Source organism: Colias croceus, chromosome 6 (assembly GCF_905220415.1).
Source record: "Colias croceus chromosome 6, ilColCroc2.1".
Lineage (NCBI taxonomy): Eukaryota > Metazoa > Arthropoda > Insecta > Lepidoptera > Pieridae > Colias > Colias croceus.
This window is the reverse complement of record NC_059542.1, coordinates 10183137-10255225: the sequence shown is the minus strand read 5'-3', so window position 1 is coordinate 10255225 and position 72089 is coordinate 10183137. Positions and strand designations below refer to the sequence as shown.

General features: G+C 32.9%; 2 protein-coding genes across 2 annotated transcripts; both read left to right on the top strand.

Annotated features, from left to right (window-relative positions):
* Nucleotides 1-7630: 7630 nt before the first annotated feature.
* LOC123692703 lies at nt 7631-8734 on the top strand. The gene has a single exon (XM_045637476.1). The coding sequence runs from the start codon at nt 7631-7633 to the stop codon at nt 8732-8734; it is 1104 nt and encodes a 367-aa protein (XP_045493432.1).
* Nucleotides 8735-16023: 7289 nt separating this feature from the next.
* On the top strand, nt 16024-65497 carry LOC123692779 (cardioacceleratory peptide receptor-like). The gene is made up of 12 exons (XM_045637570.1): nt 16024-16135; nt 32605-32740; nt 38664-38799; nt 41559-41662; nt 44609-44702; nt 45010-45105; nt 47926-48108; nt 51160-51255; nt 55816-55996; nt 58445-58571; nt 64805-64994; nt 65392-65497. Exons 2-11 carry the CDS (start codon nt 32633-32635, stop codon nt 64943-64945), a joined length of 1266 nt encoding a protein of 421 aa, XP_045493526.1. The 5' UTR covers nt 16024-16135; nt 32605-32632; the 3' UTR covers nt 64946-64994; nt 65392-65497.
* The last annotated feature ends 6592 nt before the right edge of the window (nt 65498-72089 follow it).

Here is a 72089-nt window from a genome sequence, read left to right as displayed (position 1 = left end):
CAAAGGAAAATCATCAACAGAAATAAATTATTTAAATAAATACCATTTCATAGTCTGTTTAATTTAAGATATTTAAATACATATATTTGACATATTAAAATGTAGAACAACTAGGAATATTTCGTGCTGATTATTTAATCAGAGCAAATTAAGTTACGCGAGAAGCTGTACACTTTGATTAAATTTTACACGAAATGAAATATAGCTGCCAAATATGCCTTCCTTTTTTTAGCCCTTTAAATAATGTTTGTGGTAAATATAAAGTAAAACAAAAATATAATTAAAATATAGGTACTAATATTATTTATTTATTTATTATTTATTTATTTATTTATTTATTACAAAGAACATGTTACATGCGTTTCAGTAAGATATATAGGTACATAACAATTATTACACATAAACATAAGGCATATAGGTACATAACAATTATTAGGTACAAACAAACATACTTCCCTCCGTGCTAGTCGCTGACGCCACTGTGTTACAGCAGGGAAGTTTATTATTATTTTATTTTAATTTATTTATTTACTTATTTTTTGCAAAATGTACACTACGGTTTATATAATATTATAAATGTTCTCGTTATAAAAGTTCTGATGCACATATAAAACTTGAGTATAAATATGTGCATCAGAACTTGTATACATATACATACGCATAATTGAAACAAACCTCAGAAATAATTCGAAATATCGATTATTAAAAAAAGAGCTTGTCTGCCGACCACACGTATCATAAAACTTCTTTGGCAAGATTCAAAGATACCAAAATCGTCGCCTTACTTCATGACGTGACGGTATAATTGCCATTATGCGACCTTGAAATTTTACTCTCAACGCGCCTAAAGAAATTACACCTCAAAAATTACTCTTTATAATTAGAGATACTAGATGTAGGTTTGTTTGGATGTCTCATTAGGTTAGAGATGTAGGTTTCTTGGTGTGTTTATTAGATTAACTTCGTAGGTACATGCGTTATTCTTAGTCCAACTTACTTTTATAATAATATGTCACTAGGGATCCAACTTAGAACTTACTTAGAACAAATTAGAACTTGGAACTATGTTTATAGAATAATACCTAGAAGGACGTTGACACATACAAATCTTATTTTATTAAAAGTTATGAATTTTTGTTCGCATGTTCTTTTATCATTAACAGCTAGACTGCTATTGATGAGATTTGCTTAGAGATAAATTAGACCTCGACGACAGACAAAGATTACTTCTGGACAAAGAAATATAAATTATTATTATACCCGGCGCGGCCTAAGATGATCCCTATGACAGTTCGTCTTAGTGATTGCTCGTATGATGGATCGTGTCGATACTTTACTATTTTATAGGCAAAGGCGTGGTTTGCATTCAGCCACGTCGGTAAACATGTTTTTACAAATATTATAAAATGAATTTTTAACGTCTATTATGTAAACGAAACGGTAAGTAAAACGAAAGTTTTCCAAAACATAAAAATGCATCTCATCATTTTCTCGTAATTTTTAACCCGTTTTACACAGTGTATATTATTTTATCATGAAAATGGAATCCCCCATTTAATTTTTCTAAAAAACTTATATTATCATAGGTAAGTAAATTAACGCGAACGGTAATTAATTAATTATGCTGCGATCTTCTGTTCCATTCAATAGTGAATCAACTATAGCTTAAGCATGGAAAAAATGTGAACTCGTTTCCATTATCGAAATTTGTTTATCGATACTTCCGCACTAGTCGATAAATGCCAACGATGTAAGTTTTGAAGGACGTAAACGTAAATTCAGATTGATATAATTTCTCGTAAATGTTAAGAATTGTTATAATTCCAACGGAATATCATTGTAATGGCATAAAGCTACGTAAAAATTAATAAATGCCATTTTTAGACGCCTCCAATATGTTTCTAATTTAATGCTGACGCCATTACAAGTTTGTCTCTTGAGAATAACTGTCAGTGTCATAGGGATCATCTTAGGCCGCGCCGGGTATACATTTTTTTCCTAAATTGCCAAACGAGCCATTCCTTCTGAACAACAATATCTATTATCATTAGAAACGATAACTTGGTAAAATTTTATTCAAATTTCTTAATAAAACACAGCATCTATTACAATAACTTTGAATATTCAGCAATTCAAATTTCAAATACAATTATTACAATAGATTTTAGAAATCTAACCTCTAGAAACTTCCAGAATCATCCTATCCTACTTAATATTATTAATGCGAAAGTTTGTAAGGATGTATGTGTATGTGCATGTGTATGTATGTTTGTTACTCTTTCACGCAAATACTACTAAACCGATTACAATAAAATTTAGCTTACAAATAGATGATAACTTGAATTAACACATAGGATAGGTTTAATCCCGGAAAACCCATGGGAACGGGAACTATGCGGGTTTTTCCTTGAAAACACGGGAGAAGCCGCGGGCGGAAAGCCAGTCCATTTTATAAACATTTGGATTATGAGAAGCGCGTAATAGCGTTGCGGTTTTAAAAGCTCTTGAAAATTGATATCACCAGCAAACTCAAACCCAAACATTTATTTATTCAATTAGACTTTTTCTAGAAACACTTTTAAATCGTCATAACATAATATTTTTAACAATTACCACCGATTTTGAAAGCAGTAACTATGGAGAAGAACCGGCAAGAAACTCCATAGTCAACTCCATCAAATTTAGAAGACTCAATTTAAGGCAATTCATTTATTTTGCGAAGTCTTATAGCAGTCCCTCTGGGAAGGTCTCGTATTAGGCTTCTATTCTCATATTCTCGTAATGTTTCATTATCTATTTGACCCCATGATGAAATAACCTTATTTTCTTCATCTTTGTGAGAAGGTAGGTATAAGGAAAGGCGATTATTAAAGTATGTACATTGTACAGCGTGAAAGTACATGGTGAAAAGTGGCAACCTTTACAGATACTATGTCTTTTTATCTGTGCGAAAATGTCTGTTTCAAATAGTAATATTGGTATGTATACCAAATGTTGTTAATTTTTGAGGAAAAACGTAGGCTATGTCGCATCGTGGGCTATCAACTATATGGATTAATTTTAATTGCCGTAATTTAACCCCAATTGCAACTGATAGACAGACTTTTTTCTAAAAGTATAAATAAATAATTATAGACTTCTTACAGAACCCTTAAAGTGTTGTGACCTCTTAGTTTCGACTCACACTTGACCGGCTTTTAACGCAACACATCTGTAATATTTTTGTAGCCTAAACACCGGTGCCCATAAAATACAAATAAAAATTTAACGGCTTACAACTTCTTTCTTGGTGTTATTTTGTTTTGTTCATAGTCCTTTCAAGTATTATAAATACGAAAATAAACTGTCTGTCTGTCTTTCCTTCATGTCTAAACCACTGAACGGATTTCGATAAAATTTTGTACAGGTACCGGCTAACGGACCCTGAGAAAGGATATTAGGTGGATTTTATTCCGGAGATTCTATGAAAATGTGAGCGAAGCCGCGGGTGTAACGCTAGTCTGTAATTAGATAGTAAGAATATGATAGTACAAACATAAGAAACAACGAAACAGTCTGCGAATGCAAATGCGTCGTAAACCGAAACACGTCCATTCTTCATCTCAAGAGCTAAAGGTAAGGTGTTAAAGGTATCACTGATGTGCTAAAATAGCACTTAACAGTAGGACATAGATTACAGTTTCCTAAGACTTAGTTTCAAATTTCAGTGTTGATTTCTATTATGGAGTGCTTAACTTACTGTTTGTGGTCAATCGTCTTTATTGTGATCAATCTATGATATATAACTTTTAAACAAATTGCTGTTAATATAAATATATTCTGTAACTCTTTTTTATAAAATATATTAATCTTAGCTTAATAAATAGCTTGTTTTGATACATAAAATAAATAGGCAGACGTGACACTGATTTTAGGAGAAATATCCCGATTAACTATATGCTGTTGGGACTGCCTCGCTACTGCAGTGCGTCTGGAATGTTCGCTAATGCGCATACTGACGATTTCCGGGCGATAATACGCAAAAAAACAGCGTCTACATTCGATAGAGTGCGGCGCAGTCGCAACAGTCTCTTGACGGTAATCTCGGAGAGATATATGTCATCTTTCATGGGACACTTTGTGCGTAGACTTGTCCATTCTAAGCGACAGGTTTACGCATAGGGTGCCCCGTGAACTGATGATAGTACTTTAATATTTACCTACTAACATTAGCTTTTTAAGTCACGTACTAACATTAATGGATCCCTGTAATCTAATTGTTTAAATAAATAAATAAATAAATAAGCTGTTATAAGCCTACGCAACTTTATTGGTATTCAAATAATTTCAATTTCAAGTTTGGATACCATAGATACAAAGGTCAAGGCCAAAATCTGTACTTAATATTATAAAGCTGAAGAGTTTATTTGTTTGTTTGAACTTTGAACGCGCTAATCTCAGGAACTACTGGTCCGATTAGAAAAATTCTTTAAAAAGTCCGGTGCATATCTATCTATGCATCTTCAGATGCATAGAGAGTAGAGATTTGCTGCTCAAATATCATAATTGGGTCTCCAATCAATACACACACAATAAGGTCTACATTTTCTATTTTACTTTTTTTATTCAAACAAATAAATTATGTTGGTGGCATAGGTACTGCAAAAAATGGAACTTTAAAAACAGGCACAAAGCTAGAAAAATACAATAGCTGAGGTTGATTGTCGTAGCGTTCTTAGACATGGAGACAGCAAAGAGAATGTTTTTGAAATACCTGTTCAATTTTATTATCAGAACTATGCAAAATAATAGTAGTAATATAGATAGGGAGGCGAAGAGGGGAATTTTCTGCAATACTCGAGCGTGGCAGTTTAAGATATGAGAGATACCTTAGACCTAATAGAACAACCTTGTTAACTATTTAGCTCTCTAAGTAGTGACGCGCGCCCAGGATAGACGATCAGATTAGTAAAAAAAAATCGATAGTCTGAAATACTCGAGCGCGTCAGATTAAGATATTGGGGGTTGATTTTAATGTTTTAAGACTAAATTTAACTAATCTGACGATAAGTCCTTGACGCCGCCAAGTTATAGGGTCGCGAACTTGTAAAAAAAAAACGTTAATCCGGCATTCTCGAGCGCGATTGTTTTTATTTTTATTTTGAAGAATATAATCTAAAACTTACTAAAAATACAAAATCTGCCGGTTTCCGCGTGACCGGAAGTCTGGAGGAGCCATTTCATCTTCCGAAAAACGCGTTGCAGTATATAAGTTGCGAACGATACATTTTACAAAAAAAAAAGTTTGAATAAACAAAAAAGGTAATTTTATTTTACACAAAAAAGGTCTCTTTACATTTTTGTCCAAAGTTAAAACTTTTTGACTTGAAGCATCATAAAAACTCAAACTCCCGGTTTTTTGAGTATATCTCGAAAACTGAGGGTGTTAAGAAAAATTGATATGAAATAACGATGATAAAAAAAAGAAACTCTCAAACCTTTTTCGGTCAGATTAAGAGAACCCACCAACATTTTTGTCAGATTAAGAAAATATGCTTTCAGGAGTTAACTCGGTCTCCTGAAAGCATATTTTCTTAATCTGACAAAAATGTTGGTGGGTTCTCTTAATCTGACCGAGATAAACCTCCCCTATGAAAATCTGACGCGCTCGAGAATTTCAAAAGGACTTTTTTTTTCTGCATTTTCAAAAATTCATCGTAACTTATCGTCACGCCGAAATCGTCAGTTTTTTTAAGGGGAGCTTCCTTGGGGCCTACTTAACACCCCTTCCGAAAATCTGACGCGCTCGAGTAATTTTTTTTTTGTGCATTTTTGACGAATTAATATGCCTAGCCCCACCACGCAAACCGGCAGATTAGTATACCGTTGTTATCAGAGGCACTTGGGGCATACGTAGTATGAATATCTGACGCGCTCGAGAATGCCCAAGTAACTATTTTTTTTTCATTTTTGAAAATCCGTACACGCCAAACCCACCGCTAAAATGGTTTTTACCATAGAAGCTTTTCTTTTCGAAATTATTTTATCTATCGATTTTGATAAGTCTCGACGGCGCCGTTTAATTACGCCATTTAGCTACCTCGCCTCCCTATCTAATAACAATATTATTCTATTTAAATAAAATTATTATACACTAGCTGTGCCGCGCGGTTTCACCCGCGTGGCTCCGCTCCTGTTGGTCTTAGCGTGATAATATATAGCCTATATTACTCGTGGATAATGTAGCTTTCGAATGGTGAAAGAATTTTTAAAATCAGTCCGGTAGTTTATGAGCCTATTCATTACAAACAAACAAACAAAGTTTTCCTGTTTATAATATTAGTGTAGATTTAATAGTTGGTACCATCATTTTAGCACAATACGTTCGCAGATACATATTTTATACCTATACTTCGCATATTCAAAGCAAGCATTTCCCGGAATAGAAGAACAAAATCTGAAACAATAGTCTCGTTTCAGTTTGTATTTCAAAGACATTAATTGAACTTTGTTCAGCGAAGCGTTGATTTTATTGTATCGTAAAATTTGAACTGCAATCGGCTAAAGCAATTAAAAATCTAGGAGTAAACTTTGAATAAACTTTGGTAAATGTTTATTGGTCAAGTTATAGTAATATCTATAACTATACTATTTATTTGAAATGGTACAATTTATCTTTTCTTAAAAGACTACGTTGTAAATATTATACAATGTTCGTTACTGTGACCTTCCTATGAATAACATGTTAATTTTTATCGTAGGAACATAGTATTAGACAAGGAGCTTTAAATAAAGATTCAGCTTATAGGGTAATTGCGCCTGTTCGCGTCCACTTAGTGCAGTTGGAAAGTTTGAAGGAGAAAATAAAAATGTTCCAGAACAAATTTCAAAGCAAAATTTATATAACGTGTTCATTACATAGTCTATTTTAAGATTTACTTTCAATTGTGTTGGAAATATCATGTGGTTTTTATTTATCTAGACAAATAGCAGAATTACTATTCCTACGATACTTTGACAGTTGACACTTCTACAATTAGTCTCCGTATTTTTTTAATTTAAAAATAGAATATCTAAGTTTTGTTAAAGTATAAGTGCTAAATATAGTAAAATAGTCAGCGATTAATAAGTGCAAACGTTATCTTAACACTACGTACAATCTATCGATCATAAAAAGTGATTTGAAATAATCGTCTTTAGTGCCGAACATATGTTCCGTAAACAAGTAACTTATAGAAGATTGAAGTGATTGTAAAGTGTTATAAGTGAATTTGGAATCCATTGTCATAATTAGGAACCTGTATTAACAATTCTAAATGTGATGAAATAGTGTTTTGTGAATAAACTTTTGAGATCGTAGAGAAAAAAATTATCACGAGGGTGATTCAAAAACTTTGTTTCGTTACTTCTATCGATCGTCGAATAAGTCTAATAATTTCGCATAGTCGTGTAACCGTGCTCGTAGCTCTTCAGGGAACTGTGCAGTATAAAACTAGTAACTGTCCAATTGATGCTGGTTCAAACCCTAATCGTACATGAAATTATTATATTTTTTCTTTTTTTTTTCTAATTAATCTATAAACTAATTAATTAATTATCCATACGCAATTAATTTTATACAAGAAATTAAAGTTTTTTTTTTTTTGGAACAATGTCTAACGTTTGTGCTGGATGTCATAATTCTGTTAAGGGTATACACTCTCTGAGATGTTCTCTATGTTCCTCGGTCTACGACTTACATTGTGCAGGAACCAGTGATAAAAGGTTTAATGCTATGCTACCAGAAAAAAAGTCCTCGTGGAAATGTCCTGCGTGTCTTAATCTACGACCCAAGCTTGACAATACTAATACGCCTATCCGAAACATACAAAAAGAGCCAGTCTGCGACGATTTGAGCTCTCACGTAGCTGATAGCAATATAACGCTTAGAAATAAAATGGGGGGCTCAAGCCGGTCGCGACCTAACGCTAGTGATAATTCCAACCCTGTGACTGAAGCGAGCTTGCAAAAAATACTAGATTCATTTAAAAGTGACATGACCGAAGTGATACAAAATGCTGTCACCAAAGCAGTGTGTGACAAGTTTAGTACGTTAACAAAACAAATTTCAGACTTTCATGAATCACTTACGTTTTTAAGCGACCAGTACGAAGCTCTTAAACTGCGCGTACAGGAAAATGATAACATAATGACTAATCTAACGAAAGAAAATGCTACCTTGGTGATTACTGTTAAAGATCTCACAAGTCGTCTAGCCTACACTGAGCAACATCTACGTGAAAGTAATTTAGAAATTAATGGCATTCCTGAAAACCGTAGTGAAAATCTTTTGAATTGCTTGAACCAATTGGCTAAAGTAGTGAATGCCGATATTAAGGACGATGACATAATGCATGTAACTCGCATAGCCAAAATAAATAAAGATGATGGTCGGCCGCGCGCTGTTATTGCCAAATTAAGAAGCCCCCACCATCGCGACATCCTACTTGCTGCGGTGCAAAAATATAATAAATATAATAGTGATGATAAATTATGTACAAATCATCTGGGGATCGGTGGTACTAAAAAGCCAGTTTATGTTGCTGAGCATTTAACTCCTGCTAACAAAATTCTTCATGCTAATGCAAGATTAAGGGCAAAAGAATTGAACTATAAATTTGTTTGGGCCCGAAATGGCAAAATATTTGTGCGCAAAAATGAAACCAGTCAGGCATTGCAAATCCGTTGCTTAGATAGTCTAAAGAAAATGGTTTAATTATTGTATTAATATTTAATATTATTGTTTAATGTATGAATGTAACGGTTTTTATTATCTTCATAATGGTTAACATATACTATCAAAATGTTAGAGGACTTAGGACAAAAACTAACGAAGTATTTAAGAATATATTATTAAACTCATATGATATTATTGTTTTTTGTGAAACGTGGCTCAAATGTAATATTTCTAGCAGTGAGATATTTGATTCTCGGTATACTGTATATCGTAGAGATCGCAATTGTAATAGGAATGCTAAGTTGGATGGAGGTGGAGTTCTAATCGCAGTTTCCCGAAAATTTCAGTCTTCTAGACTATTAAAATACGAAACCGAATACGAGGATCTTTGGGTAAATGTTATAATCGAAATTGACGGTGTTGTAAAAAATGTTCCTATCTGTACTATTTACCTCCCACCTCCAACCAATCACAAAGCTCTACAGAGATTTATTTTAAATGCAAATAATGTCGTAGAGGAAATGGGAAATGTTATAATTCTTGGAGATTTTAATTTGGGTAATATAAAATGGGTCAATAGCTGTACGAATCGTGAAGTAATGGTTCCAATTGAGTATCATGGTAATGTGGAATGTGCTCTTGTTGATTTTATAAACATTAATAATCTTGATCAAATTAATAATGTTCTTAATCACAATGATAAAATGTTAGACTTAGCCCTGACAAATATCTCTTGTTGTAATGTTTCCTCGGCGATTGATATATTGACTAAGCCAGATCCTCATCATCCTAGTATTTTGTTGTGTGTCGAATCTAACGTACCCTCTACTTTGCGATGTAATGACTTTGTTAGCTATAACTTTTTTAAGGCTAATTATGATGATATTGTGCGAGAGCTGGAAAATATTGATTGGGACTCTAAATTTCTACTTGTTAATGATATCAATAAGAAGTTGGAGCTGTTTTACGATGTTTTGCGAGGCGTAATTGAGCACCATGTACCGAAAAGTTACATTAAAAAAAGCAAATATCCTCCCTGGTTTTCTCCCGCTTTAGTTCGTATCATTAAAGAGAAGGATAAAATTAGGCGTAAGTATAAACAGTTCAAAAACCCCCGCGATCTGTTTGAGTTTAATGTTTTGCGAGAAAGATGCAAAAAAATAATTTCACGTTGTCATCAAAACTACAAACAAAAAATTGAAGAAGCCATCAAAAGAGATAGTAAAGCATTTTGGAAATATGTTAATAGTAAGCGAAATAATTGTCTATCATCGATACCGTCTGTTATGTGCCTCGACAATCTTACCGCAGTAAACGGTCCTGACATTGCGAACCTCTTTGCCTCTCATTTTTCATCCGTTTATTCTGATTCAATAATAAAAGCGCTTCCAATTTGTTCAAGTAAAATGACTTGCTATAATGATTCTTGTTCCAAAATCAATGTTACTAAAAAAGAGGTTCTTGTCAAGTTAAAACAACTTGATGTTAACAAAGGTGCTGGTCCGGATCTTATCCCACCCATTTTTCTTAAACGTGCGGCCGTCTCGTTAGCTTCTCCTCTAGCTAATATTTTCAATGAGTCTCTCCAGCAAGGTATATTCCCCGAGCGTTGGAAGTTTTCCAGGATTGTGCCAGTATATAAAAAGGGTGACCAAACCATTGTTAGTAATTATAGACCTATCGCTATTTTATCAACCTTATCAAAGGTTTTTGAATCTCTTGTTTGTCCTGTTGTTACTCGTTACTTGGATAAATTTATATCACCACATCAACATGGTTTTCGTAAAGGTCATTCTATCCAAACAAATCTTGTGAAATTCTTGTCTGACGTAGCGAGTGAACTAGATAGCGGAGGCCAAGTAGACGCGATCTATACGGACTTCAGTAGCGCTTTTGATAAGGTTGATCATGAGACGCTGCTCATAAAATTAAAGAATTATGGTGTATCAGGCTCCATTTTGAAATGGTTCGCATCTTACCTTTACAATAGATCACAGGAAGTGGTTGTGAAGGGTTTTAGGTCGTCTATGTTTACTGCAACATCTGGAGTCCCACAGGGGTCCCACTTGGGTCCACTGCTATTTCTTACTTATATAAATGATATTTCTGACTGTATCAAACATTGCAACTATGCTCTTTTTGCTGACGACTTAAAAATCTATAAATCAATAAAAAATTTATCGGACGTAAATGCTATTCAGGATGATTTGGACAACATAGCAATCTGGTGTAAAGCTAACTATATGGTCATCAACTCTAAAAAATGTTCTTACATAAGATTTACGCGAAAAAAATCACTACTGCATTCTAAATATAATATCGAAAATGTTGCACTCAGTGAAAATTCTCAAATTGTAGATCTTGGCGTCACTTTAGACAGCGGACTTAGGTTAACATCCCACTTAGACAATATTATCAAAAATGCAGCACGGATGTTGGGCTTTATTAAAAGACATGACTCACATTTTAAGACATCAACTAAAATAGTTCTTTATAATTCTCTGGTTCGCAGTCACCTCGAGTTTGCTTGTGTGGTATGGAATCCCTACTATGCCGTACATTCGCAGCGTATTGAATCTATTCAGCGTTCCTTCACGAGACACTTGGCTTTTACCTCTCGAGGTATATCACATCGCTGCCCATATAGTGAACGCTTAGATTTTTTTAAAATGATTTCGTTACGCGACCGCCGCAAATTACACGATTTACTATTTCTCCATAAATGTGTAAACGGTGCTGTTGTCTGTGAGGACATCATTTCTAACATCGCTTTTCAGATACCGTATGGCTTTCCCAGAAAACCGGTAAAAAACCTTTTTTGTGTTCCAGCTTGTAAAACTAACCTAGGCAAACATGCTCCATTATCGAGAATGTGTGCTACTTATAACCAACAAATAATGCTCTTACCAGATCTTGACATATTTTTTGGATCTCTCGCACAGTATAAGCATAAAATTATTCACAGTTTTTCCAGTAGCGTATAAAATAATGTAGTATATTGATTATGTTTTTCTTTCATTTATGTTTAATTGTATAAGTGTTATTAATGCGAATGTTGTGTACACCTATAATTGATAAATACATCAGATACAATTAATTAGATAATGTCTTCTTATATATAATGTAATGTGTATTTATTGTTGTGTGTTCCATAAATTAAATAAATAAATAAATAAATTAGGCGTTTTACCCAGTTCGCGTCCAAAAATTCCAGTTTGCGTCCACCCGTGGACCAGTTCGCGTCCACCAGCTTAGAAAAGGAATTAAGAGTGTATTGGGTGATATTTTATCAGATAAATGCAAATTAGATTTTAATAAATTATTTATTTACGAATATAGTTATTTAATAAAAACCGGCCAAATGCGTGTGTTCCGTATTAACTCGCATACCGAGGGTTCCGTATTAACCTGTCCTTTTTCATATGTTTTAACTGTAAATGATTATTTTTTCAATGTTTCCCTTATTTGTGCTATAAGACGTTGCTTCGTACCAAACTTCAAGTGTCTGTGTTCACGTAAAGTGCCCTGTAGGTTTTGATTCCCTTGCGAATGTCGAAATTTGCGAAAATTTGCAGCATAAACGGCTGTATCTTTTGATTGCTTTGGCTTATAAGTTTGATTTTTTCACTGCTTCAAGGGACCGTAGACTTGAGTATTCAATATAAATTTCAGCTTTATACCTCTACGCGTTACTGAGAAAAAGGGTCTTGACAGAAAGACAGACCGGCAGACGGACATACAGACGGACGGATATCAAAGTGATCCTACAAGGATTCCGGTTTTTCCTTTTGAGGTTCGGAACCCTAAAATCAACATTATTATTAATATAATTCACTGTGTAAGGAAACTGGAAAACTTATTTATATTTATCTTCTCATCATTATTAGAACCAAAAATTAACAAAAAACAAAGTTACGTTATGTAAATAAATAATAATCAGTTCTATTAAGATTACCTACCTACCCTACTTTTTAGTTTCTAATGAATTAAATTTCTTTTTTGTTTATATAACAGACTTATTGACTCTCATTCTCAAAAATACTAGTCTCATTCTTAGAATACCCATTTTAAAATGAAAAAATAGCATAAATATTTGCTAATTTGAATGAAAATTTAAATTATCAACTTGTGGTCTTAGTCAAAAATTTACAATCTATTTTAAATTAAATATTTTAACAAACAATTCATTGCTACGTAATGAAAAACAATGTGGACGCAATATGTTCTATTGTTATGCACTATAGGTATAGTTTGCGCCCACCGTGGACGCAAAATGGAAGTTGGACAAATTCGGTGTAGTAATTCGCGACCACCTTATTTTAGCTATTAATTGTAAAAGAAATAAGCTGATTTATAATCCATACTATTCTATGTTTTGTTAGCAAAGCAAAGAAACAGTTACATATTCAAAAATTCACATTTAACAATAAGATACTTACCGTCAAACGCGATGCTGCGCACTATTTTTTTCTCAAAATCCCACGCGTTTTAGCTCTCTCGTTTAATAGCCAAAATTAAATATTTTTTTTAAATAGGATAGACGGTGTGCAGGCATATTTTGAATATGTGTGCATGTCTCTTATACATTGAGGTATTATCGGAAATTTTTCTTTTTACAATTTTACATAAAGTATACTTATTTTCGTGAATTTTCTAAAAGATATCCGCAAAATGGACGCGAATAGGCAGGTGGACGCGAACAGGCGCAATGACCCTACTTTTGTATTTATTAATACAACAAATATAGGATATTAATCGAAAAACCTCCCTAGTAGCCGCTGTCACAAGCTCACAAGGATTTTCCCTCAAAAACCCTCATGCACGAATTTATTAGGATAAAAATACTGGTAAAAATCGGAGACGCGCTGATGTGACAAATACATTATGTTACATTTGCTATTACCTATATAAGCTTTTATCAACTGACATATTCGTGTAACACCATTAGAAGGTAGGATTTCACGGATACATACAGGTAGGGTTGGACCGTTATAATATGTAAGGAAAACCTCGGATAAATGTATGTATTTTACGGAATTTCGAATCTATGAATGAAATGTTAAGATGAATAAAAATTGGCATGTAGGTACAATAATATGTTTTTAATGACGATTTATAATGTACCTAAGCAGGAATAATATAAAATCACTTATTAAAGTTACGAATTACATGATTCAAGAAATCAATCAAATAAAAAAGAGCGTGTGTGCCGAGCACAGGTGTCAGAAGTGAAACTTCTTTAGCAAGATTTAAATATATCTACCAAATTAATCGCCTTACTCCATGACGTGACGTTGAAATTTTACTCTCAATGTGCCTAAAGAGGTGTCTCTTAAAAATAATTTCTAAGTTACTAAAACGTAATTGAATTCAGTTAAAAATATTATGTAATACTTTATATTTTTATATATTTTTAAAATAAAAAAGTTGGCTCTCATTGGGCTCTACATTTAATCATTCGTTGTCGTAAATCTTTAAAGCCGCCAAGACAAAGAAGTCCAAAATATAAAATACGTGTAACCTGAATCTACCTTACAGAACTTTACCGACAGGATGTCTTTTTTATATATTTCAAGTGTGTAAAGAGTCATGAAACACGTTTTTAAACAATATGACTCAATAAAACCACTGTTAACCACTTTCCATAAAGCTTAGTTCATTTTGTCAGATTGTAATGGAGTACGATCATGTATTTTAAATTTGACATTTCTTTAAAGAAAGGAAAGAGTTATATCGGTTTGTTTTCGTTAATTACTCGAGACCTATAATTAATATATTTACATAATTAGTCAGCAAAATGTCGATAATTTGATCTGAATTATATGTTGAAGCTGTAATCTATAGCGATTAAGATAAATTTAATTAAAATGTCTTCTTAAATAATCTTAAATTACTAGAAAAGTACCCCTGAAACCCCTGTAGCAATAAATATAATACTGATAATGATCGTGACATTATCTCAACAACCTATAGAAAAAAGTTTTGCACATATCAAGTGCAATGCCCTCCACCTAATAGGTGATTCAAACCCAACTTTTATACGCGACAGAACATTTAATTTTTATTACAAGAATTCCGGGAAATATATTGAGTTTTAAACTTCTGAATGTTGGAAGTCGGTAAATTTTTCCAAAGTTGCGCCATGAAATTCGTGTGTTAGTGACATGACATAAAGTACGCTAGTTTGTACCTCCGAACACGGCTGGGAAATACTTCCTGGTTTTTATTACGGAAATGTATGAAACATTTAACCCAATTGTAGATTGAAACCTTTTTAGGCCAAATCTTTTCGAAACCTTAAATTTGTAGCAAAAGAGGATAGGTAAGAAAGTAAAATTTAATACTTCACAATAAAATTTGGCAATGATCACATATTATATACGTATATAATATGTATTCAGTACATTTTTCTTAACCATCATAAAAAAAATTGTGAGATTTACGATCACTCTTTTATGTGTTAAAAGGTTTATTTTAAGTTACTACAAGATTGAGTGAAATAAATCTTCTCAAAACATTTAAGAAAACATAAAAATATTTGCATGTTCCCTTCGTAAGAATGCGTAAGCCGTAAACACTAAAAATACTCTATGTAAATAACGAACACACGGATGTACATAAATATATAAATAGAATGATAACTAACATTTTTTAGATGAGTAAAAATATCTGTTTAGTTAAACTGATGATGCGCGGTAAATTTACGTCTATGCATCATAAAATAACGAAAATTGACTATAAAATTATGGAACAGTAAAACATGATTGTGTGAAGACTTTTAAAAATAGATATTACAAGGGTAATAGGTTCAAGAGCGGCGTTTAAATTTTCATAGATTGTACGAGAAATTCTTGATGTATTTGAATGGATTAAATAAGTAAAATATTTTTAAACTATAATTAAAATTAGAAAACAAAACAAAACTCATTAAAATTCACTAGTTCTAAAGAGGTATTTTTTACTGTAGAGTATCATTTGCACCAAATAATACGCACAAAAAAATCAATGGTTTTAAAATATCTATTTAAGAACTCTGAAAAATAAATAATTACAAATCATCGACAAATCAATTGTTCTTTTGTTAATTTTTGGGGCTAACATATTTTTTCGACTCCAGTTAACCGGAATCATCGAACCCCGAACCAAACAGCTAAGTCCAAAAGCTCTACAATGTTACAACATTGCCTCTTATATCTTAATTGACTACATATTAATAGGTATCATACAGTTAACACATATATAATATACAATTATAGAAGCAATATAATTATACAATAAATAATCGAAGTTATCGGAGGGTTTTGGCGCGTATTCTCGTAGTAGCTCGCCTGGACGACGCACGCCTGTGCTTTCGTAAGCTCCAACTTTGACGAGTGTTGTGAAGTGTGTATAACAGTTAACTGTTCAGTGATTAAGTATTGAGAGGACTTTATTTTGAGGGTGAATATTAGTTTTAATTCAAAATTATTTATTAGGGTTTTTATTATTAATTTTTATTACAATCTGTGTGTCGATTTTTGGTTAATTTTAAGTGATTTTTTAAATTGGTTTAGTGCATGCTACCTATTTAAAAAAAAGTTAATTAATATTTATGGATAACATGGATTACTTTGAGTAATGAGTACTTACTTCATATTAAAATAGTGGAGCAGTAAGGAATTAATACTGTAGTTCAAAGCTGAGTGTCATCGAATTAACTTCAAGTAAACATTATTTTATTTATTTATTGTGCCTTAACTACTATGTAACTAAAAATTTACATCGTTCAACATACCTGTTTTCATCCCGCCAATTAGTGTTTTTTTTGCTTTTTTACCTTTTACCGTAGTTGCCTGGAAGAGATCACTATTAAGTGATAAGGCCGCCAAAATAGTTGTACTCTGTTCTATGTGTAAGTAGTTATAAGGTTTCTTAACTGTACAACTATTAAAGGGTTAAATAAATAAATAAATACCTTTTGAACCTTTATAAAATACTAAACTGAATACCATAGTAATCGAATAAATTAAAAAATATCCAACTACAAATAAAATGTTTAACATATAATATGAATTATACCTTCTTTTAATAATAATCACATCTAATTATTTTTTAATTCTCAGTTTTAATTGTAAATTTAGTTTAACAAAAACTTAAAAGTATTTTAAAAGAGACTTCGGGCTTAACCTGGTAGCTAATTTTATGAACAATACTTAACAATAATTAATGTTCTACTATGTATTTATATCTAATAAAACTTAAACGTTATTTTTTTTTGTAATAATATCAAATTGCAATAAAAAAAAAACTTCTGTAAAACCAAACTAATTAACTTTTCAACTGTTAGCTAGAGAAACAATTATTTACATTTAACATTACTTATACAGGTGGACAAATAATTGAAATATATTATTCATCGCGCAATCGAAAAAAGCCACTCCGAATAATTACATTCTTATTGGATTTAGTTGAAAATTAGATAGTATTTATGTCTGGTTCCTTGTAACAATTACTAGAATAATTGTATGAAAATTATCTGTGCTGAGAAATTTTATACAGACCAGAAATATTTGATATCGAGTTGGGATACGAACCCACGTCTTGCGTCTTGACGGGGTTCATTTATAAAACACTAGATTTCCACCCGCGACTTCATCCGCGTTTTCAAAGAAAACCTACATAAGAAAAAATAGAAAAATATATAGAATATACATAGAAAGTAGCTTATGTCTTATTCTGGATCTTCAGCTACCTACATACCAAATTTCATTGTAATTGGTTCAGTAATATTTGCATGAAAGAGTAACAAACATCCATCCATCCTCACAAACTTTCGAATTTATAATATAAGTAAGTAGGATAGTAGGATTTGAATTCTATATAACTAAAAATTAATTATCTGTTCTTTTACTGATCTGTATTTTTGTAAGTAAAGGAAATTTTCCTCTAGGAAGTTTCTGAAATTACCGAGTATAAACTGAAGTTTATGTGTTCTTGGATTTATTCAATACCCTATCGATTGATTGATGGAATAACATTTGGAGCGTTTGTTATTATAAACCAGTTTTATAATAAGTATATCTAGCTAGCTATTTAAAATACTAAGTTGATTTGTTAACGTTTTAAGAACTAAAATTTCTGTTTCGATTAAGCTTTCATATTAATACGATAACAATACGATTTAAACATAAAAAATGTGTGCGTGTACTAGTGTATACACGAAAGAAGTGAAACTTCTTTATGACCTTATTTTTCAAAAAAAAATATTTACTATATGCAACTTTACAGATATACGTCGAATCAAGCGTGGTAGGGATAAGAAAAAGATGGAACCTGTGTTAAATCTGTTCATCTATTATTTTTTTTAATAAAATTGGATGTCTACGAAAGCCTATGAGAGATACACAAATACTTTCACATTTATAATATTAAATTGAATTTGATTCAGAGGGGTTGAGAAAAGTTTATTTTCATAAATGAAAACTGTAAATAAATTCTATAAATTTTATCTGATTCAAAAAAGTAATTACAAAGTTTCTTGCTGCCTTTTTCTATAGAATTTGTTTGCGGAATAAATGGTACATAATTTTCGTAATGACGTCTTTGGGTATTTAAAAACTTTTTTTTTTAGTTGTCATTCCATGAAATATGAAATCCAGATGATGAAATTTTCATCTTTATCAAATTCCATTTATCTGCTGAACCACGTTTTCCTTCATGATGGCTCTATGTACCTATTCTTCCCTATGTATTCTTAAATCTTCAAAACTACGTAACGGACTTTGACGCTGTTTTATAATAGATAGAAGAAAGTTTATATGTATAATTTGCATGGCTAAAACCACTGGCGGTAGTTCTATTATTAAGAAAACTCTCGGATTAGTAAGATTAATTTATTTATTTATTTGTGTTTTACTTTATTTTTCTATCTAAACTACAGTATGTGTTTATGTATGTATTTATATTATATTATTTGAATGTGTATTATATTGTATTATATTATATGTAATATATATAATATTTTATATGTATGTATTTATTATAGATCATATATAGCTATGTATGTATATTTATATATATTTTGTACTTCCTACCTACCTCCTCTTTCATAATATTACTCCACACAGTAGGTTGCCTGGAAGAGATCACTCTTAAGTGATAAGGCCGCCTTCTGTGCTGGACTAGTTATAAGTTTTAATTTTAAGGATTTATTTGTATGCCAGCACAATAAAGTGTAAATAAATAAATAAAATAAATAAAACATTTAGATTTTCATAAAAATTTGTATATAAACCTTAAAAACGGATAAATTCTACGGTCAGTTAACTTAATATAAGTATTATGTAACTTATAGTTTGATAGTTCAATTTAAACTTTGAATCACATGCTTTGAATATAATCAAGAAGAAGTGAACATAGGTATCTACTTAACACAAAGTTTCATAATTTAAAATTAAATTCTGAAAAGACGAAAGAATATTTTTATAGAACCAATTTCTTTCATCTGTAATATAGCTTCAATCATCGAAAAAGAAAACAAAGTATAAAATGAAATATGACTTCGTTAAGTCCCTGTATCAACAGCATATCCGACGGAAATATAAATAAATTATAGACGGAAAAGGTCACGGAATCGGTTTGATATGTAGTCTAGGAGATTATGGTAAAAATGTGTAGGATGTGTAGGATTTATGATGGCGATGGGGTTCTTTGCAGTTTATTTGTAGGGTAATATACACCCTCTAGCTGGTTTGAACGTGCATAGTTTGCAGAATTTTAAATAGGGGTTTTGTTTTTTTTTTTCTTATTTAACACAGAAAAAAGACAATTCTTTTGCTGCTTTGATTTTTTGCCTTTAAATATTTTGAGCATTTCCAATATCTAGTTCTTCTTAATTCAAGTTTTAATCGAAGGCAATTTTAAAATTATTAAGAAATGATAAAAAATATCAAGTACCTCATGAAATTTTTATAATACCTACGTAAATACGCATTTCGGCGAAACGCTTTCTCAATAAGGCGAAAAATATTACATTTTTCAATTCCAAAACATTTCAATAACATTATTAATACTAGATTTTATATTCGACGAAAATCACAAATTATAAAACTATTCCACGCTCTCAGACTAGGTATCTGGCTTGATTCGATATATTCCGATGTGAAGTAAGTCGGAAAATTACATATATTATTAATGTTTTTTCATGGCCATTTATATATCCGGGACTGCCCTTGACAGTGCGCCCTTGTGCCATCCTTGGCTTTAATGAGTTAAATGAGGTAGAAAGTTCTGAAAAAGTTTGTTAATGGAAACGATAATAATGCTCTATTTATTCGCTTTTTTATTTTATGATTGTTGAAATGAGTTCAACTACGCGAGAGATCGTAAAGAATAGATTTTAGGTTCATAGAGCAAAATTTTAACAAAAAGTAGCTACATTATATTACTACATTATATACATATATTATGTATATTAGCTCTTAAACAAAAATGCTTTAACAATCGAACTAAAACATGTGATTTGGGAAATTATATACCTATTAATCATACGATAAAGATCAGTTATTTCCGCTTACCGACATAAAGCATTATTTGACTAATAATGCCTGTGTCTAATGCACAAAGCTATTAGGAAACGATCCAGCCAATGGAATAGGTTGAAAATATGATATAGCCATTTTAAACTTCATTTTTTACTCCAGAGGTTAACCCTAAACGATACTTACGCCGGCTTTCACTGAAAATCGGATCATTGAGTCGACGTAATGGGACAAATTGAAACCATTCTGTTTCTGACAGGAATCGATGACTCAAACTGCTGTAATTTTGTTTATCATTCAGTTAATAAGGCTTTTAAGCCAAGAATGCTGAGATTAAGAGCCTTGATGTTTTTGTTGATGAATGAATATTAATTAAACAAGGAACCTCAAACAAAGATCTGTGTAAGGTTGCCCTTTTGCAGACGATTTCATAATTGATAAAATATAAGGGTACAGTTTTTGCCTTAAAAGGGATTAAATTATAATTTGGTTTTATTTCAAAGTCTATTAACGCTTCTTTAACTTGTTTTGTTTTAGCCTTTGAATTTACAATTTTGGATCCATATTTAATTGACTGGCATGTGACATTAACATCACAGAATATTCTGAACCACTTTTTCAGAAGGAAAAGGCTGTCAAAATTCTGACGACTACCTACATATTTAACACAAATTTCCTAAATTATTAAAATTATAAGGTAATTATTGAAATGAAACTCGTAGAACAAACAAACAAAAGAACTATAACTACAATCGAAAAGGTTTCTTTAGTCAAATATTTTTCGCTGAAAACAGTCTATTTGTCCCGATTCTGTCGCTCATATAATACTGAGTCTATCTTATCTAAACATAAAGAAAACAAAAGTTCTATAACACTTTTGTCAAGGAAAATAAAACTCTTATTTCCCATTCCTAGATATAATCGTATGCAAAGTTTTTCTAGACCAAAAACAGTTGGTGTATTTTGTAATCTAATATATAGTATCTAATGTATGGATGTATGGATGTATGGATGTTTGTAACTCTTTCACGTAAAAACTACTGAACCGATTACAATGAAATTTAGCACACATATAGAGGGTAACTTGGATTAACACATAGGATAGTTTTTATCCCGGAAATCCCACGGGAACGGGAACTATGCGGGTTTTCCTTTGCAAACGCGGGCGAAGCCGCGGGCGGAAATCTACTACATAATATGTTTGTTATTTTATACCTAGATTAAATTGAAACTAAAGGATGAAGAAATAATACGTTTTTAGATAATGGTTGAACTAAAAACTGCTATTTTGTTACAGACAATTTCAGTAAACTTAGTTCAGTAAGCTTTGCAATAGTGATAATAAAGAATGGAATCCAAATTAAGATACATAACACCTACCTACACATATATTATATACTAGCTTCCGCCCGCGACTCCGTCCGCGCGGATGTCGGTCTTTGCGTGGATGGTTTATTTCTCCATTTTGAGTAACTCGGACAATGACATCTTATAAATATCTATTAGACCCAAATACGGCTAGGTCTATAATAATACGCAACGCAACGTGTGTTCGCGGTACCTACTACAGAACAACGTCTATGGATAACTGAAAAATTGAGATTAATTTTTTTTCTACGTATTTTTCCAGGATAAAAAGTATCCTATTTTACGCCCAGGATAATAAGGTATAATTATACCAAGTTTCATCGAAATCGAACCGGTAGTTTTCACGTGATGTCTTCACATACAGACAGACAGACAGACAGACAGACAGACAGACAAAAATTTTTTTAATCACATATTTGGGTTTGGTATCGATCCAGTAACACCCCCTGCTAGTTATTTTTTCAATATTTTCAATGTACAGAATTGACCCTTCTACAGATTTATTATATGATGTATAGAATAGATGTTTATTTTACACCAAAAATGTTAGTATTTTTTTCATCGGGACGTAGGTATATAATCACAAAAGACGCAATTATGCTTCTAAAAATAATTCATTCAAAAATAAGTTTTTATATCGGTCACGACGACGACCCATGAACTTGAAACCATTTAATTTTAGCAAAATACTAGCGCAATTTGGTAATTTCTATAAATTAACTATAATTTTTACACGGATACTTACAAATACATTATTTTTTTAAAATACCTTAATACTAAGGTTCCTACTCAATATTATTCAAATACACAGCTTTATAATGTGAGTACCTAGAAATCTATCGCATAATATAATTTACTAGCTTTCCGCCCGCGGTTTCGCCCGCGTTTTCAATGATAAACCCGCATAGTTCCCGTTCCCGTGGGATTTCCGGGATAAAAATGTGTTAATCCAAGTTACCCTCTACATGTGTGCTAAATTTCATTGTAATCGGTTCAGTAGTATTTGCGTGAAAAAGTAACAAACATACATTCACATACACATACATCCTCACAAACTTTCGCATTTATAGAGGTAATATTAGTAGGTTAAGATAATATTATAGAATCTGTATTTTTGCCTTTAAAACTTTCCACTATAAAGTTGACAATAAGAGAATGTTAAATCTCATACAATTACTTACTTTGATTGGACATAAAAGAAGGCAAGCGTAATTACACACAGTTAGCAGTGGTTTATATACTATCGGCTAATTAACTTGTGAATTACGGTAATACATAGTGGAGTAATTTTCATTAGATTTGACCTTGAACTTACTTTATGTATATTGTCTTTGAATATATTTTTTACTATAAATAAAAATGTGAATTTGTTTACGCGCATAACTTCGATATCATAGCTTTATTTTCTGTTATTTGCTTCGTCCAGAATAAATAAAAATAAAAAATAATTCAACCGGATTTTCTTGTCAATATCCACCAATGTTAACTATGTTAACATCGAACCTATGAAATTTCCACTTCTTGTTCATCGGTTAACCACTGCACTTGGAAACCGATCCTTAAATTCGATACTAAATAATACAATTAAAAGAAATGTATAAGAAAATATGTAACATGTGAAATGTTAACATTTTATGAAGTCAGTAAGAGCTGGATGTAATTAATTTGCCTAAATTAATTGGACTAACTTTACATGCTTTTATACGGTTTTCGTACAAGCAAAATTGAATCATACCTACCTAATGGATAAGTTGTTCATTAAATTAAAGTAAATTTGGTACTACAAGTAGATACTTCTAACAAGAATAACCTTATTTTCTTACTAATTTTACAAAAGTGGAAGTTTGTGAGGATGGTTGGCTAATAATAAATGTATGCATGTTTGTCCCTCTTTCACGGGAAAACAACTATCCGATTTTGATAAAACTTGACAATGATGTAGCTTATGTAACTGAGTAACACATCTAGATACTTACAGCTAAAATGTTATAAAGCTCAAGAGTTTGTTTGTTTGTTTAAACGCGCTAATCTCGAAACTACTACTCCGATTTGAAAAATTGTTTCAGTGTTAGATAGCCCATTTATTGAGAAAAGCTTATAGGCTATATAATATCATTACGCTAAGACCAACAGGAGTGGAGCACTGCGGATAAAACCGTGGAGCACAGCTAGTATATATAGAAGTCCTAGCTTTTGCACGCGGGTTTGTCCCAGCATGCCTCATCTCACGAAATAGATAAATAATATTTATCTAATATTCGCAGGGCCATTTATCAATGAAACGCACGGATGGAGTGCAATACAATTATTTATAGATAACTGTTATCGAGGAATTCTACTGAATCTATTTATAGTTCATGTCAGCAAAAGTGCAATTTTAAATGAGGAAACAATAATATGAACAATTGTAGGTAACACAAGTAGATGGTGAAAATCAATCTTGAATGGAAATATATTATAAAAATAGGTATATAAAAATGAAACCCTATATATCCCTTTGTCACGGCATCACGCGTGAACGACTGAACCGATTTCGATAATTATTATGTGCTGATGTATTCGTTTTTGTCAGGAGAAGGATCTCATAAAAGAAAATCTCAAGAAATTTGCGTGTGAAATTAAATAAATGCGAAAACTTAACGGCTACTTAAACTTCACAGGTATGACACTTCGCGCGAAGACAGGACAATTTTTGTCGGATTAGCTAGTTTTAATATTTATAACGTTATCACGATCTAATTATTTTCTGGAGTAAAATTGGTATGAGAAATATAATTTTACTCAAAATATATATCATATACATGCCTAATTCAACATACTACACATTCATTTCAACCGCAAAGAATTTAAAAGGGCAACTATGGTTCATGTGGTATGATTTTAAAAGCCGGTTCTTCTCCATAGATTCTGCTTTCCAAATCGGTGGTAAATGTTAAAAATATGTAATGACGATTCAAAAGTGCTTCTAGAAGATGTCTAATTGAATAAATAAATATTTTGAGTTTGGGTTTTATTTTCAAACAAATGTAATCACTATCTACCAACAATTACTGATACCAAACTATAAATCAAGCAATATTTCTGCTACATCAAACTGTTTGTTCCATCAAGCTCTGTCACAACAAACATTGCTATTATGTGAATATATTTGCCCTCAGCCAACGCAGCACTATGTGACTTCAGATCAGATTGCTACTGTTTATCTGTTCAATATTTATACTTGGTCTGTATCTTTTAATTCATTAGTCATCATACAAATTGCACTTTTCTTAATCTGATATTAGCATAATCCGGGGAATTCATATTATGTGAATCTTAATCCAGTAAAAACGATCAACTCGAGCTAAAAGGTTTATTCTTTCCTCCTTGTTTGAAATGTTAAGGAAGAATTAACAATGAGGAGGTAACATCTGTTTGGAATGCAGAAAATGGTCAAGAATGATACTTGCTCTTTTCAAGGCACCAATACTATAAAATGTATTATATTTTATGTAATGAATTAATTATGTTAGGTATAAGGTAACACTACTATAGAATTTACCTTAGAAAATAGATTTTAAAAAGTTGTATAGACTATCGCTTAAACTAAATTTTACCTTTGATATTTTTACAAAGCTTAAATTTAAAATATTTCGTGAAAACTATGCACAAGAATGTCAGAAATCTTTTTAATAAAACACCAACGGCGAAAACTTCCATAATGTGGTCGGCATTAGCAGCCAACGTCTAAGTTATGAAGGCGACAAATTGAATTTTTTTGTTCACCATAAAGTCCCTTTTGTTGATTATTTTAACAAATACGTGGTTACTGAGTTAGTGCCCAGATTTTTTATGCATTTGAACAAATATTTTATTTTTATGTAACTCTATGACCACCTTCATGTTCATGTTAATATCCTATCTGCTACTTGACCTGCCCAATCTGTCTGTAAGCGTCACAGACAGATACCTATGCATAATGCATCTGCCCCTTACCCCACCTCCTGGCTTTATGAATATTCATTGCACATCGCACATGATAAATTAAAAAAACAACTAGTGACTAAACAATTACAAATTAACAACCTGCTCGACCCATTACGTACCTTTTTGGAAACTTAGTAATATTTTAGAACTCAAGCATCTAGGCAGTTAATTATGCTGGTGGAGAAATCGGTGCTTGAGAAATAACACCTTCCATCATCATAATATATTTAAAACTATTTATTGCCTTTGACAATAACACACGATGACAAGATAGTACAAAATTAACTAAATAACAGTATCTCAAACGTGAAATTAATTGCGTCGAGACAATTATTATTCTATTCGTGTTCAAGATCTCGCATTTCGTACGTTATGTATTGGTAATTTGAAACAAGGAAGTGTTAATTATTATGAAATATACGTTCACTGAGTTGTGGCTTTTGTTTCGTCTCTTGTGAATATGGTTTTGATAAATGTATGAAATAGTTATAAATAGATTGAGAACTATTTACTTATGGAAAAAAATGTCAGTGTGTAGGTATTCCAATCTATTATTAGATTGTCTTTTACGTACACTAAAACGTACTACTTATAATTAACTAGCTGTGTCGCGCGGTTTCACCTGCATTGCTCCGCTCCCGTTGGTCTTAGCGTGATGATATTATATAGCCTATAGCCTTCCTCAAATCGGACCAGTAGTTCCTGAGATTAGCACGTTCAAACAAACACACAAACTCTTGAGCTTTATACCTAGTATTAGTATAGATTTTGCTGTAATAAATATAGTCTATTAGAAAGATTTATTAATTTAAAATTCCCAAATTACAAGAAAAGAAGCAAAATTAATCATATCAATTAAACACTCTCAGCATTACAAGTTATTTGAACACCCCAAAATAAATACGAAAAGTAGCGAAATTCTATTTCAAATAACATTTAAAAGTGAATTTATTTCGTAATTGACCTTGAAGCTCCCGTAAATTGCCCCAAGCTGTTTATCTCCGAGGAAATTTCGAGTTAATGTTTAACTTAATTCCTTAAGGTGAGAAAAAGTTACTGCCTCAAAACAAATTACGTTTAGTTAACAATTTTCCAAGCTTTTAAATTACTTTTCTAGTATAAATGTTGTTAATGATTTATTGATATTAAAAGTAATGCCAGCGATTTTTAAGTGTTTGAGTCAGAAACTCAAATAAAAATCTGCATATTCAATAATTTTTATTAAAAGAACTAGTACCTATATTTTAACCAATGAAATGATTTATTTTTTGTTTGACATCATTTCAATGAGACGCCACTATATTATTTTATCCGCAACTAAACCTCACAAATCTACGATACATATGGTGAGGTTTTTTATTTAGCAAGCCTTATTACAGAACCCTTTATTTATTTATGTATTTAGCAGAGTGGGCAAACGAGTTTGTAAGTCCCTGAAGGCAAGAGAATATTGCCGCGCAATACAAAGATAAGGATCTACTAAAGCTGTAGAATTGTTGCCAAAATTATGACTGAAACTGTAAGCATCCATGAACAAAATGTTAAATGGTCATCACTTTATACCTCACTGAATTGCAACAAAACCTTTCTAAACTATAAAATTCAGACAACAAACTTTAGAAGCACTATTTTCCAGTTTAGCAAATCAAATTATGAGAACGATAGAACCGGTACAAACCAGATCCCGCCTACGGAAAGCAGTAATTCCTTGCTATAATAATCCCGTTGGGATGAGATGCTTCCAAGTCCTTCCTTAACGCTCAGCCACAGTGGCTTACACAAATTTGCACTCTAGATTATAACTTTAAACTTGCCTCATTATCATGCGATAATGTTCCTGTTAGTGGATTCAGTTTATGATCCAAACTTTTGGATACCTTTAGTTTGCTTTGTGATTTTATGCTAATTTCCAGATAAGGTTTAGGCTGATTTATTATTCGAAAATGTTTTTATTGGGAAAGTCAAAAAGGTTAACTGAAAACTATATTCCAACCTAATTAATTCTGATTTTCCTATGAAGAATCGGCAACAAGCTACTATTTCATTGTAAACGAATGATTTTCGATTTTTTTCTTGACATTTAAAAGCTTTAATAATAAGTTGTATGTTAATATTTTCACACCGAATTGAGATGATGATGGTTAGATGAAAAGAAATGAAAAGCGTTCATAGATGTTCTGTTAAACATTGTTTTGGGAACCCATGAAATAAAAGAAATAAACACCCACACTGGAATCGAATATTTGGTATGTTTTAATAAGCAACATCTACCTTTTCAGAGTACAGTTCAACCATAATGCAAAAAGAAGACTGCTAATTATATTTCAAGCGAAAAGTTTATATTTCCATTTTCTTGATTGCGTAATTTGAAAAGAAGCGTTTATTTGCCATTTTTGGACCCTTCTTAAGGGACATGGTGTTTGTCACTGATTAATTACATGAGTCAATCTGATTTTATTGTAAAAGCTTAAGAATTTTAGACTGGGATGTGGGTCAAGCTAAATTCTCGTGTCATGGTATTGGCCCGGAAATGTGTCGGATTTTAACTAATGAGAAATTAGAAATTGTATGTAAGGAGAAAATCAGGAGATAATAATATAGCTATTGCAGAAGTATTTTTGAAGTGAGTTCTTTAGGCGCGTTGAGAGTAAAATTTCAAGGTTCAGCCATAGCAATACCGTCACGTCATGGAGGATTTTGGTATTTTTGAATCTCGCCAGAGAAGTTTCACTTCTGACACATGTTCTCGGCACACGCGCTCTTTTTTTGTTTTGTACCTACCTATTCCTTTATCTATGTGTATGCCTTTTTACAGAGTAGAGATAACACTTAATATTTCGCACGAATTTCCCAAATTGGATTACAGTTAGTCCTCCGAATCACTTTACCACATTAAGAATACCGAGGCACAAGGAACTTAATTCCTTGAAATGAGATTTTGTTTCCCTTGACCTTGTAGACACTGGGTTTACGATAAATTTAATTTGTTATATTACGCACTAGGTACTTCTTCAGACATTGCCTGAAAACGTTGACTTATTGTGATCCTTTGAAGTCCTTGCCTTTGAAGTTATTAATAAAAGTTTATTAAGTAAACTATTGAGAAGAGGACAAGAATGGATTAGAATGCCATCTATTTATATCTTAAGATTCATAATTAAAATTATAAATAACATAAATACCTTCTGTTCATCGTTTCGTCGAGAATTTATTTTTAGAAAATCGAAACCCTGAAAATCCAATTACACTTTCATCCTAAATAATTATCCAAAATAATAAAAATAATTTTGTTGTAGTTTTTTTAAATATTTTATAAGAGTTATTTTACAAGTTGTTAATTTTTTGTTAAAAAAATACTGACATTTATTAAAAAAGTAGGAGCCAAAAGAAAAGCAATTGTAACCCACCTGTTAACACAGGGTCTCGCAAATTTGATCGACTGAATTAAGTACCTTGTATATCGGCTCCCGAATCGCTGTCAGATTGATTGATTATCCATTTTAATTTCAGCGAAATTGAACCTTAAATCCAATGTGGAAAGGATGCAAATGATAAAACAACAGATACCATCTGCTCATGGCTATTGACGAATTTGAATATTTTATACAGCGGCATATTGATGAGGACATCTGAAAGAGGGATTTTTTTTTGTTACATTAGATTGTTTTGTTTTGACAGTCCTAAAAATAATGGTGGCTATATTTTACAGAATATCTTTAGACACAAAATTAAAAAATAAAAAGGTTAAAACTAGTCTAAGGTTGTACCTAATTCTTAAATTGCTTAATTTCATCTACCATAAAACAATTCCTATAAAGTGAAATCAAATTAATAAATCTTTAATTTGCACCACTGAGACAAGTACAAAAACTCCATTGCAAAACGAACGAAAGTATTGTCTTAATAAATTTTTACGGCGCCAAATGTCATTCCTTCGGGTTAGTTGCCTGTGTAAATTGTACGAACAAAATAATAAACTCACCTAAGAAAAATATTATCGAGCAAAACCATTCCATTATGAGCGTTCGTATCCACATTCAGTTTTATGTTGGTTTTATGTCAGAATCCATCCTTTGCGAAGTGAAGAATTTTCTCATGTTAACTATTTAGCATAAATATTTACGGGCATAGTTTTGGGAATCTTTTCTCTCTGCCCTTGTTATTACTATTTATAGGCAATATTCTTGGGTACAATGTGGCAAATATTATTATTCCTGCAATTCAGTTGCTGAAGGAGAATTGAAATATGCCTTTAAATCAATACTATTCGACTTATCCTTATCAAATATGGTTATCTGTAAAGTAAATATTTAACTGGCCTGTTCGCTTCGGAGTCTCGAATGTATTTGGTCGATTCTGGAGCCCTATAAGATAAATTTTCTAAGATTTTTACTTCGAAGTCAGAAGTTCTGAGTCCCTTTTTCCGAGTACCATATCCATGACTACAGAAATATGAAATTGCTAGAATTTTCTATCTAGGAACACATTTGAGAGAACAGTGGTCTTAAGACGTAATATTTTGTATAATGTATTTCGTATTATGATAAGACGGTTGTAGAAGATAGTATTAGATAATACAGAGTATGTAAATGCCCTAGACGTAAACAGGGCGATGACATAGCTTTATGTGTTATGTGGAGAGGAAAAAACTTGATCATAAGTTAAGAGTTGTTTTTATTAAGAACTTGAGCTGAATATTTTTGTTTCCTTACTCGTTATGATACCAGGAATTAATAAACTGGTACGAAATTTATCGTGGTGAATCATCAGTTTGGAAGTTTCATTATATTTTTTATGATATGTTAGAAATAATAAAGTCGATAGTAGATGAGTTATTAAGAAGCTTAAAGTATTGTTCCCGAGCATTGTTTTAAAATGGGATTTTATTCAGTCTTTCTATATTGATTGAATGATGAGAATTCTTTCTACACAAAACACAACGAAATCCTATCGAAGCTTACTCCTAAAAGCAATTCGTCACAAGTGTGGAATCTTATAGATATCCAATGCTATTGTAGATTACCACTATACTTCTCACGATACAGACGCTTGACGAAAACCCTTTTTATATCGACTTCAAAAAAGGAGGAGGTTCTCAATTCGACTGTTTCGTTTGTTTCTTATAGAACTTTTACCTGGTTGAAGCGATTCTGAAGAGTATTTTTGAAGTAAAACTTCTTTAGGTGAATTGAGGGTAAAATTTCAAGGTCGCGTCATGGCAATACCGTACCGTTATGGAGTAAGGTGACGTTTTTGGTATCTTTGAATCTTGCAAAAAAAGTTTCACTATAGACACGTGTGCTCAGAACATGCGCTCTTTTTTATTTGCGGGTGCCTCCCGAATTTAAATTTGGTCTAGTAAAGGCGGTTTAGTTTTTGTTAAAAATAATAATATCGAGATGAAAAGACTTCATCAACGGTCCTAATTAAATTTTTGGGCCCCAACTTTCTGTTAAGCCCGTTTATTTCATTAAAATAAGGAAAGGGTTGCATTGTGGCGCGGATTAGCCGGGTTTTAATAAAAGGTTGAGATAACAACTGATAACTAGCTCATTGTGTTATGTAACTGTATGTTTATGTTATGTGCTTGTTTTAGTTTTGACAAAACTTGCTTAGGCTATAGCCACTTTCTAACACTATACACTTTCTACACAAAATTCAAGAGCAACACACGGTACACGGGCTTATTTGAAATTAGAACTACCTTAGGTATAATTTTTTTTTTTTACTTTTGTGTGTTAACATACGTACAGTGTAATTAAATTAAATATTTTTTATTTATTATCCTATAATCGATGTCTACATAACAATAAGGTAATCTAAGTATTTTTTTGCAAAAATCATTATTGCTATATTTGAGGTATTTTGAACCGGACAGACGTCTTTAGTAATCTCAATCTTTGAATTTGGTTCCGCCAATCCACACTTGGCAAGCTTGGTGGATTATGGCCTGTACCCTTATAGGAGGCCCGTACCCCAGAGGGAACATATTGTATGGAATATTTATATTGTATTATTTATCAGAAGAACCTTACAACAAAAAATAATGAGAATTACAACATGTAAGTAATACGAATGAAACACTGATGTACTTACATACTTACCCCGTCTAATCCGAAGCAATTCGTTCAACTCGATACAGTAAATGGTTACTTCGGATTGTGTGTAATAAGCATTACATTCTACCAATCTGTTTCGATTTGAATCGAACGACATTATAGATTATAGAATTGGATTGTTAGTTCAATGATCGAGTGTTATTTTTTGTCTGTGAAATTAAAATACAACTATAATACATTACAATAATTACATTTATTATTGGTGGACATTCTGGAAGTCAAATTTCGTGCATAAAATAATATTTGGGAAGGAAATTGGTTATGAAAACTAACTCGCTCAAGGAGAAAATTCCAAGGAATTAAGAGAAAAGTAACAAACAATTTATATCAAAACAAATAGTTCCATTACCTTTTAATTAAAGGTAAATAAAATACCTATTGACGTAAATCGTTAATTAATAAAATATATCAAATATAGGATGTGATATGGAGGATCTTGCCGATCTATGGAGTTTCTTGCCGATTCTTCTCCATAGATACTGCTTTCCGAATCGGTGGTAAATGATAAAAATATGTATTGACGTTTCAAAAGTGCTTCTCGAAGAAGTCTAATTGAATAAATAAATGTTTGAGTTTGAGTTTGAGTTAGGCTATAGTTCAAATAAGGTAATATTTGATCAAAATAAAAATAGAAACTCACCATTTGAGATCTTTGCTATTTTACATTTATGATTGTAATTTAATTTAAAAACACAAAATATAATAATATAGACACAGACCTATTCATAGTAGCTGATTATTATTATTTCCAAGGCATCCTCGAGCCCAAATTTAAATTCTAAACAACATCCAAAACATCTAAACTAAGAAATAGGGCTGTCACACTGACCTTATTAAATTCCAAATTTGAAATTAAATTTTCTGTTGACAGTAGAAAGAGCAACAGGAAATTACCCGGACATAGATAAACATAGCCTTAATGATATTTCGTCCACAGATAATCAAGGGACAAAATGTGAAGCGGCATGGAAGAGGTGGGGTGCGACAACTGCAGTCTGTTTTTGGACGAAAATGATACATACTATGGGAATACGACGAGCAATGTTACCATCAACAAATTTTATTTCTACCAGGTACATATAGCTATAGTTTTATTGTTGTGTAAATTATTTAAAAAAATTTTTTGTTAATACCTATGAAATATGGTTTATGATTTATCGAAATAAAAAGTACAAGCATAATGAAAAAAATGTTTGTGGGATGAATATTGTTTTTCGTCAATAATAATTGTTGTAGTTGCTTAAATAAAGTAGTATATTTAGTAGGTATTTACTTTTAGTTATCACTATTTTTTTACCCATAAGCTTTATGTAAAAGCTTCATGTTTTCACGAATTTATTACTTATTTTCTTTAAAAATGCAGTTTATGTTGTAAACTACTCATTTATGTAAATATTTCGGGGTGTAATGGCTGTCTACCATCTCTCAGCCAAAGCCAACCTCACCTGCCCGTGGTGCACCCTGCCGAACAACAGACGAGGCTCTGGCGTTTATACTTTACAGTGGTAGAGCTACAGCTACATACAATTTATTTTGTGTGTAGCACGACTGGGCTGTAGCTTGTCCGGGGAAGTACCACTGTCTCACGTAATACCGGCGTTAAGCATCTTCTTGCGTTCCGCATGCGTTAGTGAGATTGCCGGATGCCCAACCCCATCGCCCTTCAACAAACATGGCAGCGGTACTCAATAGAAGATTACCCCAGGAGGGTACTAGTATCTGCGATCCTAGAGAATCCCTCCCTGAGCTCTCCCGCTCAGGCTGCCCCACGTATTCTGGGGGGGGGCAAGTTTCCGCGCTTCTATTCCACTAGGGGTAAAAAAACTAACCACCTTTCGGCCAATTGTTCCACACTACTATCAGTGGACTTTTGTAATATCAGGGGATTAAATTCGAACCTCGAGGCTGTACACCACCATCTCGAGACAGCCAAGCCGGCCCTCCTCTTTTTAACGGAGACTCAAATATCTTCTCCGGCTGACACATCTTATTTGAATTACCCGGGCTATGTTCTGGAACACACGTTTGTTCCGCGCGCCGGAGTTTGTGTATACGCCAGAGAAGATATTTGCTGTCGTCGTTTGGGTAACCTGGAAGGTATTGACCTATCCTTATTGTGGCTACGAGTAGACTGCGATAACCAACCCCGCGTCTATGCGTGCCTGTATAGGTCACACAGCGGAAACACCGAAACTGACAGACTCATCGAGAAAATTCAAACTTCGATCGATATTCTGCTCCAAAAGATTCCAACGATCGAGATAGTGGTTTTGGGTGACTTTAACGCTCATCACGCTGAATGGTTGTGCTCACGCAATACTGACCATGCAGGACGTTCTTTCCGTGACTTCGCCTTGGCCTACGATCTAACACAACTGGTCCCCTCGCCCACAAGGATACCTGATGTCGAGGACCACACTCCATCTCTGCTAGATCTATTTCTAACTTCCTCTCCAGACAACTACAAAGTGAGCGTCGCAGCCCCTCTTGGATCTTCCGATCATTGTCTTATACAGAGTACAGTGCCTCTCACATATCAATCTCGGTCTCGCCCAGCTACTACCCGACGTGTCTGGCACTATGGGTCGGCGGACTGGGATGGGATGCGCACGTTCTTTTCCTCCTACCCATGGAGACAGGTCTGCTTCGCAGATGAAGATCCCGATGCTTGTGCTGACTGTGTCGCTGATGTTGTGCTACAGGGCATGGAGCTTTTCATCCCGAACTCTGTGGTACCTGTCGGCGGCAAGTCACAGCCCTGGTTTGGGCAATCTTGCAGAGAAGCATCTCGAACGAAGCAAGATCGCTATCGAAACTGGGCAGAAGCTCTTGCTGCGGAAGATCCTGAAGCTAAGCATCTCAAGAAATTGTACAACTCTGCCTCCAGATCACTAAAGAGGAAAATCGCTGAAGCAAAGTCAAGCTTCATCAACAGAATTGGTAAAAAGCTGACACATTACCCTTCAGGCACAAGAACTTTTTGGTCTCTTGCTAAGGCCATCCTGGGTAATTTCTGCCGATCGTCATTTCCACCACTACGCAGGGCCGACGACTCTTTAGCTCACTCAGCTAAAGAAAAAGCTGATACTTTGGCGACTCTCTTCGCATTAAATTCGTCGCTGGATGATGAGGGAAAAACACCACCGCCCATCCCAAACTGCAATAGCACGATGCCCGAAGTGAAATTCACACAATCTGCAGTACGTAAAGCCCTTCGATCTCTCATCATTCATAAGTCAAATGGGCCCGACGGCATCCCTGCTGTAGTTCTAAAGACCTGCGCTCCCGAGCTGGCTCCGGTCTTAACACATCTCTTTCGATACTCGTATGCCACTGGTATTGTCCCTAGATCCTGGAAGACCTCCTTGATACATCCGATCCCTAAGAAAGGCACACGCTCCGATCCATCTAACTATAGGCCAATTGCAGTTACCTCCTTATTCTCTAAAGTGATGGAGTCCATCATTAATAGTCAGCTCTTGCGATATCTTGAGGACAATCAACTGTTAAGTGACCATCAATACGGCTTTCGTCATGGTCGCTCTGCAGGTGACCTCTTAGCATTTCTGACTCACCGATGGGCAAAAACAGTGGAGAATAAGGGGGAAGCGCTGGCTGTAAGTTTAGATATAGCGAAGGCCTTTGATCGGGTGTGGCACAGGGGGCTCCTTTCCAAACTTCCATCGTATGGACTACCGGAGAGGTTATGCAATTGGGTAGCTAGTTTTCTCCAGGCACGTAGCATCCAAGTCCTCGTCGACGGAGCATGCTCTGAATCTATGCCTATCAGCGCTGGTGTCCCACAAGGCTGTGTGTTGTCGCCTACGTTGTTCCTTCTGCATTTCAATGATATGTTGCGAATACGTAGCATTCATTGTTATGCGGATGACAGCACTTGTGACACGAACTATGCCGGCCAAGCAAAAACCTCTCTGGAACTAACAAACCTGCATCGAAACGAGCTTGTATCGAACATTGAGCATACTCTCGAGGAAATTTCTGCGTGGGGCCAATCCAACCTTGTCGACTTCAACCCAGCGAAGACACAGGTCTGCGCATTTACAACCAAGAAAAGTCCCTTTGTCGTACCACTTACCTTCCAGAACAGTCCCCTACATATCAAACCAAGCATCAGCATTCTCGGTGTCGAAATAACGTCTGACGTGCAGTTCCGTGGATTTTTGGAGGACAAAGCCAAGATTGCTTCGAAGAAGTTAGGGGTGCTCGCCAGGGCGAGACGGTACTTCACACCCGCTCACCTATTGCAACTTTATAAGGCTCAAGTCCGGCCCCATATGGAGTACTGCTCGCACCTCTGGGCCGGAGCACCCCAATACCAGCTCCTACCACTAGACCGCGTACAGCGTCGGGCAATCCGCATCATTGACGACGCCGAGATTGCCAAATCGCTTGATCCTCTGACACTGCGGAGAGACGTCTCCTCTCTCTGTGTTTTTTACAAAATTTATAATGGGGAATGTTCTGAGGAACTCTTCGACCTGATTCCAGCCGCCGATTTCCACAACCGCACTGCGCGTCACAAACTTAAATATCATCCTCACCATCTGGATGCATGGCGATCTACTACAGTGCGATTCTCCCGGAATTTTTTGCCAAGAACAACATCGTTGTGGAATGAATTACCATCTGAGGTGTTTCCAAACATCTTTGACAAGGAGACCTTCAAAAAAAGGGCATATAAATTTCTTAAAGGCCGGCAACACATTCGCGGTGCCCCTGACAGCGCGAATGCTTATGGGCGGCGGGCATCACTTTCCATCAGGTGACCCGCCTGCTCGTTTGCCCGCTTAAATATAAAAAAAAAAAAAAAAAAAAAAAAAAATATTATCTGGCTCATTTGGCAAGCAAAAACTTACGCTAACACTATAGATTTAGACATAAAAGTCACTTAAATTTCGTCGTCTTAAATGCATTATGGAGACGACACCTTCATATATTCAATTTTAAACTGTATAATTGAGCGATAAAGTTCATAATTGCCTGTTTAAACGTCAAATGTTCCTTAGAGATCCTCACTCGGGTTCCAATTAATTGTTTGAGAGACCACTGAAGTATGGGTCTAGACACAGTATTCTAATCTTGTTTAAATACGTATAATTTTACAAACTACACGCACTAATTTGTGGTAGTAATAATTTTCCGTTATTAACAAGAAGCACTTAATTAGTTGAAGTGCATTGCTTGATACTTTATTCAATAAAGTTTATTGAATAAAATTGTAGTATTTAATTGATTTTGATACTTTTATTTGTACTGTAATAGACAATGATTCTTATCATGGGGTAATATTAAATTTATTCCGTTCTATGGACAGTTTTTAATCCACTGCTAAAGTATGGGTTTGTTTATTTCAATATAATTTTAATATAGTTCAGGATACATCTCCCATTTTTGCAAGTGACTACTATCAAGCTAATTTTCCGTTTGTAGCTTTATTTTGATGAGACGCCCAATAATTTCGTGTACGAAAGTCTCGATTGTGGTAGCTAACAGAGATAAGAAGGATAAAATTTTTTGATTTGATGGTTCTCAAATATTTATTACTAACTGAATTTTTTTTTTTTCAATCTCAAGATAATTACCTAAATTATTCGAAAAAATATTTGTCCTACAAAATCTATGGTTTGTTCAAAGAGTCCCCCTTTCCAAAGTGTATCGATAACGAGGTCATCATAAATGTTACTAACAAGCTGATTTTTTTGTTTTCACTTAGTTAATGTTTATATAATTCAACAGACATATTGTCCTACAAATTGCGTAATAAATATTTGAGAACCATCAAATCAAAAAATTTATCCTTGTTATCTCTGCTAGTCACTTGCAAAAATGGGCGATGTATCCTGAACTAATAGTAGATGACGTCCATCCGGATCAAACCATCTCTCTTTTACTGTAAGACCGCATCGCTAATTCCCAAATACATCCGCTATTTTGTTTACAAAAATATACAACTCGATAGTTTACGACGTAGTAAGTAGTAAGTCAAGTCAATGATCCATACAACTTTCAAGTCAATTTATTCGTTGAAGATTGCTTGCTAACTGCACTGGGGCGTTATTATGCAAAACTTTACCCTCTTATAATTTACAACAGAAAACCATTAACGTTAGCCCGTTATTCAAATTCTTTTCAGTTCACTTTAAATTGCATTATGAGGATCGTGTCATGGAATAAATATTTAATCTCGACTTAAAGAGAGGTTAACGCTTGAATGGAAAATAAGGAACGAAAATGTTTTGTTTTCAATTTCTTTTAGAATAAAACATTTAATACTTATCAATTAGTACCCAGTAATAGTTAGAACAATAATTTCTTTTTATACAAGGGCAAAAATAAATGATTGAATACATTGTGATGAGACGGAATTCGGTTCTTCGAATTAGATAACAAAAAACCATAACGTGAAATAAAAATGATTTAATGAAAGCACTTCAACAAAGGTAGATTTAAATAAGTGTAGTATTCAGAAAAATAGTTTCAACAATGCAATTAACAACAACTCGTTTCCTGCTCAGGAAGGAAAAGGTAGGACAAATGTTTATAAAATTAACTTTTTTGAACTAACGGGACTTTTACCGAGGTATTTTATGTTTCCTCATTATCTTGGAAGGACTAGTTTTGTGGCGTTTATTTTGTTCGCTAAGAGACAGTTTCCAACCAATGCCTTTATATTTTATAATATAATATAATAAATTTACCTACGTATTCACGTTTAAATTGTTTTAATATAGGTACTACGTGCACAATGCAAAAATCAAATGCATAAAAAAATAAACGAGGAAAAATAACAATTTAAAAATCAATCAATTGTTTATGTAATGTTTATTCAATTTTAAAAACACACAAAATAGTTACAACATACCTGTCTTTATTAATAGTTTAGATAAGTCAATTGTTTCTTCCAACATTGTTTAATGTAAATTGATGTTCCAATTACTTAATAATATATCACGAGGTCGTTTGTTCTTCCTTCAGACAGCACAGTTGGCAGTACTATGGGTTCTGCTCGTGGCAATCGTCGCCGGCAACGCGACCGTCATCCTGGCGTTACTGCTCACAAAGTCCAGGAAAAGTCGGATGAACTTTTTCATCATGCATTTAGCTATAGCTGGTAAGTTTTATTCTTTATTTAGACAAATAGATAGATAGATGAAACGTGTATTCATAGAACACAATCATACTTACAATTAAACAGAAAACACACACACACCAACACAATCATACTTAAAATAAAACAGAAAAGACACACACATATAGAAATGGTAAATATGAGTTACAAATTAAAGAAGACAAATATTTTTTTAGAATATTTTAATCTGCAATATGATTTGTTTACATATTATGTAAATACAGCAAAAACAAAAGGCAGAAATATAAATTTCAATAGATAATAATGCATGAATGTGGAGGGTAGATTGAGAAATGGCAGTTGCTATTTTGTCTTCGATCATAATAAAACATGTAATCTACTTATCTTTCATTAAGGAAAATCATCTTCTCTTAATTAATGGATTCACCCAATAAAATGCCTTTTGTGAACTCATTTTGTGACAGTTGTGTGGTTCCAATAGTGAATGCTAGTCAAAGGTAATTCAATTAGTTCCTTTGTAAGAGTAGGCTACACTGCGTGACGTAATTACCCACGTTACCTGTTAAAAAGAATAGACAGTTTTTGTCCTATGTTCTCTTTGATCTAACTGTAGGAAATTCTGTAGTAAAACTCGACATTCTAACACTAATAATTTTACGTTTGTGTATAATTAAATGATTTTAATAAACGATAGCATAAAACCTTAATTATTTCATAAAATGGAATTCTAATACGAAAATATATACGAAAATAACATTACAGCGTTGTGTGGTTAGAACACTGAAATAGAACGTTATGAGTTTATGACGATCCACTAAGCATCTTTTGTTGTTGTTTACTCAATATGATCCTCCAAATCCGAAGTAGTTAGTTTTAGGTTATCGTACGTGCCAAAACATGCCAATTAACATGTAAACTGTATTTATATAGAACTTATTGTATTGAAAATAATTGTTGGCTAATGGAGCTGTTATACAAAGTCTATTTACAAGTTTCCTAAAAACGTAGGTTCTCAATTCTGTACTGGTTTTTGGTTATGTAGGTAGTCGTTAACTCCGTGTGTTTTCTACCGATTGACGTGATTCTTTATTCGTTTTATTTATGACACTTCATTGTATATTAATTATTAGGAATTTAAAATAAATGAATACATAAAATTGGGATGCATAAAATTCTTTTTGTATTTCATAGAATAGTTGTCATTTCGTACCACTTAAGAGTCAGGATTTTGACTTTTTTTTAGTAAATATTGATTATTCAGTTCTCAACAGAGAACCTGATTCACAACAAAATAGATAACAGCAGCGCGAAGTTTGTTTAATTTATTATAAAGCAACTTTGAGGGATTCTTATGTAATGTGTTCCAAAGAGATTTAGAAGGCGGTAAATTAATAAGATACGTTGTTCGTAGGAAAATTTAATTAACTATTCTTGCTGTATCATAGACTGACTGATATTTTGTATCACTCATAGTAGATTTTAATTATAAGTAAAAAGATGAAGATAGAATCTTCCAATGACCTATTTATACTAGTAGACGCGGCATACGCCAACATCATTGCACTAAAAAACAGCGTTTTACATACCTACTTACTAACGCATTATCACCAATACAGTTGTTCTCTCTTTCACTCTCACGTACGAGACATAATACATGTCTCACTCATGTACTTCGTAATAACAACTGCCGATTAAAATATAAAAAGAACGTCCAGCCACGACGCTGAATGGTGCGTGACTAAGTGAAACTCGGGCACTTAGCTGAGTTTTTTCTTGCCAAAATAGAGAGCGGGTAACGTATCTATCTTTTTTATATATCATAGGAATCTTCGAGAAATGTGGCTAATTAGCAACAATATACTTCGGTTATCTCTTTTTCGCTCACGATATATGAATCATGCCATCTCACTTGGCATCTAATCGCGTGTGCGCTAGGATGCAATTTTGGAAGATCACGTGTTGTGTTGTTAATCTATTCACACCTTTTTGTTTTTACATATAATATCATTGATGATGACCACTTTCCGCAAATGACTATAATCTTCCATACATTTAAAATTTTATTTTTAACATAACTATCAACAAGTCAAACCTCATCTCACACAGTTATAGCTTTCCATCTAAATCTATCTCTATATAAATATACAGGGTTATTTGTAAAACACCGGCAACCTCGCAGGACAAGATAGCTAACATCATAAGTAACAATATTTGTTCTACGACTTTTGGCATAACGCAATAAATTATTTTTAAATGATTTTTTAAGCTTTTATTGTAAGTCATTTGTAACATTTGTAAGTCTATGTTCTATTCATTATCGAAAGGACGACGCGATGCCCCCCCTTTCCCCTCCCGTTCGCTTCTTGTTTACGTAATGTTTGGAATGCGCGTAGAGTTTATAATATTCAAACGGAAAATTAAGCGAATATTTATTTTTGTATGAAAATAAAATCTAACAAATTATCAAAAGTCGTAGAACAAATGTTATTACTTATGATGTTGGCTATCTTGTCTTGCGAGGTTGCCGGTGTTTTACAAGTAACCCTGTATACAACTCAAAGGTAAACTGCCTGACATAGTGATCTATTAACGCACGGCCCATACCACTGGACGTATCGGACTGCAATTTGCAAAGAAAAAAATTCTGCAAAAATCCCAAGGGTATAAAATAGGGATGAATGTTTGTACCATGAAAATTTATCTTTTCCACGCAGATGAAGCTGCGGGCAACAGCTAGTTAATAAATGCGATTAGTTGTGCGTAAAGTAATGTTATTCCAGATTTATGGGTGGGGCTGATAAGCGTCCTGCCGGACCTCATACAGCGGGTCACCATCTCGTGGTTCGCTGGTTCAATAGCTTGTAAGCTGATGAAATATTTACAGGTAAGATATTATTTATTTGTTATATAAGATGTTTTAGTATTAATATTGTATTTATTTTAATTTTCCTTAGCGCCGGTTTTACAGCATTCACTAACATATTTGTGAATTAAAGGACAATTAACCAATGCAATTAACACGTTAAACAATCAAGTCAAAAGATGTCAAAAAGTTTATCAACGACATTATCAGACTGCAGTGAAATTGCCTTTTCGTTTTTCTATTTAATAAGTATGCTAAATAATAACGCAGTGATCTATTTTAAGTTCCTATATAGAATATATATTTGATTACAAATAAATTTTACAATTCGATAGAATGCAAATTATATGCAAAATTTCACAACCGCAAAATTATGTATGCGGGTTAAAGTAAACGAATTAGTTGATTGAATAATGAAGTAGAGGGGTGTAAATACTTCAAAATGTATCTCTTATTATCAGAAAATTTATTTATAGTTCCTAAAATTATATTTTAAACCACAATGTTAATAATTTAATTTTAATAGGAAGGAACAGAGTTTCATGTCAATTTATGCAACGATATTCAACAATGGCAGTAATTTCTAAATGCGCTATTGTGTAGTTGGATAAAATACTGTTATTCACTAGTTCGAATATTTCAGTGTAAATGATAGAATATTATTATTTATTACATTGATTAATTTAAATAGGAACAATAAAAATAACTTCACATAAAAAAAAACACATAGGTACGTAAACTAATAGAGTAAGTAGGTAGCACCTGATTTAAATCCTGACTGAATTTCCGCAAAACTTTTAAAGAAATAATTAATTTTCCAGGTTTCTATTGGTATTTAAAATTAAGAAACTTGGACATTTAATTTTCTCAAATCAGGAATTTTATAAAACCTTTTTGGAAACAAAAATTCGACGTGATTGACGCTGGCAGCATAAATTAAAAACAAAAACATCATATTCGAAATTTAAATCCTCTACGTTCGACGGAGAAAGAAAATTTATCATTCTAGAATTTAAATTGATATTTAAGTCACATTGTGTTTTTTCGAGCATAGAATTAAAAGTAATTGTTATTTGTGTCGTGAAATTGTGCTAATTATGAATAACATCAGTTGGTCTTTTATTTTGTAATCTAAGTCAGTTGGTAAGTTTTATTTGACTCTTTTGATGTTAATTATTATCATAATATCCCTCTAAAGCAAACAGATAATATTTCACCGCCATTTCTAAAAATAATTCAATGTTGGTATGTTCTATGTAATTGACAGTCCTATTGTTAGAATAAACAATGCTATTGAAACTTTAATCCTCGTCGAATCGTGCCAAGATATAAATTTAATCGCAGTAGTTATACTGTAGGTAATTGTAATATTGATTTATTTGGTTAGTTCTAACGTGTGTAATTAAATTTCATTGAATCGCATACATCCTATTTCTGTACATTGAATGTAGTTTAGATCTTTTTTTAGAAAAGTACGAGCCCCCGAGCGGCCCGATCGGTCCACGACACAATAGATTTTCTATTGTGTCTGTGATTCCGGGGGCTGAGTTATTACAGATATACCTAGATTAAATATTAGAATTCTACCTACATATTATACATATAAACTGCTAGGTATGTATTCTAAGGATTAAATAATGTTTAATGATTTAAATAGATAAACGGTTAATGATTCAAATACCTAGATGCGTAAATGCATTTCCCAACGTTAAAAAAAGACGTGTGGCAATCGGGGACTGCCGCGGTAAAGCTATTGCATAGCATGCCTTCAAGCCACACCTCCGTGCCCGTCGGAGTGAGGAGCGTGAGGTTTTTTCGTTACGGAATTTTTCGATTCGGTCCCCGCGCTCAAGGGCCGCGATAGAAGTTATGCAATAGCTTAAAAAAGTTTTAAAGCGTCCGTTACATAAGAAATAAGAATTGTAGTATAAAATTAAATGACATGAATGTACAAAAACATTGTTGGACTTCTTGCCTTTGTTCCTTATTAATATTGTCATCATAATATAATTTATACGAAACACTCTTGGAGTAATTCAAAAGGAAGCATTTAAGAAAAATAGACGTGTTCTAAATTTGTACAGAATTGTTAGCTTTTTATTGTTTTATTAATGTTTAATAGCTATTTTTGGATTATTGGCAGGTAAAGACAAATTAAAGCAATTTAAGTGTATGTAATATTTGAAAAAAAAATAGCGACTAAATGAAACAAAAAATTAACTGCACTTTTTTTTTGTCGTGTCTCTCAATGTTAGCCAGAAGGGCTTCTACATTTTAACGCGGACGCGTGGGTGAACTGAAGATTCAACCTGGTACCTAGCGAAAGTTACCTTATTTTTTTTTTTATAGTGGGGAAATCTTCCAAAGATACCCACGGCCCCCAGGGAAGGAGCCGTGGGTTATGACGGATTCTTACCGACTAAAACCCCACTGTGTTCCGTCGAGCCGCTTTAATGAGGGGGCCGCGGGTATTTGTTAGAATTCTTCCGCGACTAGCGAAAGTTACCTAGCGATACTGTTATAGGTGGTTAGTATACGTACGTAGGTTTGTACGAAACTACGAATGGACTTGTAGGAAATAAAATTATCTACAATTTGACGACGAATGCTTCACCAAGCAATTAGTTGATACTTTTAACCAACGTTCCTAAAAACGACTGAGGTTCTCAATAAGTAGCTTTTTAAATATATTTTGTATGTCGAAACTCTCTAAGTCTTAGCCGATTATATACGTATTTAATATAGAAGTAATATATACTAATATTATAAAGCTGAAGAGTTTGTTTGTTTGTTTGAACGCGCTAATCTCAAGAACTACTTACTGGTCTGATTTGAAAAATTCTTTCTGTGTTAGATAGCCCATTTGTCGAGGAAGATTATAGGCTATAATATGTCATCTCGCTAAGACCAGCAGGAACGGAGCACTGCGGGTAAGAAATAAAATAAATAACAGAAAAATTGTTGCAGGGTGTAGTTACGTATTCATCGACGTATGTGTTGGTCGCGCTGAGCGTCGACCGGTGTGATGCCATCACGCATCCTATGAATTTTACGGGAAGCTGTAAGTTTATATACTTAATTTTATTATAAGTTAATTAGTAAAATTTTATAGTGCAACGTAGTAGGAAATTTTATTTAAAAAAAATTGTTTAAAATATAGTTACGATATTGTTATTAAATTTTATAATATTTCAAATGTATAATTTGTACATTTATTATGTTTGAAATTCATGTTCATTGTTCAACCAATATTTTACTAGAAACGTAAGAAAAATACGAAAATGTTACCTCAATGATTTATTTATTGTATTTGCTTGTATTTTTATGAAAGGTTTTCAATATATGTATAATATTATATTATTTCCAAGGGCGTCGCGCCAGAGCTTTGATATTCGGCGCGTGGGTCGCCAGCTTCATATTTTGTATACCGATGCTTATTTTATTCGATGAAGCAGACATACAAGGTAAGATGACTTCTATAAATTTTATATTTTTCTTTGAAAACCTTAGAAATTGATAAAATAAAATATATGATCTATTTTTAGTAAATTTATCTGCTAAAAATTTTATAACATAACGCGTATATTACTAATGTACACCATATACTTCATTCTCATAAAATACTAATATAATTATTGTACACATAACAAAAAAAAAATAAAGATTCGAAATTACATAGGTACCTACCTATTATGGTGGAAAGGCTGCATCTGATCGATAAAAAGCATCCATCTTTCAGGCAATAAGCGAAGTAAGAGCTTGTATTATGAAACAATATTAATATGCAAGTATCTTTACTACATTTCCTTCTAAACATATATGTACGTTTTTAAGGAAATGTACTGTAATAATCTGTAAGAGGATTACTAGCAGAGCGATCTGCCGTACAAAATCCTCCAATAGTATGGTTTAAGCACGTGCATACTGTTAGATAATCCGATCTACGAACTTCAATATTATACGTATAAGATAGTAATAGCGTGCTTGGTTATCTGTAAGAATATTTAAGCATTTTGAGAGGATCAAAAAATTAACAAGGCAATCAAATGAAGTAGATAGGTAGCTAGTTTTTAAAATAGGCATATCTAATATTATGCCGTGGTTGCCTGGAAGAGATCACTATTAAGTGATAAGGCCGCCAAAATAGTTGTACTCTGTCCTATGTGTAAGTAGTTATAAGGTTTCTTAACTGTACAACTATTAAAGGGTTAAATAAATAAAATAAATAAATTATGCTGTCGTAAAAAGTAGGTTTGTGGTTGAAATTTATAAATGTACCTATTGATTTCAATTCTAAACTAAAATCTTGAATTTATACTAAAAAAACAATCAACATCTCTTTGTTATGATGTAGGTACATAATAATACTATCAAAGTATAAGAATAATTAAGTAGGTATAGTACTGACATAATTTTGTTATACTGTTCGGATGTGTAAACAAATTATCAACTAATCGACGTAATAATACAAGATCGTAATAATCTTCTTCTTCTATAATATAAAAATGAATCGCAAAATGTGTTGGTAAGCGCATAACTCGAGAACAACTGAACCGATTTCGTAAATTATTTTTTTATTACATTTCTTGAAGTACGAGGATGGTTCTTATGGAGAGAAAACGTAAAAATGTACCACGGGCGAAGCCGGGGCGGACCGCTAGTACAAGATATAATATCTATAACAAATTATCAACTAATCAACGTAATACAAGTATCTTATAATGAGAGAAGCATAATTTATTGTTGTTACCTATAACACAATAAACATATTACGTCGTTTTCAAGTAATACTAACCTATTCAAATGTATACAAAAGATAAGCTCCAACCATTGTAAATCTGTTAGAAATTCATCGAATATTAATACAAGTAAATATTCATAAGTGGTTAGATATTTGTTCACAGTTGACTGAATAAGTGTTATTACTTCACAAAATTCAAATATCCCTAAGCGATTTCTTTCATACTTATCCATGCTGAAATTCAAAGATAGAAAAATCTCTTGGTGTATAACTAAAGTATTACTTATATGGAAATAAAATTGAATAGAAAAGTTATGAATACTTATTAAGAACCGTGACTGTCTGATGTCCAGAAGAATTATCTTATTGTAGATAAAAGTTGTAAATATTTTTCGTAGATCTTGGATACATATTGAACGGTTTAGGATTAGTTTTGAATTATTGTTATGTGTTTAGGTTGCAAATTCTTATTACCTATCTTAAATTCTTAGTAAATATTTTTAAGATACTACTCCATAGTGAAACTACGAAAAACAACTGATGTGGCCCATTATAATTTTTCATTTTTCATAAAAACTAACCGAAACTGTCGAATAAAAAATATTGAATAGTATTTTTATCTCCTTTATTTAATTACACTACTAAATTACTCATTACCAACAAAAATTTAGTACACAATAATTCTATGTTTAATTACCTTCTCATATCAAGCCCATACAGTCATGGCAGAATCTGTCAACTCCATTAAAATATCACCCAGTAAAGGTTCCCAGATATTCTAATGCCCTAATATACATTCCCGTAATAAGAATTTATCACCAAAGCCAAATTTGAATATCTCTCGCACATCTCAGTTAAACTCAAGTATAGATAAACGATTCCGCGAGTTTTGCTATTGATTCTCAACCATTTTCTTGTTTGAGTTTAGCAATTTTCAACATAATTAACTTTGCTGTAAGAAATCAACAACAAACCTCCCTGATAGGTTCTTATAAGTCTTCGTGTAAATGTTAGAAGGAATTTGTTGAAAATAAACTCGATTAAAAAGTTCAAGACGACTCAAGAACTTGTCTTGATGTTACGATAAGGGTTGACACCTATAAGAAAGTTCAATATTGAGTATACAACTTCTTTAATGTTCATTTTTAAGCTCTACATAATTGAAAATATCAATGTTCCTGTTAAATGTTTGATAACCATTATCTTAGTGATGTAATTACTGCAGTTTTTAACTAAGGACGTTGGTCAAAAGTACTTTAACTTTAAATTAATGTTTTACGACGATACATAATTTACATGCAAGCAGGTTGTTATATTATACACATACAGGCATAATTTTTATTAATTGTAACGCCCTAAAGGCGCTTCTGGCAGTCGCGGTTCGCTATGCCATACGACCCGAGCGAGCACAGCGAACTTTTCACCTCAAACTCTCAATTTCTGACGACATTACATAGCTGACACCGTATCTATTTACATTATTATAGCTATTATTTTCTAAGGAGATTCTATCGTTCACACTAACACTACCAGCTCTCCATAGGTACTCCACAATGCTGGTCAAGTATAAACCAAACCCAATGGCGGATCTGGATGACGAGCGTGTTCCTCTCTCTATTTGTTGCGCCCGCACTGATCATATCAGCATGTTATGGTGTGATTGTGGTCACCATTCGACAGAAGAGCAGGCGAGTTCTGGGCAAGCGGACCGCGGCTACGAGGCAATGTGAGTGTTTTTTGTATTTTATTTTTCACACTTGTTGTTAGGTTCCAAAATTTATGTTATTGTGCTGCACGGGCAGAGATAGGTCCTTAGATATCTCAAGCTAAAGCCGGCTACTCACGTACAGCAGAGGCAACATTGGAATTGTGATGTGCAAGTGCAAGCAGGGGCAATTCGGAGAACAACTGAAATTGCTCCGACCGCTGACCAACTGAGATTATTTCAATATTGCCTCTGCTGGCTTATCGTTAAGAGGGCTTATTCAATTTAACGCAAGTCAAAATCTCCGCGATCTATTACGATAGATCGCGGCTTGCGCTATGCTTTTACTATGAACAGCATAAGTCCACAGGAGAGCGCCGAGCAACATGTCCTCTCTCTGGAAAGGCTCGCTGCCGACTGATTTTAATCGGGTCGCGCGCAGTGTTTTATAGTACTTTAAAAAAAATTGTAGAAAAATAATAGAGGTACCTTAGTTGATTTTTTAAATTTTATCTTATAAGTAAGACGTTCTTTTATTGCAATATGTAAAAATTATATCAAACTAAGTCAAATATCTTGGTGAAAATAATCATTTTGTCGACTATAATTTCTAAAAAAATTCACATTGTTCGGATTTTAATTTCGTAAGTTAGGAGTCCAAAATAAAAAAATCTTTTAACTAACTATTTTAATAAGGATTTTTGCAGTTAGTTGTGTAAAAATTGTGTGTTAGATCTGTCAGCGATTTCAGATATTTTTAGCTTCGAAATTGACACTAAAAGCGAAATCAAGTAATCATCGGCTCAGTTATCTTGATGGTATTCACAAATACTATATTAATTGAAAAAAACTCTTAACTAACTATATAGACAATAAAATTTCCTAAAATTATTAGTAATTCATATGTTTGTAAGATAAGTGGTTGATGGACAATCTGGTTTGAAAAATCACATATTTGAGCCAAACAGCGCACGGACCGCGTACACGGCCTTAAGAGTGATATCTTTCGGACAACCCACTGCATTTGGTCATTGCAGAAGGATAAACAAATTTTAGAAGTAATTGTTAGTTTTTGTATTTATCAGTGTGACGATTTGAACTTCTTCCGTCAAATTCTCAATAAGTACTTCGGTTTTCGGTCGGCATGTTCCAAATTACTTTATTAAACTGTCCCAACAAAAAATGAAGCCCGTTGAGTTTTCTTACAGACAAACGCGTAGCAATTGATTTTCTTTTGTATAGACACATCGGTGAATTGTAGCCATTCAATCTTTTGTACCTACAAACAGAAATACCATTGAAAATATAAGCTCTTATATTACTTTTCTCGTATCAGGCCAATCTTTTGTCAACATATCTCAAACCATTGTCAGATATTACACACATAAATTATTATGTACAATTGCCATCAAAAGCCCGGATAACAATACTTGTATATCATACATTCATACAACATGAAAGTACAGTCGTACGCATTTATATTAAACTAATGGTGTCTTGTAAGAAAAACTTTGTCACTTGATCTTTTGTCGGTAAATTTGGGGACGTCTGCTAAATTAACGGTAATGTAAGACGTTGACAAACTATTCAATGAATGGAACAAATCTAGTGAATGGATCTTTTGGTAATAAGATTAGTTGTGGATTTATTTTATGGGCCGCATTAAACGGTTTGTTTTATGGTATTTGAATTTATTTGAACAGAATAAGAATGGATAGGTATAATATTATTTTGTGATATTTAAATGATACATTTGGTTGTTTTTTAGCCGTATCTTTATGTTATGTATGTTGGCACCATAAATTGGACATTGATAATCTGTGGTGCCAAAACTTTAAATGATGACTCATTCTTTTTTTGATTGCAATGTTTAACACCTATATATTGAAGGATTAATTACCCTGCCGAGATTATGCAGTTGCTACGTTTATTTCTTTTTGTGATTAATTATTCATGATTATTGCAAGAATTGCTTCACAATTAATGAATGAAATAAAATTGTGAATTCCTAAAAGTAATAAATATAAATAGAATATACTTTTTAATAACTATTAACTACTGTAAACTAACTACCTGTCATAGGTCATAATCATTAAAAAATGACGCAAATCCGTTAACAAGAGCATTTCCTTCCTTATTCTAATGGTACTTCTGCCATAGGATAAATTTCCCTATAACTGTAACCAACGTTAGATAAACATTTGAATTTTCACAAAACATAATTATTCCATTCAAGATTATTTCACCGGTGTTTATTTAATGTAATATACGGTGTATTTGTTCAGACAGTGTCATGTTACGTATAATTGGGAATACGGCCTCGACTCACATGACGGATTTAAATCATATTATACAGTAATTTAATCAAAAAGCTCGATGTAAGAGGCTAATTTGATTAGGGAGATTTTTCGGTTTTGTTAAATATATTTTCGTGTACATTTTTATAAAAAATGTAAATGCGAAAGTAACGTAGGTACGTTACGTTCTAAGGTTTACACTGAACCGATTTTGATGAAATTTAGAACTGAGATAAACTGAACTATGGGGACTGGAATATGCCTTTTTTGGCAAAAAAATAAAAGCAAAACAAATAGTATGAGTAAGTCATTCATAGATTATTAAGGTTTGCTTAAAGTTCAAACTACAACAAAATATGTCTATTTCCACATAGTTTTAAAAACACATTATAATATTATGTATTATAAAATAATTTCTTCCATATTTCTTTTGAACTAAAACCTTCACATTTCCCTTTTCAATTTTTTCCAAGATCTTTTCTTTATTGTTCACTAGTCACCATTATTTTCTTCGTTAATTACTTTTTCTTTCTTTATAAGGTTTTACATTCATGTCATAATTCGTCCAAAATATTTTGGTACTTAGTTTTAATTAAAAGCAGAGGTGTTTTTAATTTTTTGCACAACAAAATCATTGTACTTCCGACTTCCACATTATTATGTATAAAATATATCATAGATAATGCAATTATAGGTATTTACGATAATAGTTACTTATTTTTAGTATTTAATTTATATTGTATACTTCAATAATATACATCTATTTTCATTTTAGATAGTGATGATCTGGACAGCCGACGCGCGAGCAGCCGTGGAATCATTCCCAAAGCAAAAATCAAAACCGTCAAAATGACGTTTGTTATCGTATTTGGTAAGTTTAGCATGTAATGTATATTTTAAAATATTTAACTAACACTAACTTCTATGTTTTCACTATAACCTAGATAAAATAAACATGATAATACTGTTCGAATTTTCAAGAACATTTTACATGTAATTAACATATTATTATAATGTTCATAATTACGCATCCCTAAACATTTATGAAACTTTAGCAGTGTTTTTACTAATTTGTTGTAAATTTCAGCACAATAATCAATCATAGATATTGTATAAACTTTGTTGTGAATACACTAGGTGTAAGTAGTAGGTAGTTGTAATAAAAATTACAGTTAAAATCATACTACATAAAAATTGAACTTACAATATCATAATACATTAGGTGTATCTACCTAATTCAAATTTCAACGCGCGCTTCGTACATAATATTCTGAGAGACGCGTATAACGAAAGGAAAAAAATAGGAACCAATTGTCGTCTAGACTGAATGAGATTACTAGGATCATCGACGGTTTCCCCTGTAACTGTTGATAGAATTTGGGGACAAACTGTGTGAGATAGGATTATAGCGTACGATGGAAACTTTGCTTGGAATCACGTACATGAGACTTTTAGTACTATGTTGTGGCGTATGTCTAGCTGTTAGGTTATATTGTATTGACTGATTAATGGGGCTCTATAGATTCCTCTTGACCAAAATAATATCAATTTTTATGTAACGTTTTTTTTTTATTTTTTTTTTATTTCTTCAAAGGATACCTATACATTAAGAAAGTTTTTAGCCTGTCTTGTAGAACGATTAATGCTTCGAGCTGTTTTATGTGGGCCACGTTATCTAGTTACTCACATAGAATACTGAATAGCGTATATTATATATTCCAGGTCATAATTTCCATACTAAATTCAAATATAATTGGCTAAAAATAATCAAAGAAAGCGGTATCTTTAGTTTACATCCGCATCAAAGTCTTTCGTTTCGTCATATTAGAACAGACTATTTATTTATTATATCAGGCTTATAATATTATACTGTTGCGTAATAAGTTAATTTCATTTATGATTAGTTGCCGCTAGAACCTTGACTAGGAAGATATTCCGTGTACGTAATTCGTGACAAGGGATGAGTAGTGCGATAAGTATCTCTGCCCTTAATTTGTGGCCCATTTTCCTTGAGGATAAACTTATTTGAGACAAATTATAGCAAATAAGTAGCGATTTAATACAATGCTTAAGGGAACGTTTAGTCAATATCCTAATAAATACTAATAGACCTATTTGTATGAAAGTAATAATCGTCTCTGTATATCTGGTGTAATTGCGTTTGAATAAATAATAAAGGTTGTTTGTATAATTGTATTATGTAATTGGTAAATTATCGTCGAAAATAGATCTAATCTATACTAATATTATAAAGCTGAAGAGTTTGTTTGTTTGTTTGATTGTAATGAATAGGCTCATAAACTACTGGACCGATTTTAAAAATTCTTTCACCATTCGAAAGAAACATTATCCACGAGTAACATAGGCTCGGTTTTATCCCGGAAATGCCACGGGAACGGGAACTATGCGGGTTTTTCTTTGAAAACGCGGGCGAAGCCGCAGGCGGAAAGCTAGTTAATAATAAGAAAGGATTTTTTCATACATAAAATAAATTGTACGTATATTGAGTACGACACTATAGAAGCTAATACAATAGTTTGGAAAATTTATAATTACGTAAAAATGTGTATTTTGTTTTATGAACTGTGGAAACATTCATTTAAATTCATTATACATATTCCAAGTATTACCTACAGATTTATTATATTATGTTAAATAGAACTTGAACTATCTTAATATAGCGAACATTAATAATTCAATTTCTAAACCCCTTCACATATTTAAAGTTGGCGTGATTTGTTTCGTGTTGGCTTTTAATTTTCATATCTAAACTTGATTACAGTTTTCAATTAAGCAGTTAATTATTTTTTGACCTAGTTGTTTAAATTGTTTGCTTTTAAAATTAGGGTAATGGATAGCATAATTGTGATAAATATTGAAATACAACTGGCTTTATACTTTTCATATTAGAGAACTTAATTGTTTTCTCGTAATATTAGGATCCTGAAAATTTTGTAATAGTCATGTAATGATATTTTTTTTTTAATTAAACATGATTCTATGACTTGTAATTTATTATAAGATTAGATTACCTAGGTACTCTTCATAAGAGAAAAAGTTAAAGTTAATCTATATTAATATTATAAAACTGAAGAGTTTGTTTGTTTGAACGCGCTAATCTCGGGACCTACTGGTCCGATTTGGAAAATTCTTTCGGGGTTAGATAGCCCATTTATCGAGGAAGGCTATAGACTGTATTATATCATCTCGCTAAGACCAACAGGAGCGGAGCACTGCGGGTGAAACCGCTGAGCACAGCTAATTTTCCATCTTATGGAAAATTAAAAACAATAAGGTTTTCTTTTGGAAATAGTAGCCGAATTCAAGAATTTTTTTTTTAATTTCGTCCAAAATGTATGTTAATAAAATACATGATTATGTAATAATTTCCATACCGTTCACCGTTACCGTTCATTTGTAATATTACCTATTTAGCATTTTATCCATAACGTAAATACTTTGACAATGTTGTGTCGTTGTTTTTTAGGATTTATTCTACATAAGTAGATTTATGATTTTGTGAGTCAATATTTTATACAAATTTTACATCCAAAGTAAAAACGTCACAGCAATATGCGGTTTCAATTCCATCATACTTAGTACATTTGTCAATAGCACTTTTTAATAAAATGTTAGCGAAATTAGTTTGGTCTCGGTAAATCCATGTCTGAAAACTTAGTTGACAAGAAAACAGAATTATGAAAGCGGGAACGTCCAATAACTTACCCGCTTCTCTTCGGCTATTTATTAACTTCATTTTCTTAAAAGATGCTTTGCGGGAATTCACGAAGATATACTTATGTATTAATTTGGGATCCTGAGAGATTGTTTTGTTTGCTGAGATTTTCTCTTTGTCCATAATAGGTAGGTACGTAGTTTATTAAATAATTTGACATAATTCAGCTGAAATCCCATTGTATTTGAATAGTTTTATTGTAATGGTGACTTTAACTTTTTATGAGTATGTATATGGTAGGGACAAGTGTAAATATTTTTATGAAAATTACGAGAGGGTGAAAACAGGTGGTAATTAGACATTATAGAAAAATACATGATAAGGCTTGTCATATCGAACGGGTAGAAAATATTTAAAAAGCGTTTAAAGCCATAAAGCAAATCACATGCTACTGACCAGTTGGCTTGGTTGGCAGTGGTCCTGCCTTCCAAGCGAGAGGTCGTGGGTTCGATTCCCACCCGGGACAAATATTCATGTGACGAACATAGATATTTACTCTGTGTCTGGGTATTAATTATCTATATAAGTATTTATTTTAAATTATATATGTACGTTTATCAGCCATCTGGTTTCCTTAACACAAGCAAAAGCTTAGTATCATTAGTCAGATCGTGCCGTGCCGTGTGTGAAGATTGTCCTGAAATATTTATTTATTTATCATATTGCGGGCTACTAACAAAAACGTTATAGCCTACTTTGAAAAGAAATACATCTACTATAAAAATAATAAATATGAAAAGTAAATGCTCTTCAGCGATAAAGCCTTTTACGATCGCGTCCATTATGTCTAAGTGGACAAAATTGTTATTCTTATAGCTTTAGCATGAAATACCCCAATTAATTGACACATAAAAACTAATATTTGTGAGCTTTTTAACAATTCGCTAATATTTTATGCACATTCTTTGTTTTAGATGGTAGTTTGCTGATTTTGTATTGTATAAAATAAATATGGCCGGTATTTAAAAATACCTAGGTTCCATCTAAGCTCGATAACAATACTCACGACGACATACTCACAATAGAATCTATCGTGGTTAACTGCTCAATATCCGAAAAGTTTTCGTCCACAAAACTAGATAATGCTCTAAAAACTTACTGATACCTTTACGTTATAGTGCGTTGTCACGTGCCCCCACATAGCAGCGGTGTGAAGGAATCTTATAAATTTACAATTCGAATCGTGACTCGACTTTTCATTTAACCCCTATGCTCATATATTTCTTTTAAACGTGTTGAGTGACTTTATTTATTTAGGGCTGTATAAAGATTGGGCGGCTGTCGGTTATTACTATGAGATAGCATGAAATTGCTACAATCAATTGATTACAATTGTAGTGACTAATAAAATCAATGTGAAAATGTGTGTGGTTTGTACGCAATCAATAAAAAGAATTCTGCGTAATATACTTTATATGCTAAGTTATAAGAAGAGACACCTTACTGGTTAAATCATGTATTTAAGGCCATAATTAACCTTGTCCATTATATATAACTTCAATGGTCATCTTATACCTATGGTTTGAATATATTTTAAGTGTTATTCGACTGTAAATACGTGCAATCTATATCTAGTTAAAATAAAAATAAAAATTTATGCAGAAATTTTGAAGATTACCTACCCTTCTACGACTTTCTATTTTTAAATACATTTTTTTTTTGTTTCTGTCGTTGTTTAATTATAATTATTTACAGTGTTCGTCCTCTGCTGGTCGCCATACATGATCTTCGACCTACTACAAGTGTATGGCTACGTACCGGACACACAAGCAAACATCGCCATCGCCTCACTGATACAAAGCCTAGCGCCTCTCAACTCAGCAGCCAACCCTGTTATATATTTCATCTTCTCTAATCGAATATTTATTAGTTTGAGGTAAGATCTTTTGTGATTTTAAAATTTATGCATTTTTGTGTTTGTCAGTTTCAGTGTCCGAAAAAATAACATTAAGAAAAAGTTAGGATTGTATTTGTATTGTGTATTGTACGTTGTGATGCAAATAATCATATCACAGCTTTTATCAATTAAAACCTGAAATATGCATCATTAACAAAATAGCTCTCTCTCAGGTTTGGATAAGTGTGTGTATGTGATAAGTGTAGATACTTTGTTTTTAATATTGTACAGTGTACTCTAAACAGTGTTATCTGAAGTAAAAGTATCTTATCCTTCACTCAAGAAACGAATATTCGACGCTGAATCTTTCAAAATCGATCCAATATTTGTGTATATATTGGATCGATATATAGTGAATGTATGCAATGCTTACTGCAGTGCAAAGTTGCAATTTTGTAAAGATATTCCTATGAAATGTCTTCACACAAACTTAAAATTAATAATATCAAAAGAAACCATAGTTTAACGATCATTTACAGGCCAATGAATCCAAATATCAAATCGAAGTCAGACTGACAATTTATAACATAAATTGTTATTGTAATATTAAATTTGATTTCGGTTGTTAATCGTCGTTTTATGATACTTCATATTATTAGTATCGATTGTAAGATACTGAGATAAAATTATCTTTAACACCGAGTAAATAAGTATTTTAATAATAATTGATAGATAAAAATAGCATTACAAAATAATAAGTTTCAACCTTTACTAAATACCCACAATAAACGTCGATTTGGTAGCCCTATGAAAAGCTTTCAAATAATTAATTATGATGTATTGTGTATGCTAATTAGGGTTGCAACGTGTTAAAATTTTCTTTAATAAGCGCATTAATTGATTTTAGATAAAGATATACAAATATTATTAAAAACGCCAATAAAATAATTTAGACTAATTTATTATTATTAAAATAATTATTAAATTATTACTTTTGAATAAAGTTTTCCCGCAGTTGTTATTGCAAATGATTTATAGCTAATTGTTAACTTGGGAAGGGTTTTATGGTTTCATAAATTTGAGATTAAATTCTATGTCCATAAATATTTTCCGATTAGACGAAGTTTCTCTTCGCCCAATAATAAATTGAATGATCAAAGAGCGTTGTAAAATTCGGATTCCAATAAATAATAATGCTTTTGTATTTTTTAATTAAAGTTTTGTTTGTATTCATTGAATTGCTGTTAATATAATTTTAATTTTAGTGATATTTTTGGATTGGATTAATAAATAAAATTGGGTAAGATGATAAGAAATTGAAAATGACATTCTGATTTTTGAATCAGTGTTATTTAACGAAAATATTGTTCATAAGGCGACTCCTTAAGGTGCGTACGGATAGCGCGTTCCTGGGTTACGCTTAGTGGAGAGACACTGGCTACGCGTGCATTGGATACGCGTACAGCTCCTGTACGGACCGCCGCGAACCTGTACGCGAGGTCAATCGATCCAGAGCGCTCCGCTAGTCCCTTTTTTTTAATTCACCTATTGGAATTTTGAGTTCATTCGAAATTGCCTTCCATGCATCTTGGCGTAAATCGTTATTTCTATAATTAAGTAGTGTGCTATCCCACAAGACCCGGTGAAATTTATAAAGTTTAATCAGTCTTAAAATATTTTCGTTGTTCAAACTCGTAGAACACGCGTGCTTTTTCATTGTGCCGTCCAAATGAAGCGTAGCCGGCCGCGCGAGTTCTCTTTGACGCGCGACCAAAAACCGACTGACGATCGGCTCGCGCTCAAGTTGGCTCGCGCGGTACGCGTACCCCAAGAGTGAACGCGTAGCTGCAGGTATGAACTAGGCGTTCCGGATACGCGTAACCTGACTACGCGTACCAGGGTACGCGCAATCCGTACGCAGCTTTACAAATAAAAGCTTACATAGTTATGTTAATAAAGAGTTTCGAGTCTAAATTATGAAAAAAACCTTTGTATTTGAGTCAAGTCAACTTTGACACAGTAAATAGAATACGCACAGTATGATTACTACAAAAAAACGTATTTTTTTCTGTAGAGACTGCTTTCTGAATTGGTATTGTATATTGGTATATTTTGACGATTCATAGGTCTTTTAAATGGAGTCTACTTGAATTAGTAAATGTTTGAGTTTGAAACGGTTCACTTATACAAACATACGGATTGTGCATCGATGAAAATATGAGGCTGTCGTCGCGGGGATGTTAGAAGCGATATTAGTACCCTCTTCAAAGACACACGATCGTCGTTCAACAGCCGCGGCGTATCGCGAAATGGTTGCGCTGTAATTAAAAGTTTAAGATTTGCAGAGTGATAACCCTACTGCTTTAGGTAATACTGATGACATGATTGGTTTAGTTGCCTTACTGTTCGTATTCTATTTACTGTGACTTTGATTTAAAATGTACGTGTGCTTCAAAATATATTAACGGGTAAGCACTACAAATGCAGAAACATCCCGCCATACAAGTGGCTGTGCTGGCTGCACGCGGACAGCCCGGGCGGCGCCGAGTCGCGCGCGCACACCGAGCTGCTCACCTCCTCGCACCGCCGGACACGGCACGAGCTCACCGTGCGGGTGAGTGTGTGTGCGTGTGTGTGCCATTGATAAAATATGGACAGACCGAACTGCAAATAATGCTTAGGCTGGTTGCAGAGCTTGACCGACCATCAGTGCGTACCGTCGGTCCTGACGATACGCATCAACAATGTGTATGACTATGACACTAATACGCATGACAATACGCGTGCGTATGGTCGGTCTAGCTATGAACGGTTTTATGAATTTCCATACATATGACAAGCGTGACTGACGTACGCACTGATGGTTGGTCAAGCTCTGCAACCAGCCTATGATGTAATAAGATAAGATAATACCTAATTAATAGGTTGTCATATTTATTATCCTAAATTTTTCCCTGGTTCAAAAGGATGACCTTTTCCTTACCCTTCCTAGTCCTTTATTCCTTTGATCAATCCTTTCTTTATTCTCTTTCCCTTTAACGTTGGCAATTCATTTGTAGAGCTGTAAGGCCTGCAAACGATCTTCTGCAACTGTGCATGACAGCGACGATCGCGAATCCAAGAATATTTAATGAATGCAAATACTAACTGTGCATCGGCTGTGACGGCGACGATGACTTATATAATCCAGGAAAATATAGTACATTCTCCTACTACTTGAATTCTAAACCATACATACCTTTAGCACGTGCACTAATTGTTTTTATTTCCCATACACTTCCTTCTCGAGTGCTCTATCCAAACAATATGTAAGGAAACCTCCCCATGTCTGACAACAATATCGTCACCGAGTATTATCCCGCAGTCGGCCGTAATCTGAATATTTGTTGGAGCGAGCTCATTGCATATTTATGAATCGTTATTTTACAGCCTATTATCTCATTTACGGTATGAAATGTTTATTTAAAGTGACGGGAAGATGAGGGATTAAATTTAGAAGTTATTGGAAATCAAACATAATTTTATAAATAAAATCAATGCACGAATAAATAATTAAAGTACGTGGTAATTTATGCATCTTCGATTGCAATTAAATTTAGTCAAGAAACTGTCTCTGAAAGCTCGCCATTCCATCACGGTAATTCAATTTGTAAAAATTATAAAATTTGATATTTACATCGAAATTTAAATTTAAAGCTTTTAAGAAATATTGTTATTCATGATTCATCAAATCCAATCATCATTTAAATAAGAATGAAACATTATGTTGAGAAATACGCAAAACACAAATAATAAAAAACTCGAGATGAAAAGAAAAAGGAAAAGTTGGAACTAATATTTCAGTACATTTTCGCTATGCAAAACTTATGAGCACCGTCATATTCCTTTACAAACCTTAATAATAAATGGTCTGTCTTCCGCAGCAACAGCGCGTATTAATAAAAAATCCCTTTTCTTTGATAAAAAATCTTCATGTATCTTTGTGTGACATGTTGTCAACTAGTTTGTATGGTAGAAAAGTAGGTATGGGTACGTAATTTTCACAGTATATTTCAAGTAATAATAATAATAATAATCCATAGCCCAGTTTATTTTGTTTCCTTATCTTGCAATAGTCCTACATCGGCCGCGGACTGCCCAGGGCTGTATCTCTATAGTGCAGCCATGGGCAGGCTGCGGCTGGTGTCCCACAACACAGTAAAGTTCTCGAAAGGGCCTCTGCGTGTTGGATCCGTGTCCCCACGTAAGCCTTCCAAAGGACCGGGCACCTTCCTTATGATGGTACCCGTGTATTATGGAATTGAGATACATAATAATAATAATAAAATTCTTTATTGACATAATTACACAGGTCTAAATAATGAATCCTTTGGCTCCCGAACTAGTTTTAAACTGTGTCTCAGGAGCCAGAGGCTTCTCCCAATATTGATCATAATATTATGTCTATAAACTAAACTAAAAACTCTAAAATAACAAAATTAATAAAGAGGTAAGTTAAATTATTACGTAAGCGCATTTGTGTATCTAGATGAATGTGAGTGAGTGTGTGTGTGTGTGTGTGTGTCTGGGTGTGTGTAAGTGTGTGTGGGTGTTTGTGTGTGAGTGTGTGTGCATGTGTGTATGTGTGGGTGTAGTTGTGTATATATTATGTTGTAATTTATAAACATTTTTTGTTGATGTGATTTATTATATCTATATATATATTTTTTTTTTTTTTTTTTTTTTATCCATATTATGTTGTTAAGAATTATAAAAGATCCCTTAAAATGATTTCAGTATCGTCGTAGTCGAACTTCTCAAGCCAAGTAAGTATTAAGTTTTTAATTCCATTATTGTTTACTTTTTTTAATTTTAGTTCTTTATTTATAATATTGTACAGGCGCGGAGCAACTACATTGTAGTGCTTTTGTGCGAATCGTGATTTCGTTTTTGGAAACGGGCAACGATCCACACGCTTGGTACTTTCAGGTAGGTAAGGCACATCCTTTTTATGATAGCGTCTCAAGGTTTCAAATATGAAAAGCTTTCTTATACTTAAAACTCTGGCTTTTTTATAAACATCACTTGTGGGATGACTGAATGGTAGATGAAGGCAGACTTTAAGAATTGCTCTCTGGGCACGCTCAGCTGTTATAAGGAGCGATTTGGATGCATTGCCCCAAGCACATATACAATACCTTATTAAACATTCGCACAAGGATTTATAGGTTTCTATTACTAATTTTTGCTCTGCGACAGATCTCAAAGTTTTAAAAATATAAATGAGTTGACGAACTCTAGAAGATAAAGTGGAAATATGTGAAGTCCAGTTCAAATTGTCATCGATCTGAACTCCAAGATATTTAATAGAGTGAACACGCGAGAGTGTAGCACAGTTGCAGCCTCCGATATGGTTACCACGATTACATGGATGAGTGTGTATTTTAAGAATCGTGGCTTCACTAGCGGCACCTTTTGATGTAATACTATAACACATATATTTTGTTTTGCTAGTATTTATAGTGAGTAAGTTATTTTCCAACCAACTAGTCACTACGGAAAGGCAATCTTCAGCAAGTTTTGTTACAGTTGACCAAGTCTTATCATGGACGAGTAAAACAGTATCGTCTGCGAACATGAAAAGATCAAGTCCACGTAAGGTAATACAACATAGATCATTAATATATACAAGGAAGAGGGTAGGTCCTAATGTACTTCCTTGAGGAACGCCAAATGTGCACTCTGAGCATTCACTTTCAAGACTATCAACCCTTACTCGTTGCGTCCTAGCTGTCAAGTAATCTGTAAACCAATCATGTGCAATTCCCCTCACACCTACATTCTCTAGCTTTGATAAGAGGATAGGAATGGAGACAGTATCAAAAGCCTTTTGTAAATCGAGGAACACTCCTATACATTTGAACCCATTATCAAGATAGTGAACAATTTTTGAAGTCAACGAGAGAATAGCATCTTCGGTTGACATTCGTTCTCTAAAGCCAAACTGATTACTATTAAGTATGTTATTTTTCTCGAGATACTTTACTAATCTTTTTTTAGCTAATTTTTCTAAGATCTTTGATAAATTTGAAAGTAAAGAAATGGGTCTATAATTGGTTGGGTTACTTTTGTCTCCACTTTTATGTATTGGACTGACAATAGCCTTTTTAAACGCTGAAGGAAAAACCCCACTTTCAAAACTGAGATTGCACAGAAATGCAATTGGCTCGACAAGAAAATTAACAAATTTTATCAAAAGATTTGCGGAAATGTTATCCCAGCCTGGAGCGCTATGTGGTTTTAAGCTAAGTATGACATTTCTGACTTCTACCAGATCCGTAGGAAGAAGAGACATAGAATTAAGCGGTGAGTTGTTTTTTTTACAACGAGCAGCGAGATCACTTTGCGTGGTATTCATTTTTTGCAATGTTAAATTTGCCAGCGTACCACCAACCGAGGTAAAGTATGAATTTACATTATTGAGTGACATAACTGGATCATCACATGACTGTAGAAGTTCGTTTGTAGGATTTTTACGTTTACTTAAATTACACACATCTTTAATAACCTGCCATGTCTTTCTCATATTTCCCTTACTTTTAATAAGTTTATCTTTATAGTATTCCCTTTTCAGTGTTTTAATTATGTTATTGCAGACATTTCTATATTTAATGTATTTATCCCTAAGGTATTCATTCTCTGGTGACTTTTTAACCTTTATATGTAACTTATTTCTCTTCCTTATACATTTGACTACCCCTCTTGTGATCCAAGGTTTTAAAGGTTGATACTTTCGCTTTTCTGTTTTTGTTAGAGTATTACAGCTTATTAAAGACAATAGTTTATCTTTAAACAAATTAGCAGCGACATTTGCATCACAAGTTTCATACAAGTCTTGCCATGATTCTTCTAAAAAAGATTTTTCCAAACCTATATAGTCAATAACCGATTTTTTAGTAGTAGACTGACCTCCACAGTGGTTTTTGACATTTGCACCAGAAATATAAAGTAAAATGGGAGAATGATCAGTGATTACTTGTTCAAAGACAAGCGTTTTCCATACATTAGAGCACTTTATCATGAAGTGATCGAGGCATGATGATAACCTCGTCGGTATGGTAATCCCTTGAATGAGTCCATGCATGGCAAGCAGGTCTAGATAATTTTGCACAGTTTGTGAATGGATTGATAATGTATCTATATTTATGTCACCCGTAAAAATAACATTTCTGGAAGAGACTGTTTTTAGAGTATTGTCAAGTGATTCTAAATAGATTGATGTATTGCGAAAGGACGGAGGTCGATATGAGCATATTAATGTATAATCAGGTTCAATGTTGATGACAAGACAATTCCCTTCCAAAAATAAGGGTTCATAAGCACGAGATTTGATTTCTTGACGGATATACACAACCACTCCATCATTTTGATTCAGAATATTTTTCGACCAAAACACCTGATAGTTGTCCAAATTAGGGGGTGGATTATCTATACTTGTCCAACATTCTGTGAGAACAAACACGTCTATGGAGAGTTGAAGACTAGATACAAATGCCAAAAATAAATCAAAGTTACAATTAATACTCCGGATGTTGACAGTCAAAACCGAAAGCGCATGATTACAACTGATATCTGAGTTGAGAAGATATTGAGATTCATTTATGTCACTAACTAGAAAGCATTGTACGTTATTAGAATTATCTATTTCTGTTGTAATATAATTATTATCCATAATTTAGGTGAAAAATACATAATAATATAGTGCAGGTTAAAACGGTAGAGATGTTTATCAACGGCTGGGAGAACATTAGGCGTAGGTATGCAATATATTTAACAATTAACAATATTATAAGGGGGATACTGATATGAGAGATTGTTTTTATAAATTTTATGATATGCATTATTTCAGTGAGTATTGAACTTTTCGTGGGGTGTGAGTAGTGTGTAGTAAGATAACATGAAGTGATGTATGCGCTTATGATGCACTTTCTTAAAATAAAAGCTATAAAGATTAATACAATGTTAACGAATTGATACTTAGGTAACAAACTATAAAAATTACATAAATGAGAGAAATTTAAGACTAGTCACTTTGATTTGAGGTTAGCCATATCATTTTCGTTATTGATCTTTACAAGTGGTGAACCTTCGCCTTTCCTTAAATAGATCTTTCCTCGAGACGTCCAACAGTATCTGTAGCCATTGTTCTTAGCATATTCTCTGGCCAAGAAAAATAATTTCTTGGTATGAAAAGTTAAAGATTCCGATATAAAAATAGGTTTAGTGGGACCATCTATTTTCAGATTCGTAGTACTATATTTGCATGTTGCGTATTTTTTGTTATATGTTTTTACAGAGCTTACAATTTTAATGAGTATTCTAAGGATTCAAAATTTTCTGTAGTTATAAAATATTCGACATTTATATTGATACTTAGCATTCCGTCCACGGCTTCGCCTGCGTTTTCAAAGAAAAACCCGTTCCCGTAGGATTTCGGGGATAAAACCTATGCTATGTCCTTTCTCGGGTATCAAAATATCTCTCTACCAAATTTCATGCAAATTGGTTCAGTAGCTTAGGCGTGATTGAGTAACAGACAGACAGAGTTACTTTCGCATTTATAATATTAGTATGGATTCTTATACTGTTTATCTTAGTGTTTATAAATTATACGCAAATCTACTATTAATAAAACCTTGACAACTTTCAAACTCATTGTTCAATTTTTTTAATAAACATTAGTTCCGGAATTACAAATTGTTACAAATATTTACTTACGCTCTAGTAGAGTAGATTCTGTAATATAGTAAACGTTAGACACTACACTTACACCGTATGCATAATTAATATAATTATTTCATTTTTCAGGTAAAAGACGACAGCATTAAATACCCAAAGCAGCGCTTACACCAATGCAATAGTTCCCGTAAAGTTCGGCTCCATTTGCCAGAACAAACCCAAATAAATAATAATTGCCAGCCGCGAAGGCGAGACGACACCTTCTTGTAGATAAATCACAAATTAATAATCCCGCTATATTTTAAAATGACTCGATTTATACAGGGTTACTTGTAAAACACCGGCAACCTCGCAGGACAAGATAGCTAACATCATAAGTAACAACATTTGTTCTACGACTTTTGGCATAACGCGATAAATTATTTTTAAATGATTTTTTAAACTTTTATTGTACTCTCCAAACATTTGTAAGTCTATGTTCTATTCATTATCGAAAGGACGACGCGACGCCCCCTTCCCCCTCTCGTTCGCTTCTTGTTTACGTAATTTTTGGGAGGCGTAGAGTTTATAATGTTCAAACGGAAAATTAAATGAATATTTATTTTTGTATGAAAATAAAATCTAACAAATTATCAAAAGTCGTAGAACAAATGTTGTTGCTTATGATGTTAGCTATCTTGTCCTGCGAGTTTGCCGGTGTTTTACAAGTAACCCTGTATACGGACACTTGAATTATTACGTGATTTGTATTTTGCAAAGCATTTTATTTACAAAATAGGTAATCCATATTTGATTTGTTCATTATATGATTTTACTATTTATTGCTGAAGCCAAATATTTTTTTTAAGCCTAGTAATATTTCAGGAAAAATACATTAAATTTAAAGTTAATCAGTGTTTGATTTAAAACTGCCAATATAAAATCTTTATCATGTCTCTATGTAATTAAATATGTAAAATAATACGTGGTAATGAGATAACACAATTACAAAACTTATTATTAATTAGAAGTATACCTAATGAATAAGTAATCCTTTATAAACCTTGATTTCGATGCATTTAATCTCATTGCCATTATACTTAAGATATCACTGTATCTTAGGGTTAAAATATATTACAGGGATTATTTATATGTATACTAATGGCTATTTTTTCAAAATTTGTCTACATGTTTTGTACGACGTTACCGATCTCTTGTACCAAAGATAGATTAAGTCGTTGTTAGATTGAATGGTGTTTTTTATATTGATAAAATAATTATCAGAATTTTTATTACAATTTTTTATGTGAGTCTCTCGTGCTTTTTATATTTTTTTAAGGAAATTTAATAATATAGGTCTCGTTAGCGTGGGCTCAAATCTAACTATAGTATATTTCAAATCGGCATTTCAATACTCATAATTTTTTTATAATATAGTATGCTATTAAAATATAAATAATTCAAATTAATGCGAAATACTTAAAGTATTGGCAAAATATTGCACAATTAGGTATATCGTAAGGGTTTTATGATTTCAATTTTTATAACAAAAAGGAGCATATGAAACCAATTGAAAACAGACATGACAACAGGAAGGCTTTATTTTTTTTATCTATTTGATAAAGTATGATCTAAATTGAGATATTTCTAAGCCCAACATATTATACCACGAAGTTACAAAGCATTTACCATTAGTCTATTTAATATAAATTCCAAGCCGATGTATGGATCGGCTGCTGGTGCCAAAATGGCCCCGAGTCAAACTCTAAGTCATTTGGTGTAATCGATGTTAATTGAATTTAATGAGTACCTTATGTGTAAATCTATGTTTAGAATAGATAAGGGAAATAAATGTATGCAACGATGTGGTGTGTTTGATTTTAACATTCCTATCCTAATAATAACCAATTAGATTATGTATAATTACCTGATAATATATACCTATTACCAAGTCCAATGTCTTATAACAAATATGGAATGGATATCATGCTATGTTTTCACTGTAAGTTTGTATGAGTTTAAGTAGATATTGTACATCAATTTAGGCTCGGATCGATAAACCGATCACTCGTAAAGTAAAAATTAAGGTTTTATTCATGTACTTATATTAGATTTATTTATTATCATAACATAAGAGATATACATTATACATATATTTATGTTTAAAAAGTTAGTAAATTTAAAATAATAAACTAACTCTCAAGTGTAGTACCATTCTAAGAAATGATTTGTGAGTATCTAAATTGTAATACTTACAAAAACATTTAATTAAAACTAATATTTTAGTTATTTAGACTATATTTGCGAGTTAAATAAAAAGCTAATGTAATTATGTCTCAAATGCAACCATTGTAAGTTAAATTATTACTGTAATAAATCTTGAAAGTCGAGATTCGTCGCGCTGATAATATTATAAAAATCTCAAAGGGTGTAAATAAAGACAGCGTCTGATGCTTTATTTGAGTGAAAAGTTTTTCTTTGCAGTTTAGTTCTAAATAGAATTGAAAGTTTAGAGATCCATTAAATAGTAACTGTTTAATTTAAAACTGTGTAAATGTATTAGGAGTTAGGCGTTGTTTGAGGAAATATAATATATTTTATGGGAAATTTAATGAACCTTTTCTTACAGATGTTTTCTTTAATAATACAGCGGGCAACTAAAGTGATGGGTCACCTGATGGTAACCAACCACCGTCCATGAATATTTGTAGAGGGCCTTTACAAATGAATTTCCTACTTTTAACAGAAAAGTAATAAGGAAGAGATACAGCTGACGGTAGAGATGCATTTCACTTCTGAGGTGGATTCTGCTAATAAGAAAAGGTCATTATCACGTCTTTTTTAAACAAAGCTGTTATTTAAATATCAATCTCCACCTACGATTAACACTAAACTAAAGTCTCTCACATACCTACTAATGACTTGATCAAAGAGACAAACATTCATATAAAACAATTTGCCATTAATCACTAGTTGGACACTTTGATTGCGAATCTTGTTTCTATGGGCTTTTTCTTAGCTTATTATTGCCTATTGGAATGGTATTTTATAAACCTAATCCCCTTCGTGCGGTATAATATATTAAATATAAGATTTTTATTTATAAATTTTATCGTAAATAGATACTGGCTGACGTTGCTACAACCAAAATAACATTTTATTTGCTGAGCATATAATACATTTTCAGCAAATAATTAGTATGAGTAAATTTTTACAAGAACACTTAATTTCATCTCATAATATATTTTATATTAATGAAATCAAAAAGTTTGTTAAAGTAATGTTACATTTGTACCAAAAATTAATTACAAACTTCTTAGCGTGTCTATCACAACCAAAAAGTTGTGGTGCGTAGAAAATAATAATTATATTTATTCATTATTAAGTACTTAGATCCCTTATATGTATAATTATATTTATGATGGTAAGGTTAATGAAAACATGATCAGATTTATTCAATCTTGCGTGAAAAAGAAGAAAATTGTTGAAATGTAATATTTTCCACTGTTTTTTATACAGTAATTTCATGTACTGTAGAATGTAAAGTACTAGGTCAACATAAACCTTGTTTGGGCCCGGCGACGGGCTGCCGCTGATGGGGTCACGGATGAATTCTACACATACCCGTGGCCCTGTCGCTGATGCGGCTTGACGGAACACAGTGGGGTTTTGGTCGGTAGGAATCCGACATAATCTATCTATGCAAGATTTCCCCACTAAAAAAAAAGGTCAACATAAACTGTCAATTATGCTCCCAATAGAGAGAATCCACCAATCTTCCGTGCATTAAAGTTATTTTACAGTTAGGAATAGTAATACATTTACAGTGAGAGTAAAGCGATGTCGCATGCGAACGCAAGATACTCCATGAAACATCGCTCGTGTTACCCCGAGCAATAAAGTGTGAAATATTTTATACTGATGTCTTAATATGACAACTATAAAATGGTCTCTGGCAAGAGAAGTGAAATTCAGTTTATTGTTCGCCATAAATCCGTGATGTCTTGTAATCGTGTTTTTGCAACTATTGTCTGGCCCTAAAGAGATAGTTACTACTTCATTGTTTTTATTATGCATATACTGTGCATAACTTTTATTCAATATCTGCTATTTTATGGATTATAAACAAACCATAATAATGTAAAAGTTCCCTTTCTTTATCTCTTACATTTATTTAAAAGCTGCAATTATGAAATGTAATAGATTAAGCATAAATTATCATTAACTTTTATTGCTTTTATGCTGTCCAGGAACTGCTATAATAGAATATACCTACACATAGAGAGAACCCACAAATCTTAAAAACTAGACCAGACATCGACTCATTAAAAAGTACTTGTTTGGCGACGAGTTCCTGAAAACAATATACCGAATAGGAAAGATAACGAAAAACAGTTACTTTTATTGTCTAGAAAGTATTTTTGCTTGTCTAATCACCTTACTTTTACTACATACTCAATAATATAATATTATAAAGAAGAAAGGTTTGTATGTATGTATGGTTTTCACGCATAAATTACTGGGCCGATTTTGATGAAATTTGGCACAGACAATCTTTAGACCCTGAGAAAGAACATAGGCTACCTTTTATTGCGAAATATGTACCACGGGCGAAGCCGGAGCGGATCGCTAGTACTCCATATTACGCAACATTTTGTCTACTGAATCGGGCTTTTAAAAATAATATATTACCTATATCGAATATCTAAACTGATAGGTATTATTAAGTTAAAACTTTGATTAGATTTTCAATCAATGTTAACTTAATTAGTTACAAATTATTAAGTAACTAATTAAGTTTCCATATTTTATCGTCACATAACATTACATGTAGAGTTTATATCAAATAAGGATAAGACACAGTAAAGGAATCTCATATTAATTTTAGTATACCAGTAGATATTACCTATTAGATACCAGTTTCAATTCCCTACCCATTTCCCTACCCCTTTGTTTATTTTCTGCATACATTGTTAAAATACTATATTTATAAACAAGGCAATATACGAACAAAACAAACTATAAACCTTTAAAACCCAACGTTCAAAACTTAATCAATCCATCATAAACATTTCTTACAACCCTTCCATAATTAAGGCTCCACTATAAAGCTCAGCATAAAGCCAGTATTATTCCCCCATGCAACCCATGACCCGAGACAAATCGGGTCACTGACGACCGATAATTTGCAGTCCCTATCGATTTATTGTCATCTTCAACAGCAAGTCATAAACGTTACACTACGGGAGATAAACCGCAGCCTCCAACGAATAATGTAATGTATAATCATACATCATAATTGGTTATACGATTTTAACCTTTTCTAATAAAGCATATAGTTCGGTACTTTCAGAGATTCATTGTTAGGAATGGAACAAACTTAATTGATCTAATTAATTAGATCAATTTAAAGATTTAAATTGCATTAAATTAAGATATGTAAATAGGTCCTAGACTGTAACAGATGATAACAGGTGTCGTAGCACGTAGCATAGCTCGTAGCGTAGCACGAGCATGTAGCACATGTAGTACAAAAGACGTGTCTTAAATTAGCATAAGAAAACACAATCAGAATGCATTAATTACAACATATTTGTATGTTATATAAAAAAAACCAATCATCTTAAAACACGATAAATCATAGCGCTCATAATATAAAGCTAAATTTCCTTTCACCGCATCAAGGGATCTTTGTGAGTAGGCAACCATCGGATGCTTACCAACTGGTGACATATTTCAGATAAGAATATCGATCGAATTATTTGTAAAGATTGTTGACTTTTACCCTATTGACCTCATTCGTGGGACCCCAAATTATAAATAATACATAATATGGTAGGGTCTTTGTGGACTTTGGACGCGTGTGATCAGTATGAAAAATGACTCTGTGATAGATCTTGTATCTAAAGGCGTATGAATTACAATGACATTGGATAATCTAGTACACTATTTTTAACCGACTTCAAAAAAAGGAGGAGGTTATCAATTCGGCCGGTATGTTTTTTTTTATGTATGTACACCGATTACTCCGAGGTTTCTGAACCGATTTACGTGATTCTGTTTTTTGTTCGATGCGGGATGGTGTCGAATTGGTCCCATAAAAATTTTATTCGGATAGGCCCAGTAGTTTTTATTTTATGGGCATTTTTGCAAGTGCAAGTTTGAAGTAGGTTGTTTTTAACGCAGTTATCACTTGTATGTGCAATTTTTAATACACATAATTGTGATAGTTTGAATGAATATAGATAATCCATACTTAATATTATAAATGCGAAAGTAACTCTGTCTGTCTGTCTGTTACTCAATCACGCCTTAACTACTGAACCAATTTGAATGAAATTTGGTATAGAGATATTTTGATACCCGAGAAAGGACATAGGATAGGTTTTATCCCGGAAATCCCACGGGAACGGGAACTATGCGGGTTTTTCTTTGACTGCGCGGGCAAAGCTGCGGGTGGAAAGCTAGTAATCTATATTTAAATAAATGTAGAGCAGATAAAAAATACACCTAACATGACATGATAATTATACATTCTAAGATATTGGAATGTAATATAGCACAAATATCTTTAATAAATCTTCGTAGCGACACTCAGTAGCCAAAGGAGAATGGCAAACTCCCATAGGACTCTGGGCCTGATCGTTACACTGATGATTTATGGGTGATTAAATAGATAAAAATATACAGACTCTATGAATATAATAATTATAGATCTTTTCTATGGGATAGCAGAGATATTGGGATATTGATTAAGATCAATTTTGAATATAACGTTACTAAGGCCCTTCTGCCATTAGGTACGATACTTCTAGAATACGATACTCGCGTAGAATATACTTAGATATTTGCTGGCTACCCGATGCTCGCATATTATGCGACTGAAAAATGACTAAATTTAACATTATTGTGCCTCGTTTTTGTGGACCGACGTTATAATAATAATAATTCATTTATTTATTGCAACAACAGTTACGTCGTTATGTCGAGCAATCAGCAATTCCAGTGACGAAGAAGCTCTTGCAGTTTTTCTTTTTTATAGAAAAAGAAGACACCAACGTAAGAGTAAGAAGTACTGGATTCATCCATATATTGAAAGAAACATAAATTGTAGAGTTTTTGTAGCCGAACGAGAACTACAACATGATGATTAGATATTTTTATCTTTCTAACGAAGAGATACGCGCGAGAGTCGAGACGCGATGCAAAAGCGACCGACACGGTGAGTAGTGCTATACTAGTCGCGGACGTGTAGGATACCAGTAGCGTAGTGTGCGAGCCTACATAAAAATGTATGTGAGATACTCCGCGGCGACTAGTCTCCGAGACTTGCAGGATACTTGAATCGCGTATGCGTATCGTAATGGGAGAAGGGCCTAAAACTTCACTCAAATGTCAAACAACAAACATAAACAAATCACTCATCACTGACACA

Bases quoted from the DNA above. Each gene is read 5' to 3' on its own strand.
- LOC123692779 (XM_045637570.1), top strand. From the start codon at position 32,633: ATGGAAGAGGTGGGGTGCGACAACTGCAGTCTGTTTTTGGACGAAAAT. The intron at 41,663-44,608 runs GTAAGATATTAT...AAATTGTTGCAG, and splicing joins AGCTGATGAAATATTTACAG to GGTGTAGTTACGTATTCATC. The intron at 51,256-55,815 runs GTAAGTTTAGCA...AATTATTTACAG, and splicing joins GACGTTTGTTATCGTATTTG to TGTTCGTCCTCTGCTGGTCG.
- LOC123692703 (XM_045637476.1), top strand. From the start codon at position 7,631: ATGTCTAACGTTTGTGCTGGATGTCATAATTCTGTTAAGGGTATACAC.